Source organism: Rosa rugosa, chromosome 1 (assembly GCF_958449725.1).
Source record: "Rosa rugosa chromosome 1, drRosRugo1.1, whole genome shotgun sequence".
NCBI lineage: Eukaryota > Viridiplantae > Streptophyta > Magnoliopsida > Rosales > Rosaceae > Rosa > Rosa rugosa.
The window spans coordinates 40556202-40613450 of NC_084820.1; the positions used below are offsets into that span (position 1 = coordinate 40556202).

The 57249-nt window shown below is 39.5% G+C and overlaps 5 protein-coding genes and 1 long non-coding RNA gene across 8 annotated transcripts; 3 read left to right on the forward strand and 3 right to left on the reverse strand.

The window, feature by feature from the left end:
* Nucleotides 1–13969: 13969 nt before the first annotated feature.
* LOC133727963 (GDSL esterase/lipase EXL3-like) lies at nucleotides 13970–18593 on the reverse strand. Its single transcript, XM_062155393.1, has 6 exons — nucleotides 18488–18593; nucleotides 17461–17591; nucleotides 17114–17310; nucleotides 14550–14637; nucleotides 14224–14479; nucleotides 13970–14142 (listed from the first exon to the last, which is right to left on the reverse strand). Exons 1-6 carry the CDS (start codon nucleotides 18555–18557, stop codon nucleotides 13970–13972), a joined length of 915 nt encoding a protein of 304 aa, XP_062011377.1. The 5' UTR covers nucleotides 18558–18593.
* A 4114-nt stretch (nucleotides 18594–22707) lies between these two features.
* On the reverse strand, nucleotides 22708–25111 carry LOC133724902 (GDSL esterase/lipase EXL3-like). 2 transcript variants are annotated; one of them, XM_062151809.1, is made up of 5 exons: nucleotides 24792–25111; nucleotides 24601–24677; nucleotides 24192–24425; nucleotides 23830–24085; nucleotides 22708–23756 (listed from the first exon to the last, which is right to left on the reverse strand). In XM_062151809.1, exons 1-5 carry the CDS (start codon nucleotides 25072–25074, stop codon nucleotides 23572–23574), a joined length of 1035 nt encoding a protein of 344 aa, XP_062007793.1. In that variant the 5' UTR covers nucleotides 25075–25111; the 3' UTR covers nucleotides 22708–23571. The 2 variants fall into 2 exon arrangements, with proteins under 2 accessions (XP_062007793.1, XP_062007792.1); XM_062151808.1 differs by having other exon boundaries at nucleotides 24547–24677; nucleotides 24792–25110.
* Nucleotides 25112–25408: 297 nt separating this feature from the next.
* LOC133724904 (uncharacterized) lies at nucleotides 25409–29101 on the forward strand. Of its 2 annotated transcripts, none has more exons than XR_009854104.1 (3): nucleotides 25409–25661; nucleotides 28019–28066; nucleotides 28588–29101. It is a non-coding gene; the product is annotated as an uncharacterized LOC133724904 (long non-coding RNA). The 2 variants fall into 2 exon arrangements; XR_009854103.1 differs by having other exon boundaries at nucleotides 25410–25661; nucleotides 28802–29101.
* Nucleotides 29057–30049, reverse strand: LOC133724903 (GDSL esterase/lipase At2g04570-like). The gene is made up of 3 exons (XM_062151810.1): nucleotides 29747–30049; nucleotides 29502–29632; nucleotides 29057–29386 (listed from the first exon to the last, which is right to left on the reverse strand). Exons 1-3 carry the CDS (start codon nucleotides 30027–30029, stop codon nucleotides 29069–29071), a joined length of 732 nt encoding a protein of 243 aa, XP_062007794.1. The 5' UTR covers nucleotides 30030–30049; the 3' UTR covers nucleotides 29057–29068.
* Nucleotides 30050–39385: 9336 nt separating this feature from the next.
* LOC133724905 (probable serine/threonine-protein kinase PBL7) lies at nucleotides 39386–43147 on the forward strand. Its single transcript, XM_062151811.1, has 6 exons — nucleotides 39386–39689; nucleotides 39982–40220; nucleotides 40512–40650; nucleotides 41772–42030; nucleotides 42184–42316; nucleotides 42544–43147. The coding sequence occupies exons 1-6, from the start codon at nucleotides 39533–39535 to the stop codon at nucleotides 42802–42804; spliced, it is 1188 nt and encodes a 395-aa protein (XP_062007795.1). The 5' UTR covers nucleotides 39386–39532; the 3' UTR covers nucleotides 42805–43147.
* A 5744-nt stretch (nucleotides 43148–48891) lies between these two features.
* On the forward strand, nucleotides 48892–50563 carry LOC133724906 (peroxidase P7-like). Its single transcript, XM_062151812.1, has 3 exons — nucleotides 48892–49227; nucleotides 49321–49512; nucleotides 49873–50563. Exons 1-3 carry the CDS (start codon nucleotides 49009–49011, stop codon nucleotides 50419–50421), a joined length of 960 nt encoding a protein of 319 aa, XP_062007796.1. The 5' UTR covers nucleotides 48892–49008; the 3' UTR covers nucleotides 50422–50563.
* Nucleotides 50564–57249: the final 6686 nt, after the last annotated feature.

Below are 57249 nucleotides of genomic sequence, written 5' to 3' on the forward strand. Positions count from 1 at the left end.
CAAAGCTAAAAGATAAAACAGAAAACAATGTGCATTACCCTTTCATTCCCCTGCATGTTTGAAAGATGCGCAATCCCATTGCTTATCCCATTCCCATTTTGTGTATAGACAACACCATTCTATTTCTGGTGTCCAGAGTAGCTGGTTTTTGCTTGACCTGTCAATCTTTGTTGTCGGTTGGGTGACTGATTACTACTTCCCTGAACAATCCAAGCTTACTTAGTTAACAAACATAGCTCAAGCATTGTCTCTTATTGATTAATAAAAAATAAATATAAAAGGGTGCATCCTCACTTAGTTGATGCAGAATCAAGACATGCTAAAAAAATAATAATAATAAATAAAAACATTCAAGTGCTAGGGATTCTACCATGACATTGCCAGATAGCTAAAATGTAGGTTCAAACCAGCAAAACTAGTACACAGTTTCTTAGTGACATACTTTTCTAACTACAAACCCATGTAGATATGATAGTAGATATCTCATCAAGAAGTTTGACGCGACTTGAAGAAGAATTTAAACAATGGCAAGCTTGCAGCACATATTGAGTGGAATTGATGTTAACTGATGCAACTTAATTAACTTCATATATAAGCCACTACCATGTGCAAGTTGGTCCCATTTACTGCCGCTTTGTAGTTTTCAATTCTAGAGGCATTTAGAGATGCAATAGTTGTGTCCAGATTTTGTTTCAATGAGCCATTCTCTTTATTCAATATAGAAATTTGATCATGTCAAATGCCAAAAGTAATGTATGGCAATAAAGTATCAAAAATGGCAGGGGTGTAGGATTTACAAATCCAATTACCTACCTGAACAAGTTAAACAAACAAATAAATTGAACACTATAAGTTGATAGAAGAGCAAACAGGTACCTCTTTTTCCTTTAGCAAAGCTGCATAGTTTTTTGATAATGCTTTAATTCCTGCCTCAGATTCCTGAAGTCTCTTAATCTCAGCTCGGTATTGTTCAATCTAAAAGGACATAATAGAACACAATAAAATTATTAGTCACAAAATACTCCATCAAATAAAATAAAACCAAACAACAGCAGCAAGAGGAGACAAAGCATAACAGAGAACAAAAGACAACAGCAATGACCAGTATGTAACCCATCAAGACTATAGCCAAATGCATACACAACTCAGAGTCTTCACAGGTACAAATGTCAAAATTAACAAGGATATACATGCAATAGACTACTGCCTCGTTTATAAAAACTATCTATCATTTATATCCATACTGATAGTCATGCTTTTGATTCTTGTAGTTGATACACACATCTCAAACCAACTTTCCAACACCTAAGTTCCTAGAAGTTAAAACTGCTACTGGTAGTAAGATAAAACGCTAACCTTGGGATCTTCATATATGGATCGAGCATCCACCTCCTCCTTCTCTACCTGACTTGCAGAACCATCATTGGGATCTTCTTTCAGAATCAAAACACAAACAAATAAGATGTTAGATAATGTTGATAAATATACTTACTGGAAACGTACATCAAACCTCACAACTAAAATACAAAACCCCAGAATCAAAGAAGAGAGATCATGCAGAAACATATTAAAGCAAAAGGCGATTGGCATTATCAAAATCAAATCTTGAATCTTTGTACCTAGAAACAAGAAGATTGAATCAGATAACTCCAAATGAATTGCAGAACCTGGAACTACAGATAAAACCCTAAAATCGATCGAAGACTGAACCATAAAATCAAAGTTTTGGATAATAAGCAACCTAAAATTTGTAGATAAAACCTTAAAATCGATTGAAGATTGAACCCAGTTGAAACCCTAAACTACAAAACGATTGAAACCCTAAATTGCTTACCAATATCCGAATTGAAAACAGCTCTTGCTGGAGAGCTCCATTAATCCGAACATGAAAGATGAAGTAGAGACTAAGAAGAAGAATCGAGAGGGTGAGAGGATGAAGGAAAGAGTGAGAATCGAGATATGAGAGAGCTCGGTGAGAAGGAGAGAGGCTGGTGTTTTGAGTCTTCCAGTTTTGCGGGTTCTAGGTCGAGCAGAGAGAGCTGAGTGAGGAGGACAGAGAGCGCGGGGTGGTGTTTGGGTATCTAGTCGTGGTCGAGCTGAGTGAGAAGGAGAGAATGACTTTGAGGTCTCTCTGTCCAAAACCAAAAGTCAAAATAACTTGGAAAATTTTAAAACAAGCCCCACACTTAAACAACATTTAAATGTTGTCTGAATGTCACCATATTTTTTAGTCAATTAGGGCTAGGCTATTTGAGGGGGAAACAACTTTTGGATATCCCTCCAAATTTGAGATAGGAAATCACCACCTTCTACAACTACACAAATGTGTGGTCTGAATGCTCACCATTTATCCAAATTTGAGATAGGAAATCACCACCTTCTACAACTACACAAATGTGTCGTCTGAATGTTCACCATTTTTCCAAATTAAACTAGTATGGTTTTAGTGTATATTCAGACAACAGAAAAAAAAATTATGTCGTCTGAAAAACTCAGACGACATAAAACAAAACTTATGTCGTCTGAAGTGTGTCGTCTGAAGGCATTTTTGGCATAGTGAATGATGTTAATATAGTCAAAAATCGATGGTCACGGACGCTCTTAGTCCAAAGATCACAAACGCTCTTAGTTCGTATATAGAATGAATCCCCACGATTTCACTTTTTATAGAATCAAACCCACGTTACAGAAAGGTGGGATGAAGAAAAAGGGAGGTTGCAAGTCCCCGAGAAAAAGAAAAGAATTTAAAGACAGAAAGTAGGAACTTTAATCTTAAATACTTACTTGGTTAAATTTGGAGCTTGAAACCTTGGGAATTCGGAAGCTTGAATTTTTGGGGTCGATGTGGGGCCTTAGATGACTTGGTGATGCGCAGCAGCTTGCGTGTGGGTGCTGTCGGAAAGTGGGGGGACGATGGAGGCTCCAAGGTGCGCAGCGAAAGGCTTAGCGAGGCTAGCAGTGCGCTGGTAAGAGCGGAGCAGAATGCTAGCAAGGCTAGCTGGTCCTGTTAAGCTAGGCACGACCCGGGGGAGCACTGGCAGGTGCTAGCGAGGCTAGCAGGGTTGCGAAGACACTACAGGGGAAGCAAGACGCACGGGTGTTAGCATTGAAGCAACCCTCAAGTGCAAGAGGTACAAGTTATAGAATAGGGGATTAAGTAAGGATGTCGAACCCACGAGGATTGGTAAATCATTTCCTAGCTAGGGAAAACCTAAGGAAAAACTAGAAGAATATGCAAATGTACAATCACAAACAAAGACTCACAAGTGAACCAAAGTTCATGGTGAGTATGTGCAAGATGGTGTGTAGAGATTTGATTTTGATTTTGAGATTGGTTTCTATTCAAATTGAAACAATGAAAGCAAGTAATATAAACTAAGCTAAACTAAACAAGTTGTTATCAAATGGATGGGAGTTAGGGCATCGGGTTTCACCTTTTGCCTCCCTTGCAAGCATTAAAGCAATTGAATATGAATGATGCAAAGCTAATTGTCCAACTACCCTCTTAGCATCCGGATAGGACTACTAAGGCTTAAACCCTTTTCATTTTATTAACTCTAACTGGATAAGTCTAGAGCTAACTACCTAGAGACAAATTCAAGTACCGGATAGGTCTCAATCCTTTGCCCTAAATGCATAAAGCTTAGAGTTTAGATAACCAAGCAAGCAAACCAATCCTATTGTTAATGTTAGAATCCGGGGGGACTCTAGTTAACCATAAGTAAGAGAGATAGAGAGAGAGAGAGAGTTGACACGAGATGTATAGTGGTTCGCCTCCGCATGAGCGGGAGACTACGTCCACTTGAATGTTGTACTAGTGTGTCGAGCTTTGCGGCCCAACGAGATTACAAAAGATGTAATGGGAATGGTTGTAATGGAATGTGTTGAGTTGTGGGAGGAGGCATTCCTTTTATAGATGAAGGAATGCTTCTCCTTTACTTGTTCTTCGATGTGGGACAAGTTTCCACATATTTCTAGTCTAGAAGGCCTAGAAGCATGTAGAAAGCTATGTTGTGGTGGCATCTTGGCAAGGGCGGAAAGGTGGCTTCCCGGTGGCGGATTTGTGACTTCTGGATACCGTGGTGTAGCTTGAACATAGGGCTACACGATGGATGTCGCGGTTGGGCCTTGCCATGTCTCGTGGATGTCCCAAAGTGGGTGTTACTTATGCTTGGTGATGATAGCAAACTAGTCTTGCTAGTGTAGGTATGAACAAGTCCCCGAAGTCCCCGAGTAAGAGTAGCTTCTTGGTTGGGGAGTTCAAATCATGAAGTCATCAAGCATAAGTAACATCCGAGAGGCGCACAGCCCCTACAAGTCCCCGAGCTCCGCAAGCAAGAAGGGACTCGCTATCCTGTATCACAAAAGACAAAAATTCATAAGTGCATGAGAGAATGGGGCGTCGCCCTGCCGCATGGCGGTAGGTCGTAGACCATAGACACGTGGAGCCCGGAGGCTAGACCATATGTAAGAACACGTGAAAAAGTGTAGTGCCCGGAGGTTAGACCACATGTAAGAAGCATTGTGAACCAAGAGCGTAATTAAAGCATGCTGGATAAGTGTAGTGAGTTAGGTGTTCGAGCAAGTTAGGTGTAGGCGTTGTATGAGCGTGCGGGGCGTAGCCCAAGCGAGTCGCGGCCATGCTTTGATACCTAAACGAGTCGTAACCGTTTCGCAAGCGTTTATCCAAGCATGTTTAATTGAGCTATAAGTCTCACAAGGTTCTAGATGAATGTCACATGAAAGTGAATTTAAGCATGTATGTGTGTAGCATGTACTTGTAGGAAAGTTGCTAATAACATGTTGTAGGCATGCTTAAGGGTTATAGAGACATGTATAGTCATGGTATTGGCGGTAGCTCAAATTGCAAGAGCGTAAAGACAAGATGGTGTGACTTATCTTGTGCCGATTTAGAGTGAGTTGAAGTTGGAGTTGTCCAAGCATGGCGCTCCATGTGGTCGACTAGTGACCGCTCATAGTTTGTTTGACCGTGCCCACCTAGGAATGTATTCCGTTGATTCCCTCAAAAGTCAAAACAAAATAGGCGGTTAGCAATTTGTGCGCATGATGTAGTTGACTTGAATAAGAAGAATTTGTGTGCATGTAAATTCCAAATAAGAAGAAGATTTTAAGTGAAGGAAGTATATAAATGATGTGTTCTCAACTTGTCACAGGAACATAGGCTTTTTAGTGAGCTAGCATGTTATGACAAGTGATAGGCTTGTGCTAAATTTTTGTGAACCACGACAAAGTGGAATCATGTGTAGAAAACATATAAGAAACATGCAGCCTGTGTTGTACGTCTATTTTGGCAACCAAGTGTCCCATGATATTGGTGTGTGGCACTTGATCGTAGAGCATAGTACTGTAGGCCATATGGCAAAGCATCTATGTAGGCATGAGCACGTGAAGTTTGAGTACTAGCTGGACAGTAAGGATATGAATAAGAGAACTTATCTCTGAACCTATCTCTGAAGTTGGGGATTAAATGAAGTCATGGTTGTCCAGCGATGCTCAACGAAGGAAGTTGGGCGGTGGTGCCCAAAGGAGGAGAAATCTCAGCGGAGCGGAGTTCGGCGCAGATGGGCGGTGAACTTCGGCGGAGCGGAGAATGGTGCTCGGCGGAAATGGCAAGTGGGTTTTCCGGCGAAGAATGACTCGGTCAGCGGAGAAAAAATCCGGCGGAGACGAAATAGTTGGGCGGCGGAGCTCTGAGCAGTGGATCCCTGGCCAGTGACGTTCGCGGTCCGACAGTGGGGCGGAGCTCGTGCCGGCGGCCAACGCTGGCGGATGCAGTGTTGAGTTCGCGGTCCGACAGTGGTTCGCAACGGTGGTTGTTTCCTGGGTCTCCTAGCGGAGCACAGAGGAGCTGGGGCTGCGGTCGCCATAGCCGGGCGGAACTGTGTGCAGCGGACCGAGGTCGAAGTCCGGCGGAGTGCGGCGGGGAGTCCGAGTTTCCTGGGTGGATTCCCGGTCGGCGGAGTTCCTGGGCAACGTTGATGGAGGAAGTCGCCGCTGAATAAGTGTGGCGGAGGACCATTGGGCGGAGGAGTTGCGTCGACCGGCGAAGTTGCAGCTGGCGGATAAGATTTGGCGGAAGATCTCAGTCCGGCGGAGACGCAAGAGTTGGGCGGAGACTCGGATTTGTGGAGCCCAAGCTCGACGGAGTTGGGCGGATGATGCGGCCGGCGGATGTCCCTCTAGCGGAGGGGATGTGGTCAGCGGAGCGGAGGGTAGCTGCGAAGTGCAGCGTGCATGCGAAGCCTGGCGGAGCAGTTTGCAGGCAGTGACCAGAGGGAAGCGTTGGCGGGAAAAAAACTACCACTGAAGACTTTGAAAAATTGTTCTGGGTGCCCAGAGAGAATTGCTGGGTGTCCAGAGAAGTTTGGCGGCAAAATTTTTTTTTTTTTTTTTTTCTTTGTAGGTCAGCGTTGACCTTCCTGGGTTGGGCGTTGACCAACCCTTGACTGGCGTTGACCAGTCATGCTGAGCGTTGACCAAGTGTGACCAACTCCGCCGGGCGTTGACCAACCCCGCCGGGCGTTGACCGGCCCCGATTTGATGTTGAACGAGCGTTGATCGTCCAAAGCTTGTGGTAGGTGACGAAGCCTTTGTGTGTCGGCTTCCCACAGACGGCGCCAAATGTTAATGTTAGAATCCGGGGGGACTCTAGTTAACCATAAGTAAGAGAGATAGAGAGAGAGAGAGAGTTGACACGAGATGTATAGTGGTTCGCCTCCGCATGAGCGGGAGACTACGTCCACTTGAATGTTGTACTAGTGTGTCGAGCTTTGCGGCCCAACGAGATTACAAAAGATGTAATGGGAATGGTTGTAATGGAATGTGTTGAGTTGTGGGAGGAGGCATTCCTTTTATAGATGAAGGAATGCTTCTCCTTTACTTGTTCTTCGATGTGGGACAAGTTTCCACATATTTCTAGTCTAGAAGGCCTAGAAGCATGTAGAAAGCTATGTTGTGGTGGCATCTTGGCAAGGGCGGAAAGGTGGCTTCCCGGTGGCGGATTTGTGACTTCTGGATACCGTGGTGTAGCTTGAACATAGGGCTACACGATGGATGTCGCGGTTGGGCCTTGCCATGTCTCGTGGATGTCCCAAAGTGGGTGTTACTTATGCTTGGTGATGATAGCAAACTAGTCTTGCTAGTGTAGGTATGAACACCTATGTCTAGGTAATTTTAGCTGACTACCCTCACATGCACACATGGTGTGCTTTCATGCTCCCTTTTTGCCTAAAGGTAATCAATCTCTAGTAAAAACTTCATGTCATGGCAAACACATAACTCAAATTGATTAGGTCTCAAGAATGCATTCAACTATTGACTTAGCATGTGAGAATGACAACATGAATTTGCATCAATTTATAAACAAAAGCATCAATACAAGCAAGTTTGGCTAGGGCTTTCAACCCTAGCCCCAACTAGTTCACTACTCACACATAGCTAGATACACAAGCTTTAACATTCTATTAAACATCAAATACATAAAGAGATAGGGAGTAAAGGGTGACTATTGATGATGCTGGAAGAGGTGGTGGAGATGGGTCTCCAAGAACATGATGTGGTGGTAGTCACCTCCTTCTCCTTGCTCCAAGCTCTTGATATTGGTAAGAATAGTGAAATTTGGAATCTCTAAGGTGAGTTGTGGTGTTGAGTGGTGGAGGAAATGGAGGTTGTAGTGGTGAAAATGGTGGTTTGAGTGGTGAAAATGGTGGTGTCTTCTCTAGAGAGAAAATGGATCTTGGATAGGATGAAGATGATTGAATGGAGTCAAGAATGCTGAATAATTGGTATTTGGCCTCTCTTTGATCAGCTATGAATGTCCTCTATGGTCCCAAAGTGTGCAAGAGATGCTCTTACACCATTGTCCCCCAAAATTGGCAAGGTGACAAAAGGACAAGGTGTTAGGTGTAGGGAGATATTTGAATTTCAAGTGATGGGATTAAAAAGGGCAAAATAGCATGGAAGACAAATCAATTTTCATAATTATGGGGCACAATTGCATAAGTAATTTATGACTCAACAACGGGCACGCAGACGTGTAGGAGCTAGCGAGACTAGCAGGGTTGCGAAGACGCTGCAGGGGAAGCAAGACGCACGGGCACACAGACGTGTAGGAGCTAGCGAGGCTAGCAAGTAGGAGCGCAAGGGCGCGTAGCGCGGGGCAAGCTTCGGTGGTGAGGTTAACTTGTGAAGATTTTTTCAGTTTTTGGGTTTTTGGTTTCAAGGTTAGGGCTCGTGCTGATAACGTGTTTAAGAATAAAGGATTCGAGAGAGATTGATGAGAGAATTCTGTGTATTCATTGATAATAGAAGCTGTACATACCATCTATATTACATACCGCCAAGCATAATCAACGACCTCATAGGTGGGCCCCACGACATGGCTAGCCCCGCCTAGGGCATGCATCCGGTAGGCCGACACCCAAGCTACGTTGTCATGGTGGAGGTCGGTCGGTACCTTGCTAGGAGGCCACCCTCCCATGCTCTCCAAGAGGCTTCAAGAGAAGCAATATGTACATTGTATCCCACATCGGAAATATAGAATAGATGGGGACTTCCCTTAGCTATAAAGGGAAGTCCTCCCCTTCTTAGAAGGGATGGATCCATGATCCCCTCACTTGTATCACTATCAAAGGCTACTTGGCCTCACTACATAGTAAAATATCTAAGTGGACGTAGCCTTGCCTCAAGGGCAAGGTGAACCACTATACATGCTTGTGTCCCTCTCTCTCTCTCCCTCTCATGATCCACACTTAGTCTCGTTCCTTATTCTTCAGTAGAAACATTGGCGCTAGAAGGAGGGTGCCTAAGTTTGGGTAACGAGCCTCCGACCTTGAGCAAGAGTCATGGATGGGTACAACGAGTCATGTATGGGTACCACAAGTGAGCGGGTACGTGCAGGACCCCGCACCCTCATAGCTCATCACCATACGCAAACAGCCAAGGTTCAATTTCAGTAATACCCAACCGGGGCTCGTTGAGAAGATCCCGCTCTTGGTCTAATTTCTAAACCCTCCCTAGATCCTACAGCAAGTCGCGTACATGTACCATTGCGCAACCCGCCCGGTACTTCGAAAATTCTGGGAACCTGGCCTCCCCGACAACCTCGATTTCCGATACCACCCGGTAACCAACAGCCTACCCGGTACCCGCTCATCAACATCTTTGCTTCCGGGAACTTCTAATTGGACTCGATGCATTTCTCTTCATCGGCATCACCCATCCATGTCTTTCCAGCATCATCTTCCTTTCTAGGTGACTCACCAGAAGCTTCATCGACCAAATCTGGGACCCTATAGCTTCTCCACCTCTCGGTAACCCGACCTGCAATAGCTTACGGTACTAGAATGAAAGGGTGACCCACGAGTTCCTAAATTCAACCCAGAATGTCTCTCTGGCACTCACTTGGCCTCATGCATCAACCCAAGCTCCCTGAGCACCGAAGAGACTCAGTTTCCCAAAAAAAAGAAGCCCAGCGACCCCGCCCGGTATCCACTAGCCTCCGGCACCTAGTTCACTATTTCAGGTCTTGCTACCTCTTATCCCAGCACCCGGCATCACCAAGACCAAGCCCGGCGACCCCGCCCGGCATCCACTACACATCTCGGAGGATCCATCTCTGTACCTTGACCCATCTCGGTCTCGGAATCCCAATGGGTCAAGCTCTGAGCTCCGCATCCCTCTCAGTATCTCATCCCTGCACCTCCCAACAGTATCTTTACCTCACGTCGACGACTTCTCCTCATGGTACCGACAGCTTCGATCAATTCCCAAGTGGTCTCGCTCCCGGTCTTCTCAAGCAGAACACTGCTAACTTCAAAGCAGGTATCTCGGTGATATGCACCGTACAGTTCAAAAAAAAAAAAAAAAAAAAAAAAAAAAAGCTCTCGGCACCCAGGAAAATGGTTTGGACACCCATCTTGCTGCCGCATTAAGCTTTCCTCAGCTCTCGGTCCCTCATCTCATCCCAGCAGCTTCCCTTGATTAGAGACCCAACTGCTGCTTCAATATCTAGCAATCGGTGACGTTCAGCTATTCAACAAGAAAGGGAGGGAAAAACTTGAAGTCTGGGCACCGATATGTACTCTGGGCACCCATATGTAAACACATTAGAGATCTCTCCCAGCAGCAGCAGAGCAGAACAAACATGAAGAAAGCTAAGCTTTTTTACTTCTCAACTCCGCACTTATCTCATTCCACAGGCTATTCTTTTTCTAACACCATGTGTCTTAGATTTCGCATAAATTATAATATGGATTACCAATTAAGTAGCATGATTCAGAATGCCATAAGTAGCACCAGTACAACTGTCTGCTATTAACATGCTCTTTATACATGCAACACTACACGTAGCATTTAACTCTTATAGGTCCTCAATATCATGACTGTGACCATGCAAATAGCCTATTCATGTGCATACCTCTTTCTATGGTTCACAAAAAATTGCAATCCGCATGCCTGCCATTTACACAATCATGATGGACACGCACACATCAATTACCACAACCATTCACATCAAATTGCCCTATGACTCGCAATGCATGACTGTTCTTATTTTCGTACACTAGCTCAAAAAACTGAGCATAAGCAACATCAGAGCACGTCTTACTTTAGACTAATCATTTATTTTCCTTTATTATAAAATCACACCATGCCAAAAGGTTTTGCTGGTCAAACCATGATATTCCATATATATTGTGCTACTATAAACGTACAATTGCATTAATTATATATACCCAGCCTCTTCTCAAACATCAATACATATGCTGAATCCAATTATGCTCTTGCTACTATATTTGTCATACTCTGTCACGGTATACAAAACAACTTATGTTCAATTAGTCAATTAGACCATCTAAATAAAGTGCTAACCACTTAGTCAATTAGACTATCTCTACAAACAGGGCCAAACGAACTTACGGATTTGTTCGCCGACATGGAGTGGCATGCTTGGACAACTCCAACGTGATTTGATTTTTGCAACAATTACAATTTATATTCTCCTGCTTACTTCCGATCGGCTCCAGATAAGTTCTCACTTATGCTCTTTAAAAATTTGAGCTCATGATACAATGCTTTATATGCTTTAATAACGATTTCTATAATCTAAGCATATGCCTACAACATTTAATACTTTCAATAGCATATTCATTGTGCCTATTTGTTAATGTCATACTTTAACTTGATTGCAAATCAATTAAATTGCTACATATACACATATGACACTAAATAAATGCAACATGCATCTCATAAATCCTCGCCCCGAGCGCGGTACCCCCAAGGGGTAAGTCAAGGTCATATCATTACATCAAATCCTCTCCAATCGGCGAGGTACCCCAACGGGGTTACAAGGCCAATGCCATCATTCTTCCCGGGGCCACGCCACCAGGTACCGGAGGCGAAAGCTACCGGATACCCCAATGGGGTTACAATGCCCAATCTCTGATTCTACCCGGGGCCACGCCACCGGGTAAAGGAGGCCTACAGGCCCTCATTCAACCCCATTGGGTTAAGGAGGCTCAAGCCCTCATGCTACCCCATCGGGTACGAGAGGCATCAAGCCCTCATGCTACCCCATCGGGTAAGAGAGGCATCAAGCCCTCATGCTACCCCATCGGGTACGAGAGGCATCAAGTCCTCATGCTACCCCATCGGGTACGAGAGGCATCAAGCCCTCATGCTACCCTATCGGGTACCAGAGGCATCAAGCCCTCATGCTACCCCATCGAGTACTAGAGGCATCAAGTCCTCATTCTACCCTTCCGGGTATCAGAGGCCCAAGTCCTCATCCTACCCTTCCGGGTATCAGAGGCCCAAGTCCTCAGTCCTCATCCTACCCTTCCGGGTATCAAAGGCCCAAGTCCTCATTCTACCCTTCCGGGTATCAGAGGCTCAAGTCCTCATTCTACCCTTCCGGGTATCAGAGGCCCAAGTCCTCATTCTACCCTTCCGGGTATCAGAGGCTCAAGTCCTCAATCTACCCTTCCGGGTTTCAGAGGCCCAAGTCCTCATTCTACCTTTCCGGCTATCAGAGGCTCAAGTCCTCAATCTACCCTTCCGGGTATCAGAGGCCCAAGTCCTCATTCTACCATTCCGAGTATCAGAGGCTCGAGTCCTCATTTACCCTTCTGGGTATCATAGACCCAAATCCTCATTCTACCCTATCGGGTACCATAGGCTCAAGCCCTCAGAAAACCCCACTTGGTACCGAAGGCGGGGTAAGCGAAGGTCCAATCCTTTGCTTTTTGAATCAACTCACCTCCCGAGCGTTCTGTACACTTGGGGGACTTATTCATACCACTTATCACAAGTGGAGGTAGTTCCCGACCGGGACTATCATTGAGCTTCACGCTCATACTTTTCGTGCTACGGTCTATTAATGGAAATATTGAAATTTTTCCCCTATTGTTGGTCGCAACAATTAAATTTCTTTTACATCCCATTAATAAGACCATAGGACAAAACTCTCACAACCTATCATCCGCTCAACATGAGCAAGCTCAACTCTTACATTCCCGTTACACATGAGCCAAACAATCGGGTTATGGCTTATACGTTCGGGTTAAGTAAGTTAGAGATCCTTCCTCTAACCTATACTTGGGGGACTATCATGGTCACGCCATAGTCTCACTAGTATTGTCAATATATACTACGATGCCGGAACTCTTTGCTCAACCTCACCGGTATCGTCGAACATAACTCAAGTCCTAAACTTCGACTGTCTAACTACGTGACTTGGGGGACTCGGCGAGTAATAACACTCCCAATCCTAACACATATGTATCACGTGCATACAACATATACATATCATTATGTACGCGTCATCGCGTTCATCACACATCTTTGCCTCATATGCACTTTGTATGCTATCACAATCACATACATTTTCGACTTATACGTCGTATGTCAACATTACATAATACGTGCATACACACAAGGTGTAACATACATCTCATATAAACATTCATTCACCTCGATGCATTTGACTCAAATGTCACTTAGATTGCCCTAGCGCAATCAATATGTATTTTGTACACTCTTATCTTATTTGCAGGTACTAGCGTGATGAGGGCCCCGTGGCACCAACCTACCCGTAGAGTCCCTTCTTACTTACGGAGTTGGGGGACTAGTATGGGTATAGCGTTCAACGAGGTCATCACTCATACTTGGCGGCATCACATTTAAACTCCCCAACCAAGAAGCGCCTCTTACTCGGGGACTTGGGGGACTTGTACATACCATCTATATTACATACCGCCAAGCATAATCAACGACCTCATAGGTGGGCCCCACGACATGGCTAGCCCCGCCTAGGGCATGCATCCGGTAGGCCGACACCCAAGCTACGTTGTCATGATGGAGGTCGGTCGGTACCTTGCTAGGAGGCCACCCTCCCATGCTCTCCAAGAGGCTTCAAGAGAAGCAATATGTACATTGTATCCCATATCGGAAATATAGAATAGATGGGGACTTCCCTTAGCTATAAAGGGAAGTCCTCCCCTTCTTAGAAGGGATGGATTCATGATCCCCTCACTTGTATCACTATATATCAAAGGCTACTTGGCCTCACTACATAGTAAAATATCTAAGTGGACGTAGCCTTGCCTCAAGGGCAAGGTGAACCACTATACATGCTTGTGTCCCTCTCTCTCTCTCCCTCTCATGATCCACACTTAGTCTCGTTCCTTATTCTTCAGTAGAAACAGAAGCCCTATATATAGAGATTACAAAGTATATAATCTTGGAGTACGAGGATTCCTATTCTAATTCAAAGTAGGAAATCTCTTCTATACAACCATAGGACTAATCCTAGTTTGACAAGGCACACTAAATGTCAACATTCTTCAACAACAACCACTTATTCATGACCAATTTATCTTATAAACACAGCCATACCAAACTGGCACTTAATATATCTTCTATGATTCTTCAGAGAGTTCAGAAGAATTTGTCAACTTAATTGCTTTAATATTGCATAGGTGAGGATCTTGTAAGCTGTTTCTATGGGATGAAGGCCATCCCAGAATATGTACTTGGACGCATCGTTGCAAGTACTCGGGGTGTCTTTGTTACACAGAGACCCGAACTCAACAGTTCCTGTTCCACAGCATCCTTTATCCACCACTACAAATCTGAATCACTAAATCATTTCAGCGAACTACTTTACTATTGTTCAAGATAGAATGAAAATGCAGCTGAGATTACCATTTTGAGCAGGCTCTTGGATAATGGACAACAAAGGGTTATATATGTCAACGTAAATGAGTTGTGCTTCTGGAAGTCTCTTATTGAGGGAGTTTATAAGGGCGGAGAGCTTCGAGTTGAAGAGGATTGCTACTTGGTTCTCAGTCTCATCGCAGGCTCTCTCTATGGCTCCACCTAGTGTTCTCTGTGCTGGTACACACCCAATTGGCGACATACTTGCTACTTCAATCACTCTTTCTCCCAGTGCATAAAGTTCCTGTAATTTCTCCCACATTAACTAAGATAAGGGGAATAGCTAGAGAGTTCAATATTATTACACTTCAAACCTGCAGCTCTCTAAACAAGTGGGGAAACTGTTGGTGTTTGTCGAATATTACCTGAAAGAAGTTTGAAGCTAATTCAAGCAGGAAGTCTGTATATGTAGCACCCTGAAAATTCATTATTATTTTTTGAGGATTTTCTGGAATTTAATTAGTGTTTATTGGACGGTTTTGTGGCTCGTGGATGGAGCGGAAGTGTTTCGGGCGAATAATTATTCAAGAAGCGTCATTTTAGGGGGGGCACAAGGGTTGACTTTTTATTCATTGGGTTTCTCCTAAAACTTCCTTCATGAAAGTCGTAGAGCGCGTCGTTACGAGTTCGTGGATATGCGGAACTTAAAAATCGGAGTTCGTATGAAGAAGTTATGGCCTTCGGAAAAAGTTTCCATTTTGGTTAAATAGGAAAAAAATCAGAAAATTGGAAGGTTGCCAAAAAAGGAAATTTTTCTCTCTCCTCTCTCCCCGAGCCCTCGCGCAGCTCTTCCCTTTGCCAATTGAGTTCTTCGCTATCTGGCCACCATAGGACTCCAAATCAAGTGGGTTCTCTTCACCTCATCCTCCTCTAGAAGTTTGTGGAAGGATTGAAGAGAAATTCGAGTTGTGGAATGAGCTACATCAACGGGAAGAGGCCGCGACGGAGCCGAAATCGTCTTCGTCTGTTCTTCCTCCTCCGACCACCATAGCCGATGTTTTTTGAGGGGTTTTGTAGCCCAGAGGCTGGGGAAGGTTTCTCCCAAGGTGGGTTGCAGTGATTTCACTTGTGGAGGATGAATCGAAGCTTTGAAGATCTAGGGTTTCAATCGGCTCCGAGTTGTTCTAAGGTTGACAGGCTTGTGTTGAGCGGATTGCGGCGATTTGTGCTTGTCTTGGTTAGCGTGTGAAGACGCAGCAGGATTCAGAGGTGAGTATTCTCATAATGTTCATTTACGAACGGGTTTACCTTATCGTTTTAAGAGTTATTTAGTTAACTGCAAACTATAGTTGGTATTAGTGGCATTCCTGAGTGGATGACTACGTGTGTGTGTATATATATATATATATATTTACGTGAAATATATATGCATTGGTGGCTTCGTTGTGATGTGAACAATAATTGAAATGAGTTCATTATTGCTCGAGAATGGTGAAATTCTGTATTGAGTTGTGATCATAGAATTTCATGTGTTGAGATACCATGGGTCTAGTATGATTGTCTTAATTGAGATTTAAGATATGGTAGCTTGTGTAGGAATATTTGTGTAATGAATCGATGACATCTGTGTGATGATCAGTTGGATGATTGCTATATGTGTGATGACCGGCAAAATCTGTGTGATGATCAGTTGGATGATTGCTATATGTGTGATGACCGGCAAAATCTGTATGATGATCAGTAAATGATTGGTATCTATGTGATGACCGGCAAAATCTGTGTGATGATCAGCTGGATGATTGCTATCTGTGTGATGACCAGCGAAATCTATGTGATGATTAGTTGGATGATTTCTATATGTGTGATGACCGGTGAAATCTGTGTGATAATCAGGGTGATGACTACTCTGTAGTGGAGTTGAATTGTTATTAAGTTAACAACGATCGAGAGGACTGCTGTGATGGTTAGAGATACCTATGGATGTCGGAGTGTGGGGTTATGATGATTACTATGACTTGAATTGCTTGTCTTAATGTGACCTCCTGAACTAAAACTATACGCAGGGGTTACTATGAATTGTTTCGCTTGTTTTGAATTGTGATTGCCTTGTTTTCTTCTTGATTTTATTGATTGATGGATTGATTTATCTTAAAGGTCATAGTGGTGACGATCGTGCTCTGTGGTGACGATAGGAAGGTGATTCATTGTTTTCACCTTTGATGTCATGTTGATGACAAAGGCTTCCGGTGGGAAGGAAATGAGTGTGATCTTGGTGACTCGTCGTTGTGCGTCAAAAGATTTCCAAACATTACTTGAGGAGGTTTTGTTTGATTGGAATTGTGTAATTGGATGCTAGGTTGAGAATCTAAGCATGTGGTTTTAGTCACGAGGTTGACTTACGTAAGTATGTTATGGAAGGTTATGAAACAGATGGTTGTAGTTGTGAGTTTTGTGCTTATCGTTGTTTAGGTTGAGGTGACTTAAGAATGTGTTTCTGCTTTGTGGTTTTGAGTTTACTCATACAAGCTTTCATAAGCTTACCGGGTTTGTTGTTTGGCAACCCGATGCACTATTCGATGGTGTAGGGGTTGATCCTGCAGGTCAGGATAATCGTGGTTGAAGCTGACATCAGGTGCTTACAGCTATACGGTAGGAAGCCAATTTTGTGACTTTACCGTTATTAAGACTTCCGCTTGTAGTAGCTATGAGGATCATTTACTTATTATTTTGTTGTGGCAACTTAATTCGTAAACTTGTTTAATATTTGACTCTGCGGAGTGAGTTTGTATTGATTAGTGGGTTCAGGGCATCAGTATGTACTTGGTTTAAAAAGAAAAAGTTTTCCAGGTATTTTGTATTGATGGCTGAACCATCACGCATGTATAATTATGGGATTATATATTGATTTTTAAATGTGTTTAAAAATCGGGGCGTGACAGTATAAGCTGGAATATCATAGTGAGCGCTCCTCAGTGGTGTAGAAAAATAATTAAGTGCAAGGTCGTTGCTTCCTATCGAAAGAACGAATAAGCTTTTTGATAGTAGAGTGGCTGTTCTTTCATTCCTAACTACTGCGGTTATCTTGCTTTTGTATTCTTTGAACAAGTTTAATTGATCTGATAACGACAAGACAGACTGATACAAATGAAATTAAGAGAAACCAAGGATGTATGATATGATACGATATGATATGTTGTAAATGCTAAAAAATATTAGTGTAAAGAAATATATATATATATATATATATGTGTGTGTGTGTGTGTGTGTGTGTGTGTGTGTGTGTACCTGTGATTTGGTAGTAAGAGGGTCATATCCTGAACCTGCTGAGGCAAAACATACACCAGTAAGTAGGTCTTGAAGCTGCAAATTCGGATCCAGATAAGCCGGCAAAATCTCCTTCAATCCAAATCCTTCACCTGAATACTAATCAAGATCACAGAGTGCATCAATAGTTGTACTACTAAGTACTAATCTATGCAGAAACAAACATATTAGAAACCACATATATAGAGTTTATATTAGGGTTTTTGTCCATTTACCCCATTTCTACAGATTTTTTTCTCACTTACCCCATTAAGTTTTTTTAATTCCCTTACCCCATTTACCCCTTCTTCCACGATTGCAGATCGGAACCTTAACTTCTTCGTCGTTTTCAGGCGAGGCTTTGCATCAAGGTCCGAGTTCGCCTCTGGCGAGGTAGCTCCGACCGGAGCTTCTTTGCCTTCTTCATGGAGTTCAACCCGTGACTTGAACGACGACGACGCCGCCGATCTTTCCAATCTCGGCATCCGTCTGTGGGCCGGAATCGGAGGCATTGGACTGTGATTCGGGGAGCCTCCGATTCGTTGGAATCTGTTTGGGAGCCTTGGACGTGGAGCGGGTCGAAATCCGAACCGGGTTTGCAATTGAGGCCGGGCTTTTTGGATCCGCCAAGGAAGTATCCGGTGAGTGGTGGCTCCGGTGAGATGGACGGGAGAGAGGGAGGGAGGGAGGGAGAGAGAGAGAGAGAGAGAGAGGGAGGGAGGGAGGGAGGGAGGGAGAGAGAGAGAGAGAGAGAGAGGGAGAGAGAGAGAGAGAGAGAGGATAAGCTTACAGGAGATTTTCGACCTGTGACCGGAAAAGCTTAGTGAGTCTATGTGGGATAAGAGAGAAATTGATGTTTAGTGGCAGTGATTGTAATTCTTTAATTGGATTGAGGGCAAAATGGTTATTTGACGTTAAATTGTGTATGTGGGAACAAAAATCTGTTATTGGGGTAAGTGGGATAATTTTGCTTATTTTGGTGTTTTGGGTCAAGGATCCCTTATATTACCAATGAAGTCTGATGGGACTCTTCCATTGCTAAATCTTCCGGTAGGCTTTCCTCCCATAAAGTCTCCCATAAGGTGAGAAATTACTTTTGATTATACAAATGATGAGTCTCGTTCCCCTGGTCAGTAGCTGACCAGGGATTATTTGCTCAATCACCGTTCGATTGAAATCGGACGGTTGACAGATCTCATCTTTTAAAAATTTAGATATCTGTTAACCGTCCGATTGAAATCGGACGGTAGTTGAGCAAATAATCCCTGGTCAGCTACTGAAATCGGACGGTAGTTGAGCAAATAATCCCTGGTCAGCTACTGACCAGGGGAACATCAGCGTACAAATGATGTAGTCATTATTGCTGGTATCTAATGTTGAATCTCCGAAAGTAAAGACTGCCCGAGTTGTTTCATTTATGGGAGGTGTTACAACAGCAACGTTATGGGAGAGGAATATACATAAGATCATTTTCAACGCTTTGACAGATGAAGATGAAGGACGAGCTTTTTGTGAGAGAAGAGCCATTGTAATTAGTGGATACTTTTGCTTCTTCTACAAGTGATCGGCTTTTACGTCATTTATAAGCATCAACAAGTAGAGCTTCAGCTCAAACATTGGATTACAAAACAATAATTTATGAAGTTTGTAGTAGCTATTAGATTTAGTTAGGAACTTAAAATTAATTTAATGAAGTTTGGTATTGGAAGATAATTTCATATCAACTTTTCTGCCACAAAATCCCACTACTTTAAAGCACATGTACACAATTAATTCTTTTTTTTTTTATGGTCAATGAAATCATTCATTAAAAACCAAAGGGGAAGAACCCAAACAAGGCCCAATTACAAGTAAACCTAACAAGGAAAATTACTACTCAACTCAAATCCACATAGATAGGGAAAAAGAGTGTAACCCTAAAAATTATGAAAAACATCATCTCCTACAATACAACAGCCGCCACCCAAGCCATCCGTGCCGCCATTGCTGCCGCTGCCCGGAGTAAAAAGGTAGGGAAAAGTGCCATATCGAGGAGATAAAATCCGAATAACTGCTGCCAAAACAATCCCAAAATACAAATCCAATCGAAACCAAGGTAATGAGATGATAAATTGGACCCAAACCCACACACTAACGCTCTCTTCTCCACCAGAGAAACTCAAACCGGGAAGAAATCGACGCCACCGAAATGGGACAGAAGCCAATAGCAAAGAAAAAATCCAATGGTGAATGGGGGGTGAAACACCCATGCGTGAGCACCCATACACCTCTAGGTAAGTGTTTTTCACTTTTAAGAGGTAGCCATAAGAATCTTCAAGGAACAAGTCTTTGGTAGTTGGAGGGGAGTTTATGTGAGGAAATGGGTGATGGGAATCATGGAGGTTTGTGGATTTGAAAATTTTCTGGGATGTTTGACAAAGAAAGAAGGAACAAAGTCCTCTAAATCTGAACATAAGTCAGGAAATCACCACAAAGAGGGTATAAAGCCACCACAGAGGATGTAAAGCCACCACAGAGGGTGTGAGAGAATCAAGGGAGATGAAGTGAGTGCAAGACAGAGCAAGGAGAGCCCTCCCCCCAACTCTCAAGCCACCGATCGAGATCTGGAGGGATCACAATCTGGGGAAGAGAGAAGGGGGAGAGAGCTATAGTTCTAGATCTGGTTTCTCTCTCTAAGTTTAGAGAGAGAGGCTCTCGGGCACGATAAAACTGTTTTACAATTAATACTAAATGAACCAAAAAGAAGCACATTGAGCGGATAGGCTATCAAAAGCTTAACACCAAAATATATCACATTCATTCTACTTCTTTGACAATGAATAATAGAAACCATGTTAAACGCTTTATGCAATAGGCCTTTTCTGATGAAACTCTACACCTGTTATTCATGAAGGTAGTTAATTAAGTGCGGCAAATTAGGTAATTAACAACTATCTCACGCCAGTATCAAAAACTCACGTTAAGAGGCACGTCTCCTTGAGTTGCCATGTCTTCTTGCAAGTGTTCACAAGCAGTATTGAAGGCAACTGCAGTGAGACCTTGAAAGCAGCTATGATCACCATATTGAGCATGGTTTTCGGGGGTTATTGATGTCAAAGGATTATAGATGATACACATTCTCTGTATGCCTCCACGCAGTATTATCTGTGATGGAATACACCCAAGAATTGGCACCTTCAGTATTCCAATCTTCTTACCCAAGAGTTGGGCACCAACATTCGAAAACACCACAGTTTCACATAAACGGCTTTAAGAACTTCCTCGACTCATGCTTCTATATATTTAGCTCCGGTTATCTATAGTGACATCAGGGTAGGGACTAGAAAGTAGAAACTATACAGTTTCGTCGCTTTGCTGGGGCAGAGTAGGAGATATGGAACCCTCATATTCGAACTAGGGGGCAAAAGGATATCATGGCCATAGGCCCGGACTTGGGATTTTGAGGCTTGAGGCGAAAAATAAAAATGGACCGACATTTTTTATAGAAAAGAAATGCAACTTGCCAACTAAACCAATCTCATTGTTTGGTAAAAGGCTTACATTTTATTTACTTAATAATTTTTTTTAATACCCCGGCCAAAAAAGAAATATTAGGCCTCGACGAGGCACTGGGCCTGAGACAGCCGACTCACGGGCCTCATGTCAGGTCCGACTTAGGCATTGGTTGTGGGAATATATTTTTGAACTTGTTACCATATATATTTTTAACACATGTTTTGAAACAATGGCTAGGTTTTTTTTTTTTTTTCTTCTAGGAACCTGGTCCAAAATTAATACTTAAGATGAGTTTCTTCTCTCTCTCTCTCTCGGGGAAACCCTAAAGGCCGTTTTTTTGGTCTGGGAAATCATCGTCGTCCGGCAGTGCCTAGACGCACTGGCTGGCCTCTGGCCTCACCATTGTCACGAGGTTGGCTGCCGGATGGGTATTGGATGGGCTATTGCTCATGGGATGGCATCTGATGGGGGTTTTCTCAGGCCTTGTGGATGGTTTGGCTGGGATGGAGTTCAGAGGTGGTGGTCGTGGCTAGCAGATCCGGCGATCGAACCCTGATGACGGCGCCATCGATCTGGCCGGTTTGGCGGTGACTCGGGGTTGGGTTTCTCCTTGGTGGTTGTGGGTCGAGGCGACATGGCTCATGCTGTTTTGGGTCGAAGACTGTATGCTCGTGGCGGCGCGGATCGAAGTGGTGCAGGTCGTGGCGTGTCCCGTGCGGTTTTGGGTAGCAGGCGGGGATCGTGGGGTACGGATCGGGATGGTGCTGGTCATGGCGGCGTGCGGCGGACGGAGCTTGGCTGGCTGGTATGTGCGACGAGGATGGAGCTTGGCTGGCAAGTGAACTGGACCGGACTAGGATTTTGGGCCTTGGGTGGACCTTTGCTTGATGGATATCCTATTTGGGCTTTGAGTTTATGGGTTGGGGTTTTACCCTAGTCCAATAGCTTCTTAATTGGGCTAGGTTTTAGGCCCTTGGCCCAACCCTATGTTTTTAGTTTTCTCTAAATTCAATAAATTCCTTGTATTAGGAACCTAGATCTCTAGCGCCTCCGGCATAGTACCAAAGGAGGATCTTCGCTATCTCTACGATCTGAAATGTATAATGAGTGAGTCTATTTCTATGTACCACTATGGGTACTACCACTACCTTCTTGTCTGTCTATGTCCTTAAATGACAGCGGAAGGGTATGTAACGGCATATTCTGGCTTGATGAATATACTATTTTGCCATGTGGGCTTGATTCAAAAAAAAAAAGAGTAATGCTAAATGAACCACCTTTTGGGGAACCACCTAGAGCCCACCTTAGGTGGCATCGTATGTGGCATAGCCACATCATCAAAGCATAATTTCTAATTCTTTTATATTTATTTTTTTGTTAACTACGAAAGTTCCTTTTTCTTTTTTCACTTTCTTAATTTTATATTTTAAACCCTATTTTTCTTTTTTCTTTTTGATCTAATCTGCGCCCTCTTCATCTTCATCAGACCAACATCTTATCTCCTCCTCTCTCACTCCTCCTCTCAACCCTCTTACCTCCTCTTCAATTGGACACACACATATGTTAATTACAATAGATTATAGCCTAGAAAGAGGGGGATGTTTATACCTCAGCGTCAGAAACATGTAGACTTACTTTTCTTGACCAATCAAAATGTCCAAGAAAATCTCTTAGTTGAAGCATCCTTCTGATGTCGTCGGACACGTTAAACCCAAGTATGATTACAGCCTCCAATAAATTTGGAAAATTTGTAGTCATAAACAATAAGTTTGACATCAAAGAATCACTAAATAGTAGAAAATATTTTAGATGCTCGCAGCTCACTATCACTATAGATCTTGATACGTTCCCCAAAGGCTACCCAACATTGGTGTAAAATCAATCTTTCAAGGTGGGAAAATCTTAAATCCAAGTCTTCAAACCAGGAGCGCGCTTCTCAATTCTCTACTATAACCAAACTTTACATGCCATGTAATGGAGTGCCGGGTGCACTGGTTGGAATTGAATGCTTGCTCTGTTTTACAAGCTTCTTTGCTGCAAGGTGCCACTTTCTTATAGCAATTGGTGAGAGAGGAGGAGAGAACATATGTTGGTCTGATGAAGATGAAGACGGCGCAGATTAGATCAGAAAGAAAAAAAAAAAAAAAAAGGTATAAAAGATAAAATCAAGAAAGTGAAAAAAGAAAAATGAATTTTTGTAGTTAAGAAAAAATAAAAATATAAAAGAATTAGAAATTAAGCTTTGATGATGTGGCTATGCCACATAAGATGCCAACTAAGGTGGGCTCTAGGTGGTTCCCTAAAAGGTGGTTCACCTAGCATTACTCAAAAAAAAATGGCTAGGTTTTTTCTTAGCAAACTTTAGTGTCTGTACCATATTTCACCTTATAGCAGTAGTGGCCAGATGTAAAGAACTTAAAATTCGTTTACTTTTCTTAATTTCACTTTGCTATTTTTTTCCCCATCCAATAATAAATGGCAAGAAAAGTACAGTGGATGATATGAGCTAGAAATTATTGAAATAAGAAAATATACAGATCCTTATGGATAATTTATTTCTATTGGTATCTGTCATGTGATTCTTCAGAGATGAAACCCTCATATCTTAACTCCTTTGAAAATAATAGAGGTGAGGATCCTGTATGCCTTCTCTGTAGGATGAAAGCTATCCCAGAATATGTACTTGGACACATCGTTACAAGTACCCGGGGTGTCTTTGTTACACAGAGGGCCAATTTCAAGATCTCCTGTTCCACAGCATCCTTTATCCACCACTTCAAATCCTGAATCGAAAAATCATTTCAGCGAAAAATTACTTTGTTAATATATGGAAAATGATGATGCATGAGACATTACCATATTGAGCAGGGTTTTGGATCAGGGAAAGCGCAGGGCTGTAGCTATCAAGGTACATGAGGTGTGCTTCTGGAAGTCTCTCATTGAGGGAATCTATAAGGAGGGAGAGCTTCGAGTTGAAAAGGGTTGCTGCTTGATTCCCGGTTTCGTAGCACGCTCTCTTTATACCTCCATTAAGTGTTCTCTGTGCTGGCAAACACCCAATTGGTGGTATACATATTACTCCGATCACTCTTGCTCCCAGTGCATGAAGTTCCTGTAATTTCTCCCCACATTAATTAACATAAAGAGCATAAAGTGCGGTTATGACACTCTCTAAACAAGTTGAACAGTGGTAATGTTTGCAATTGTTCGACTTGTACCTGCAAGAAATTTGAAGCTGATTCGATCATGAGATCTGTATAAGCTGGAATATCATAGTGAGGGCTCCTCAGTGGTGTAGAAAAATAATCAATTGCAAGGTCATTGCTTCCCATGGAAAGAAAGGAAATGCTTTTCGACAGTATAGTGGCTGTTCTTTCATTCCCAACTGCTGCAGTTATCTTGCTTTTGTATTTTTTAAACAAGTCTAATTGATCTGGTAGTGACAAGACAGACTGATACAAATAAAATTAAAACAAATCAAGGATGTATTTTTTTTTTAAGTTTCATATATATGATAAGATATTATATGATGTATATAGTAAAGATTAATAGTGTGAAAGAGTTTATATATACAAGTAATTTGGCAGTGAGAGGGTCATATCCTGATCCTGCTGAGGCAAAACATACACCAGTAAGTAGGTCTTGAAGCTGCAATTTCGGATCCAGATAAGCCGGCAAAATCTTCTTCACTCCAAACATTTCAGCTGAAAATTAATTTGCATAACTAATCAAAAATATTGTAGCAATAGTGGTATTATGGATATATGCAGAACAATTATAAACCACATAGAGCATGTGTTCCTAAGAATTTAGGTTACCAGCAAAATCTGAGGCGACTTTTCCATTGCTAAATCTTCCGGTAGGCTTTCCTCCCACAAAGTCTCTCCCATAAGGTGGGAAATTGCCTTTGGCTATAGAAATGATGTAGTCATTATTGCCCGTGTCCATTATTGAATCTCCGAAAGTAAAAACTGCTCTAGTTGTTTTATTTGTGGCTGGTGTTACTGCAGCAACATTATGGGAGAGGAAAATGACTGCAATGACTGAGAAAATTTTGACAGATGAAGATGAAGGAACCAGTATTTGGGAGAGAAAAGCCATTGTAATATGTGGATACTTTTGCTTCTTCTACAAGCAATTGATTTTAGGGTCTTTATACCACAAATTCAGCTTCAACTCAATTAATATTTGGGCTAAAAATAATAATGGTGGTAGCTGTTAGATAATAGTTGGACTTAAATAATTATATCGATTGATGTCAATTGCATGAGAATTTTGCTACCAGAAAATCCCAGTACAAATTACATTGATTGATGTCAATTCCATAATTATATTATGGAATGCAATTAAATGGGTAGGGTATCAAATTAACCTTTCATTGTACCTGATTGATAATGAATGATATTCTAAATATATTAAAGACTGAAGGTTCACACCTTCTCATTGTGGAAAGGTCGGCTTTGCCCTTTCTTTGCACTCACAATCTCAGACTGAAGGTGAAGTTTCAATTTCGTCCGACTAATCCTCGCTGTGCCTCCGTCTCCAGGTTCCTCTCTCTGTGTAACAGATCATGCATACAGATTAAGTTTCATCTCGAACTGATTGCAAAGTTTTCACTCATATTCAGCTTGAAGATCTGAGGTTCCTGTTTGAGTCTTTGGCGGCGAATTATCGTTCGGTTTTTCCAGGTCAATTGCTTTACTTCCTTCCCTTTTGTTCCGGGTATGTTTAATTTGATCGGTCTGAGTTGAATTGACAAAGAGTGGGGGTGGGTTGATTGGTTTGATTAGGTTTTGGGTGTCCGCTATTTGATTCGAAAGTTTGGTTTTTCTAAGGATTTGTATTTGATTGATTGCTTCAAAATGTAAATATAGAGGTTTATTGAGGAATTTGTTTCTGACGAAAGTTTGGTTTTTGAGCCCAAAGTCACCCATGATTGATTGAGTGCTTTGTTTATTGAGGGTTTCATTTCATGAATCATTTTATGCTTTGTTGAAATGGGATCTGCATTTTGTTTGTCACAATTTCTGGGATCAATGAGTTGAGAAAATTAGGGGTTTTACGAATTTAGTGTTTCGTTGGGTTTGTACATATAGTGCTTAAAAGAAGAGACTTGCAGAAAGTAGAGTTTCACTCATTTTTGTTTTTATACACTGCTTCACTTTGTGTTCTCTTTATTTGCTTAATGAGATTTAGATATATTTTAATGCCTGTATTCATGTATTAAAGTAGTGCTAGCAGTCATGTGGCAGTTACGATTACTTTATTAATTTTATTTCCTGTTCTTTTCATGTTCCTAGACATTTTTGTTTTTTATTTTTTGACTTTTCTTTCTCCTTTGGCTTTTGTTTCTGATTAGATTCAGTTTGTCTTCAAGTTAGATTTTATGTGCAAGGGTATCTGATTCATTGCAGATAGAGGTTTTACTCTTCTTCTTTTCTGTGTTGGAAGGTGAGTTGTTTATTTGAGAGGTTTGGATGATACCGGTATTGCTTTGTGTTTCTTTTTGGATTTGGAGCTTATTGTGAAATTGTCTGATAGATAGTCTAGCACACCCATTTCGATCAGCTTCTTACTTCTCAATTTGAGAGAGAAACATTGCGGGGTAGAGAGAGAGAGAGAGAGAGCTTAAGGGAAGAGACTTGCAGAAAGTAGAACCTCACTCATTCTCCTTTTCACACATTGCGATTCACGGCTTCACTTTTTCTTCTCTTTATTTGTTTAATGGGTTTTAGATTTGTCTCCGAACTTAGGGAGATATATTTGAATGCCTGCATCCATGTATTAAAGTAGTTGTAGCAGTTACGTGGCAGTTAGGACTACTTTATAATGGGATTTAATTTTACGTCCTGTTCTTTTCATATTCCTAAACTTTTTTATTTTTTATTTTTTGACTTCTCTTTCTTCTTTGGCTTTTGTTTCTGATTAGATTCAGTTTCTCTTCAAGTTAGATTTTATGCACAAGGGTGTGCACGTGATTCTCCTGCCGCTGTTCCTTTGCGTATTGTTTGGGATTATTTCAGTATTGTATTCTTCTTCAGGTGTTAATTTTATTGAATTTGGTTGGAATTGATATAAAGTTGGTAGTGTTGTATAGATATTCACTGTTAATATTAATAAAGATTGATTGTTGTTGTCAAGATTCCATCTTACCTGAGTTGTTAAATGCATTTAGAGTTACTGCTTTGTATGTTTTTTGTATTGTCATCATGTTTTCTGGATTCTGATCATAAAAACTGAAGGCTTGCTTTGTTTTTTATTATTATTATTAATGAAATTATATAATGTACTAATGTAGCAGCAGTGTGATCCAGGGTGTTTTTTTTTTTATCTTTTATTTTTTTCCTTCTTGAAAGTGAAGGAAATGTTTATGATCTTTCCTTCCTCCCGGTCTCAGTTGAATCAACTCTTATCCTGTTTTCTGTTTGATTAATTGCTTTTCATGTTTTGAGTTCGTCGTTGTGTTTTTACACTTTAAACCCTTTGCTGCCTAAATGCAACAACACATAAATAGTCTGCTTTAATCTGCAAATGGTCTCAATACTCACAGTAAAGGAAGCTACTGTTTCTTTTGCGAAAAGTCAAATTTGGTATTTGATTCAATGGTATATTTATTTAGGCAATTTACACATACTTTCTTCCAGGGTTTTAGGCTGGATTCAGTTTTTGTTCTTCTGAGATTAGATTTGTGTTTTGTTTTATGCTTTCTTCTGATTGATTGCCATTTAAAGTTTGTATTCAGTTGTTAGTGTTTAAGACACTGTTGATTTTTTCTGGCCTAGGAAATATAGAAATTGCGGTTAACCCACATTGCATTCCCGATGGTGTTGTCGCAATTACAAAGAACAGTTTTCATCAGAATCAATTTGCATTTCTTTTTCTTTTTTTCTGTGTTCCTGCAGTTTTATCTGGTTGTTTACTTTCTGTTTGTTATCAGGGTGACATTTTGATTCTAATTCTTCTAGCTGCTTAGCCATTATATATCTGACAATGTAATATTTTTAGTGATGCCAGATTTTCTAATCGCTTCTTTTTCGTTTTGCAGATACTTGGAACAGTGTGCTGTTGAGTTCTTCAAGTGTTTCAAATTCAGGTATAAATTTTGAAATGCTATGGATCATGCATAGCTTTTGTAAAATAAAGTTCATGTCAATTATTTTGTTCATGGAAATGCTTGGAAAAGAATATGTATATGGTTTCAAATGTTGATTCTGATTGCAAATGTTCGCATCATTAGGTTATTTGTTGTTTTATTTGCGTTCGAATTGACAGTGCCTGGCCACTTTGACAGCTTCGGGGTTCGAACCTAGGTTGGGGAGCACACCCAACTAGGCAAGAACCACTAGGCCACTTGCAGTGGTTAGATGTAAAGAACTTAAAATTCGTTTACTTTTCTTAATTTCACTCTGCTATTTTTTTTCCCATCCAATAATAAATGGCAAGATAAGTACGGTAGATGATATGAGCTAGAATCTTCAATAATATGAAAATATACAGATCCTTATGGATAATTTATTTCTATTGGTATCTGTCATGTGATTCTTCAGAGATGAAACCCTCATATCTTAACTTTGAAAATAATAGAGTCGAGGATCCTGTATGCCTTCTCTGTAGGATGAAAGCTATCCCAGAATATGTACTTGGACACATCGTTACAAGTACCCGGGGTGTATTTGTTACACAGAGGGCCAAATTCAAGATCTCCTGTTCCACAGCATCCTTTATCCACCACTTCAAATCCTGAATCGAAAAATCATTTCAGCGGAAAATTACTTTGTTACTGTTGAATATATTGAAAATGATGATGAGACATTACCATATTGAGCAGGGTTTTGGATCAGGGAAAGCAAAGGGTTGTAGCTATCAATGTACATGATGTGTGCATCTGGAAGTCTCTCATTGAGGGAATCTATAAGGTGGGAGAGCTTCGAGTTGAAAAGGATTGCTGCTTGATTCCCGGTTTCGTAGCACGCCCTCTTTATACCTCCGTTTAAGTGTTCTCTGTGCTGGCAAACACCCAATTGGTGGTATACATATTACTCCGATCACTCTTGCTCCCAGTGCATGAAGTTCCTGTAATTTCTCCCCACATTAATTAACATAAAGAGCATAAAGTAAGGTTATGACACTCTCTAAACAAGTTGAACAGTGGTAATGTTTGCAATTGTTCGACTTGTACCTGCAAGAAATTTGAAGCTGAATCGATCATGAGATCTGTATAAGCTGGAATGTCATAGTGAGGGCTCCTCAGTGGTGTAGAAAAATAATTAATTGCAAAGTCATTGCTTCCCATGGAAAGAAAGGAAATGCTTTTCGACAGTATAGTTGCTGTTCTTTCATTCCCAACTGCTGCAGTTATCTTGCTTTTGTATTTTTTAAACAAGTCTAATTGATCTGGTAGTGACAAGACAGACTGATACAAATAAAATTAAAACAAATCAAGGATGTATTTTTTTGAAGTTTCATATGATAAGATATTATATGATGTATATAGTAAAGATTAATAGTGTGAACGAGTTTATATATACAAGTAATTTGGCAGTGAGAGGGTCATATACTGATCCTGCTGAGGCAAAACATACACCAGTAAGTAGGTCTTGAAGCTGCAATTTCAGATCCAGATAAGCCGGCAAAATCTTCTTCACTCCAAATATTTCAACTGAAAATTAATTTGCATAACTAATCAAAAATATTGTAGCAATAGTGGTATTATGGATATATGCAGAACAATTATAAACCACATAGAGCATGTGTTCCTAAGAATTTAGGTTACCAGCAAAATCTGAGGCGACTTTTCCATTGCTAAATCTTCCAGTAGGCTTTCCTCCCACAAAGTCTCTCCCATAAGGTGGGAAATTGCTTTTGGCTATAGAAATGATGTAGTCATTATTGCCCGTGTCCATTATTGAATCTCCGAAAGTACAAACTGCTCTAGTTGTTTTATTTGTGGCTGGTGTTACTGCAGCAACATTATGGGAGAGGAAAATGACTGCAATGACTGAGAAAATTTTGACAGATGAAGATGAAGGAACAAGTATTTGGGAGAGAAAAGCCATTGTAATATGTGGATACTTTTGCTTCTTCTACAAGCAATTGATTTTAGGGTCTTTATGCCACAAATTCAGCTTCAACTCAATTAATATTTGGGCTAAAAATAATAATGGTGGTAGCTGTTAGATAATAGTTGGACTTAAATAAGTATCTTGATTGATGTCAATTGCATGAGAATTCCACAACAGTGTTGCCTGGATCGCGGGTCGTTTCGATACGGGAACGTGGTACACTAGTGTCTATGGTGCGCGGTACGCTAAGATATTAATATTTTGTATTTAATAATTTATATAATTAAGGACATTAATTCTTTTCTAAATATATATATATATATATATATATATATATATATATATATATATATATATATTTTGGCATTATCCATATCTCAAGTAACTGGGTCCAGTATGGCAATACCCTTAATCATAGATTAATGGGCCTAGACTGCTAGTCATTTAATAAATAACCTAAACCAGTGAAACAAAAAAATAAAAAAATTCCGCCGAACATAACAAAGAAAGGAATGAACTGCGAAGGCGAATGAAGTGGAAATGTTGGGTTGTAGAAGAACAGAGGCTTCCCATCGCCTTAAAGAGGACGAAGAAAAGAAGATGTTGAGTTGCTGATATGAAGCAGAAGGCAGAGATGTTTGGGTTTAACGATCTGGATCGCGGATGTACCGCATTTCGGTACGTACGATCCGGAACGCGGGTCGCGACACAAGTGAGCGATCCCGGTAACCCGGTTCCACAACATAATTGCTACCAGAAAATCCCAGTACAAATCAATGCACACAATTATTATGGAATGCAACTACATTAAATGCGTAGGGTATCAAACCTTTCATTGTACCTGATTGATAATGAATCATATATACAAACCATGCACTAGTTAAACACTTGGACAATGAATTATGCAATAGCCCTTTTGGGACGAAACCCTGCACCAGGTAGTTCAGTACTTCAGTTTAAACAATATCAGTGCAATGCAATATGAATGTCGAGGAATCGACACAAATACGTGGGGAGAAGCTGACCACAGAGTCTCCTAACCTTACATCCTTCAATCGAGACTTCATAATTCCTGAAAAGTTTTCACAAAATACGATATGAAAATTTCACATGTTAGAGTCAAGTCAAGTCTCTTGATCTTAATTGCCATTTCTTGTTGTAGGTCTAGACAAGTAGTACTGAAGGAAACTGCAGTCAAACCATAAAACCAACATATCTAGGATTCATTACCTTCATTAGGTTTTTTTACTTTTTGATTCTGTACTTGTTACTTGAGTTTCTCTTCAGTGCAATTAACAGGTGTAGAGGCCCAATCTATTTACCGTGGTAGGGGCTTTGGCTAATATTGTTCGATCATATGAGGTTGTTGAATCTCCAAAAACATTGAACGCCGATTTTATGTTTATTAGTATTATTATTATTATTTTATTTTTTTAACAGTGTTATAGCAGCATCATTTAGGCCTGGGCGTCCGGACCCAAAGGACTGATAACCCGACTCGGACCGACCTAAATAGCCCGATTCGGTTCGGTTTGTAAATGAAAATTTTCAGTTCGGTGCAAAGACCGACCCGATTACAAACTGTCGGTTCGATCTCGGGCTTAAGATTTTTAAAGTTCGGTCTACCCGAACCGACCCGATTTGTAAGTAATATGCCATATGTCAAAAATACTATTGGCTGATTATATATATAGTATATTAAAAATAAAAAAAGAAGTAAAAGCCTAACACTAAAACAGTCAGTCCTAGTCTTCACTCTTCATTTCACGATCGAAACCATATCAGCCTCTCTCTTTCACTCTTTCCCGAAACCTAAACCCAGTTCTTGCTTATTCTGCATTTCTGTGTTCCCAAAACCAAAACCCATTTCATTTCATCCCAAATTTAATGACATCAACACAAAATGCATCCCAAAGTTTAAGCTCCGATTCCGATTCCGATTCCATTCATTCCAATTCAAATTCAAAATCAATCGTTCCAAGACCAACACCAACTCCAACCGATGCTTCGAGGGTTCAGACAATTCCCAAAACATTCAAGGCCCAGAAGAAAAAGCGAGCTACCGGAGTTGCTACAGATGCAAAGGAAGAGGAAGAAGAAAAGTCTGAAAAACCAGTTGGAAGATCTTGGGTGTGGGAGCACTTCAAGAAGATCGACAAGCCTATATTCGAGGTCAAGGATGGTAAGAAGATTCAAACTTCTGTTATCCAGCGAGCTAAATGTAATTATTGTGGGACTTATCTTGCATGTGATAACTACGGGAATGGGACTAGTAGTCTTAGGAGGCATATACAGGATGTTTGCAAAAAATATCTGGGGAGGGTTGATTTAGAGGCTGGGCAGCAGGTTTTAAGTACTGGGGGTACTAAGGAGTTAGTGATGATTAAGTGGAGTCAGGATGCTTGCAAGGAAGCAGCCTGCAAGATGATAGTTATGGATGAATTGCCTTTTAGTTTCATTGAAAGGCCCGGATTTAGGTATTTTTGTCGTGTGGCTGTGCCTAGGTGGGATGTACCATCTAGAAGGGTTATTGTGAAAAAATTCTTGAACATGTATGAGGCAGCAAAAATAGAGCTTAAGAAAGAGCTTAGGAGTCATTGTTTGTGCTTAACCACCGATACATGGACATCGGTGCAAAATATCAATTACATGGTTTTAACTGCCCATTTTGTAGATTCTGGTTGGACATTGCATAAAAGAATTCTGAACTTTAGGGTAGTTCCTAATCACCAGAGCATTAGCATAGGGAAGTTGTTGGATTCATGTTTGATTGATTGGGGAGTGGAGAGAGTGTTGACAGTTTCTGTCGACAATGCAAGTGCAAACAAGGTTGCACTTGACTACATTAGGAAGAAGATGTTAGGTTGGAAGAAACCACCTGTTCTAGAAGGCAAGTACCTGCATGTTAGGTGCCTTGCCCACATTCTAAACCTAATTGTCAGATCGGGGCTTGCAATGATGGAAAAGTCAGTTGCTACAATTAGGAATGCAGTTCGATATATTAGGAGTAGTGGACAGAGGCTGGATGTTTTTAAACAGTGTGTGGCAAAGGATCAACTAGAATCTAAGAAGGTTTGCATACTCGATGTGCCGACAAGGTGGAACTCCACCTATTTAATGTTGGACACTGTATTAGGGCTGAAAAAAGCTTTCGACAGAATGGCAGATGAGGAGGAAAGCAAGTACCTGAACTACTTTGATGTGGATGATAATGTAGTTGACGACGATGATGATGTGCAACTGCAAGTGAGGCAGAAACAGAGAAGGAATAGGGTAGGGCCACCGGTTGAGGATGATTGGAACAAGGCTGCAGTGTTTGTTAGGTTTCTAAAAGTTTTTTATGATGTGACCATGAGGATAAGTGCTTTAAACCATCCCACATCACAAAAAGCATTTCATGATATAGTGGCAATCAAGACTGAGATAGATGACTTGTTTACACCACCTGAGATGCAAACAGGTTCTGAGACTGAGAAGATTTTGTATGACATGGATGTGAAGATGAAACGGAAATTTGACAAGTATTTTGGGAGCTTGGATGACTGCAACCAACTTATCTATATTGCCTTGGTGTTAAACCCGAGGTTCAAAATCAGAAACTTCAAGAGTATCTGCTATAAGTGGCTTAAGATGGACCATAGTGAGATTAAGACCAAGTCTGCAGAGGTAAAACAGCTTCTGGTTTCCCTTTGTGATCTGTATGCAACATCAATGAGGGGTCAAGGATCTCAGAGTTCAAGAAAATCTAAAAGTGGAGAGAGCACACTCAGCCAAGGCACTGATGGCAGCAGATCAATTTCCAAAAAATCTATTCAACCAAGTGAAAAAATATTGGACATGGAACAAGACTGGGAAAGAGAGTTGGAAGACTCGGAAGAGGCTGTTGTTGGACATGAGGTTGACCGATACTTACTGGACCCTATTGAGAAGCCTCAAAATCCTCAAGAATGGCAAATATTGGACTGGTGGAAGATGAATGGCATGAAGTATCCTAACCTTGCAGCAGTTGCCAAGGATGTTTTAGCTATACAAGTTAGCACAGTGGCAAGTGAGTCTTGCTTTAGCATTGGGAGAAGGGTCATTGATCCTTTTAGGAGTTCTCTCACTCCTAAAACAGTTGAAGCATTGATCTGTTACCAAAACTGGATTAGGTCCGAGACCATTCACAACATCCAATATGTTCCCACTGTTGAGGACATTGAATTCTATGAAAGTGTGGAGCATGGTATGAAATTTTGTAGTTTTGAGCATTTTAAATATCTTTGTTTCATTAATTTCAGTTTATATTTTTTCTGTGATAAATGATTTAATCGTCAATCTGTTTTCAATTTGGCTGTAAAACATGCAAATGAAGAATGTACTACAGTTGATCAGCCTGACCTTCCATCCACCTCTAAATCTTCTAAAGCTTCAAAGAATGCAAAGACAATGGAGACAATGGATGCTGCAAGAGCAGCAAGCAAAGGAAAAGCTAAAATGCCAAATTATAAAGGTAGCAGACTGCAATCCCTTAATATGTAATTGGGAATTTGTGATGTTTTATTGTGTTAATGTACCATTGATATAGGACAGATGTGAAACTGTTAAGTACTTAATGTGTGAACTGTTATTGAATGTGTAAATGTGTGAATGTGTGTTAAACTGGTAATATGTGTAAATGTGTGTTAAACTGTTAATATGTGTAAATGTGTGAACAACAGCTGAATATCTCAATGGTGTCATTGATTTTGAGTTGATGTGTTAAATTGTTAATGGCTTAATGTGTTATACTGTTAATGTCATTGTGGTTCTAGACTGGTTTTTATATGTGCTAATATGTGTGTTATTTGCAATACTCATCACTTGAAGTCATTGATTTGGTTAATGTCATTTGATTTGATTTTTATCTGTCATTTTTGTTTGTTAAATGCAGCTTGAATTCTTGAAACTTAAAGCATTTGGAGCAGTTGCAGCAGCTGGAGTTGGTGATGAAAGCATGTGGAGCAGCTGCACCCAGCTGCAGTAGCCTCCATTAATCTATTTGTTCAACTTCCTGATTTGATTTTTAATTTTTGAATCTTTCATTGTCAAAATTTGGTGTTTTGGACTGTTGTAGACAATAAAACAATGATGATTTGATGCTCTGGACACTGGACTTGTGGTTTGGGAATTTGCATTAGCCATTATTTCATTACTGCAGTGCAGGTTGCTGCAGTAATGAAATTTATTTTTATGTATTATTGTATTTGTGACTTTGTGTAATTGTGTTCTAATGCTCATCACTTGATTGAGTTGATTCACAGTATTTGAGCTTTTGTCTTTAATTTCAGTTCATGTGAATGTTCTATAATTGTATTTGAATTGATAACAGATCAATGTTTCACAGTTTAACTTTTTAACTTTGTTGTAATGTGCTTTGATGAGTGATTATTGTACTATAATGCTTGAAAAGCCCCCATTTGCGTTGCAAGTACCAAAAAATGCAGCAACACAATTGCAGGACTATGCATGTGCAGGCAATCCAGGTTCTGGAAAAAGGTTGAGTTTTGGGACCGAAAACCCGACACTTTACTTATCGGGTTGGGCTTCTCTCGGTTATCACATTTCAAATAGACCGAATCAACCCGAACCGATTACTTCGGGCTCGGTCTCGGTTCTAGCAAAATTCAGGACCGGCCCGACCCGAGCCCAGGCCTAACATCATTTGTTGAAGTTAATGCTTTCCTGGTCTACCTAGGATAGCAGCAGCACTTGCTTTGTACTGTTTTCTTTAACTTAAAATATCTAGATATTATGTTACTTAATTAGTTTATGTTTGGCTGACTCTAAATCACATGTTCGGTTGGATAAACTTTAATCTAGTTAATATATAAATGCCCTACATAGCCTTTATGCATAGTACATAGCCTTTGTAAAACTCTCAATAGCGCAAGCTTATGCAGGTAATGACGAGTTCTATGCAGTGGCATATCCACTTGAGAGGCTAGTTGGGCTATAGCCCCCAAAATTCTTCCAGTATTTTATATAATACATGTACTAAATTTTTTGCAAAGCAAAGTCTGGTTTAGTTGTCTTATTTTCATGGCAACACTAGTTCGAATCTCCTTTAAGGCAATTCATGCCATTCACCATTTTCTTCTTCCCTTTTTTGTTCTTTTGTCCTTTTTTTTTTCTTTTACCCATTTTTTCCCCCTTTTCTCTTTTTTTTTTTTCCTTTTGTTACAACATTTTTCATTAGAATTTCTTAAAAATTTATTGCTTTTCTTTTGCTCTTTCCCCATTTGCTTATCCTTTTTTTTTTTTTTTTTTTTTTTTAAGTTACAACATTTTCTATTAATATTTCATTAAAATTTAGTTTTAAAATTCTAGGAAGCATTATTGACAAAAAAAAAATTATAAGCAAGCCTAAGAATAGTCCACCCCTAAGTTACATCCTGGATCCGCCACTGGTTCTGTGACACTAGTGTCCAATGACCAAAAGTAGACTTATTTGCTATAATGCTATTATTATCTAGGGATCTTGATCATTTACCCAATTTGGGCCCAATAAATGCCCACTTGCTCCACTAAAAGATTTGTGTGCCCAGTTACCCAATTTAAATGTAAAAAGACAAGTTTACCCTTTAAATAATTAAAAAGTCATTGGAGACCTTGCCGGACTCCCGTCACTGGTCGTCGAACTTCGGTCATCGGCCGCCGGACTTCGGTCACTGGCCGCTGGAATCCCGTCACCGACAACCGGACTCTGTCACTAGCCGCCGGAATCCGATCACCGATCGCTAGAGACTTTTATTACCCCCCAATAAATTTTTATAAAGTTTATTGGGTATTATTAGGGGCAATAAAGTTTATTGGGTGGCAATAAATGTTTATTGGGTATTATTAGGAGGCAATAAAAAGTTCATTGAGGGGCAATAAAATAGGACGCCGGACTCCGGTCACCGGTCCGGAGGTTGCCGGAAGTTCTCAAAGAGGTCACCGGAGACTTTTATTAACACCCAATAAATTTGTATTGGGGAGCAACAAAAACTTTATAAGGGGGCAATAAAAAATTTATTAGGGAAAATAAAGTTTATTGGGAAGCAATAAAAAGTTTATTGGGTAATATTGGGGGTAATAAATAGTTTATTGGGGGAAAATAAAACCGGACACCGGTCACGGTCGCAGGATTCTGGCCGCCAGTCACCGGATTCCAGCGGCACGTGACCGGATTTCGGCGGCCAGTGACGGGAATTCGGCGGTCGATGACCGAATTTCGGCGACCGGTGACCGGAGTCCGGTGATCGAAGTCTCTCTCTCTCTAAGTGACAAAGGGAGAGAGGGCAAAATTGTCCCAAAAATAAACAAAAATTAATAAAAAATAACTTAATTGGGTATTAGGGCAAAAAATATATAATTTGTTGGGTAAGTGGGCAATCTTATAAGATGTTTGGGTAAATGGGGTTAGTGTAGCTCAAATTTAGGCAAATAGACATTTTTCCTATTATTTAGTAGGTGTCTGTTCCACTGTCCCATTCATATTTCTCTTATCAATGGTAATAGTGTACGTACTTTTCTTATCATTTGCTAGTACTCTTTTTTCTTTTTTCTTTTATCTTTTTTCCCTTTCATGTGTGTGTTTGGGGTCAGTTTGCTATTACTCGTTGGTTCTATGCAATTAATGCCGAGGAAAAAAAATTAAAATTTCTCAATTTCTATCTTGGACGATCAGGTATGAAACTATCATCTCAATTTCTACCCGTGTTTCTTCACGAAACTATCATCTTTTAATGTATGAGATCATATCATGGTAAGTTGGTAACAATGACACTGCTATCTATGAGAGATGCTAGGAATCACACTTCAATAAAATTCTTATAAATCTTACACATTAAAAAGTCTATTCACATGATTAAATTTTTTTTTTTGGTGCCTAAACTACTATTCTTAGGAGTCCTTTATTACAATCTCAAACTTGTCATTTGATTACACGCATTTCTATGCATGTAATTGTATATAAAACACTAGAACTAAGCTAATCATTGAGTCAATTATTTATTATTATGTAATTAATTTGTTTTTATTTATTGTGTAGGAAATAAGCGGGATTGAGGAAATCAAAAGAAAATGACGCGAAATGGAGCCATTCGAAGTTTTTAGAAAAAGACGAAATTGTGGAAATCTTAATTAAGCAATTAAGTTAATTGACTAATTATGTTTTAGTTTGAATAGTTCATATTATTGACACACCAAAACTGCTTGAACCAGAAGCAATAGTATAACATTACATTACATATGTATTATACGGGTAACTAAATCAGTATGTTTTAATTTAAATAGTTCATATGTGTTAAAGGTTTAACTAAATCTAACGATGAAAGTTCGTTTTGAATACTTCATACTATTAAATAGTATTGTTCCTGTACAATTATTTGATTCATTACGATATTGTTATCTATAAACTTTTCAATCTTTATGATTCACACCCGTTTGTATTAAGTTGTTCTCTTACCTTAATTGGCGTACAGAAACTTTGCATTGAAATTAGTGTTCGTAGTTTAACAATTAATTTCACTGTTTCACATTGTTTTATTTGGGTTCTACAGATTTTATGCAAAAGAACCTTGGCACCATTTTGCTACTGCTGTTCCTTTCTCTATTGATCAGTGTTATCCAAGTCTAAAACATTCTAATAATACCTTTAGTCCACTTCCATATGTTTTCCATAATACCTTTTGAGCTCATAAAACTTTAAACTATATTCATGCTTATATGTGAACCTCACATTCAATTCAGCTATTTACATATGCATTTGAACGTTTAATCCACTTTCATACTGATCATTATTTCTAACATCCAGCAATAGCCAAAGCGAGTTGTTTCCTGCCGCCAAGGATGCAACTAACATGATATATACGTCTGGGGGGTTAATGTGAAGTAGTTGGTTAGGATCTCCTAACTTGAAAATTGTAAACACACATCTGGTCAAGATACCAGATTTTGGAATGTATACAAGAACTCTTTAGCTATATAATGCATCAATGTTTGTAACCGTTGTCTTATAATGCATAAATAAGATACCTGCTGCATCGTGCGGGCGTCATTGCTAGTAGATTACCAAATACTGTAAATTCCAATTTCAACTTTTCAAGCAAGAACCTGAAAGACATTTAATTTTGCAATTAAATTTTCTGTAGCATACCAATTGCAACAGTGAGCCAAGAAGTATTAAAGAATTTCTGGTCTTTTCTTTTTCAATATAGGATTGCTTCTGTCACCTATTTTATTCAAAGAAGTGAACTTAAGGAATAAAAAACTTTCTTGATTTTACCCTTACACTTTCTTGATTTTACTGTAATAGTAGATTCCAAAGTCCATATAGTTACTGTTCTCCGCGCCACAAATCAAGGCAGATATAGAAACTCTCTCTCTCTCTCAAGTCTCAACTTCCAAAGCTCCAAATGTGATGCTCTCCCCTCCCGTCCACCACTGACTTGTGCTAGGGTTTGGGTTTTCTCTGCAACTCTAATTAGCAAAAGATGGAAGCAGAGGACGAGTACAGAAGGAAGGCCCGCGTGGCATTGGTGGTCATTGTGGTCCTCGCTTCCCTCGCCGTCGCTTCATTACTCGTCGCCTTTAGCTACTACTGCTACATCCGCAACAAGGTAGCCAAGCACCTCAACAACAACAACAAGGGTGAGTAGCATTGATTCTCTTTTATGGGTAGGACACTAGGACTTATCATTATTATTATTATGCTCTTAAAAGTAGTCACTCAATTATTTAGATTTTGGGGTAAAATCACTTTTCTTTTTGTTGCTTGATGTGGGAATCCAAGGACATAATGGCATAAATTTTGGGTCTTTTTTTCTTTTTTTTTTTGGATTATTATGTTGATGTGCTTTTTCCTTTGTTGCATGTGATTGGAGTAATGGGCTGTTTTGGACTGGATTTGTTGAATTTTGTTTCCCTGTGTTGGTGTTTGAAGGGGCTGACTTGGAGGCCAAAGGTGGTTTTCCAAATCCGAAAACAGCTGCCAGTGACGGAGTTCAGGTCTTCACGTTTAAGCAACTACATTCGGCGACTGGGGGTTTCAGCAAATCGAATGTGGTTGGGAAAGGCGGATTCGGGTTGGTGTACCGTGGGGTGCTGCATAATGGGAGGAAAGTTGCAATTAAGTTTATGGACCAAGCAGGAAAGCAGGGAGAAGAAGAGTTTGAAATGGAGGTTTGCTCTTAGTGTACATTTAGTTTACTTTGGTTGTATTGGGTTTTCTAGGAAACAAAATGGTTGATGTCCAAAGCTCTGTCTCTGTCTCTTGGAAAAATGAGATGTTGACTCAAATTGGACAGTTAGCTTTGCAGGAGTTGGCTTAGCTCATTTTTCTCATATCAAACACGGAATGGTGTTATTTCTTTCTGTTTCCCTGTTTTGTCATTTTTATGACTATTGGAGGATTAGATTAAGTTTGTGGGTTATGTTAAATTGGTCTGTGATGGTCTGTTTAACTAAATGCAGGTGGAGTTGCTAAGTCGGTTGCGTTCTCCATATTTGCTTTCGTTGCTTGGGTATTGTTCAGATAACAGTCGTAAGCTGTTGGTGTATGAGTTTATGGCAAATGGTGGATTGCAGGAACATTTGTATCCTGTCAGTGGTGGTAAGTTTAACATTTTTCTAATAGATTGTTATCTTATATGATGTGCTGATTGGACAGTTTTCTTTTCATGATTACTAGGGATCATGCATAAAGATTAAAGAGAATGTTATGAAAACCCTTTTACTTTGCAATTGATGTCATATGGTACCCTTATATCTGTATATGTGAGTTAGAGCCTGTCTTTGATCTTTCTGCTTGCATGTTTTACCTTCTCTAACCCTCATCCCCATCTTCTTTCCTGTAATAATGAAAACTTGAAGACCTTACTATTTTTGTTAATCTATTACAGCTAGCGTGAATCCTGTATTTAATTGTTCTTTTCTTGGTCTCTGTATTTCTGATTTAGCACCACCTGAAATTTTCAGAGATTCAGAAAAAAATTTAGAAGAGAATATGGAAAGAACTAAGAGATATAAATCGAAAGAGAAAGAAGAAATTGATATATAGAACAGGGATATCAGACAGGCAGACAAAATAAGAGGTACAGGAGAAGAGAATTACAGGTAGAAAAGAGGGAGTCAGCAAGAAGTAACAGAAGAAAGAAGAATCAGGGTTTGGAAGAGATAGATATAATTACACTGAGGCTTTGTCTGCCAATAACAAGCTACAATTGTTTATCTAACAGAGACCACTACTAAGTTCTAGACATATCCTAAAACTAAGTCTAGATAGTTCCAACCACCACAGGTGGTCGAGTTGGTAAGAGCCTCTAGGTGTGGAACCCCCATACCCGGGTTCGAATCCCGCCGATGCTTATTGGAGTTAAATCCCAATATATTCTTGGTGGCCAGGGGGGAGGAAGCGTTTTGACAAGATCCCCCGAGCACGGATTAGTCTCTGGGTCTAGGAAGCCTTTGAGGACACCGTGTGATTGAACAATAAAAAAAAAAAGTCTAGATAGTTCCTAATAACGTAAGTTAATTATAGCTTCACTGGTAATAAAATACTTTATATGAAAAATACTTAATAAAATACTAACTCACCATATCCCTAAATAGCCTTATAAAATACTTTATATGAAAAACATGAATAGTAATAAGCATAAAAGGATTGAATCTACTTTGATCAAATTCTTTACTACATTTGCTGTTGGGGTAACCACTTGCATTTAACTTCTGCAGGTCCTAATGCCCTCTCCACAAACTTAGACTGGGAAACCCGGTTGAGAATAGCTCTTGAAGCTGCGAAAGGTTTGGAGTATCTCCATGAACAAGTTAGTCCTCCAGTGATACACAGAGATTTTAAGAGCAGCAACATTCTCTTGGACAAAACATTCCATGCCAAAGTTTCTGATTTCGGATTGGCCAAACTTGGATCTGACAAAGCTGGAGGTTATGTTTCCACCAGAGTGTTGGGCACACAGGGATATGTTGCCCCTGAGTAAGAACTTCTAAACTTTTAGCTTCAATTATATGCATATAGTTATATTTTATCCCGTTGAGGATAGTTTCTAGTTCACATTCTCATTTTAAATGGTAACTATTAAATAGAAGTGTTGTTACTTCTGTTGCTAACATGTGATTTGTTATCCAGGTATGCATTAACAGGGCATCTGACAACTAAATCAGATGTGTACAGTTATGGGGTTGTGCTGTTGGAATTGCTAACAGGCAGAGTTCCAGTTGATATGAAGAGATCCCCTGGAGAAGGTGTTCTCGTTTCTTGGGTGGGTGTTCTAGTTCTGTTGCTGCAATATAATGCTCCTTTCGCAGAATAATGAGTACATTTTAGCCTCTTCATTTTTGGACTATCAGCAACCTGTTTCTTCACATTACTTACTTTAACTTTTTCTATTTTATGAACGTTTTTTTTTTTTTTTTTAGCAAATCCTATTTCCATTTTACTTATTTAGACTTCTCCATTTCTCTTAATTAATCTGTACTGTTACTGTAGGCTTTGCCGCATCTGACAGATAGGGAGCAGGTTGTACAGATCATGGATCCTGCATTGGAGGGTCAATACTCGATGAAGGAGGTCATTCAGGTGGCAGCAATTGCTGCTATGTGTGTGCAACCAGAGGCAGATTATAGGCCACTGATGGCAGATGTTGTACAGTCACTCGTTCCGCTCGTGAAGATTCACAGATCAACCTCGAAGGTAGGCAGATGTTCTAGTTTGCATGCAACAAAGTCACCTGCACAGAATTCGGGTTAAGCAAGACGGATGAAACTTATTGAAGACAAGCTGAAGAGCAGAAATTTTTTTCACAAGCTTCCTTGGGTATCATAGAGTTTAGTGTAAGTTCTGAGTTCATTTGCAGTCCATTAGGGTGTTGTAGTCTCCGTTCATTAGATTAGAGAGGAACCTAAATCAATATGTAATGTGATCTGAATTATGTAGTAATTGGAAACAAGTCATCTAATTAATAGGTTTTGTGATGAACTAGTTATGGTCGATAATTCAATATGCCAATGCTTGCCTAATCAGGAAAGTAAATACTATCAAATTATTGACTCTGCAGCTTAATTAGTAATGGTCTACCGAAATGTGTTTCTCATCTCTATACCTCCTGCATCTTCCCTATTCTGCTTGTGGAAATCTGTGTTTTGATTTTGTATCAGTTTGATCTTGGAAATGAATTACTTCTTGTTGAATGCATAATGTATACAGTATCAGGAATTTTTCGTTTGGTCCATGAAGGCGTAAAATTAATGAACTATAAAGTTCAATGTGCCATGAAGATCTCCTCTTGCAACTTTCGTCGGAAAAGTTCTGTATGTTTGATTATATAAGATAGCACACCTCTTGTTTCCCTTGAAATTAACCAGAGGAAGCTCAATTTCTTTTAGGAAGGAACCACAGCCAATTCCATTAAATTGAGACCTCCAGCTGATTTTCAGGACGCCAGCATTTTCAATACTTGAGAGCAGAATGCTGAGACACTTGAAAAAATAATAATAATAAAGAAACAAAAAAAAGATCCAAACTTCCAAAGGAAACCTCCAGCACATGGCTTGCCTCATAGCTATGCACAGACACAAAACAAAGAGCCTATTCACTTTGCTTCATTTCCCTGGAGTGATGCAACTTATTGCTACTTAAGTGCTCAATCAACTTAATTTATAAATAGATTACATTGCCATATTAGGATTACCTTAATTATCAAGCAAACTTTTTAAGTACTCAATGATCTTTTCATGTTTGAACAACTTGTATATCTTGTATGTGATGACATGATTAGAATAACCGTGCGTATCACTTGGGGTTTAAACAACTTAAGGAAAGTAATAAGAACTATACGCATTCATGGTTTGTTTTTGATTGATATCATAAAGAATTTAGGAGACTTAATCTGATTTGCATGTAACAGGTGTGTGGAAAAGCATGTCCTTAATTCTCTCCATCTCATTGATTTCAAACCAAAAAGTTCCCAATGTTTTTCTAGTTTGTTTTTGAAAATCTCTCAGACACTCCACCACCAATCTGTCCAATCACACCCCCCGGCCCCCCGGCGCCCCTATTCTAATTTCTTCATTTTTATTTTGTTTGTTTTTGTGTTTTTGTGCTAGTTTACGATCCTTCTAATCTTTGGCTATGAACGATCATTGTTTGTCTTATAATCTTATATCACTGATTGACAATCTACTGCAGGGTTAAGTTGTGTGCTATTTCTAGCATATAATGATAATAATCATATTCTCCTGGGTCTAAAAGAAATCTTACCTGAAAATAATAGAAGCACTAGATATAAATGCAGTATATTTGTAATTTTCCTATTGTTTTGGATTTGAAATTTGCTAGTGTACATTATTCATGGGCGTCAATGCTTGTTGTTGGTAAAATGTAACTTGATTTGAACTTCAAGTAAAGCTAGTAAGTAATATAGTTTTTTTTGTTTCTTTTTGTTTGATTTTACCATATTAATCATTCCGTAATCCGTATCCACATCATGACGATCTATATGAACAATGCCCGAGATGTAGGGGAAGAGCTAGAACTTTTGTTTGGGGGTCAAAATGTAAAGAACAATTATACAACTTGTCGATTACTTTGGAGTAGTATTATTTCAATCAATTTTTCACTAGTACATGAACAATCAAGAATGCACAGTCAAACACGACAACTACATTGTAAATTTTTAAATCTGCAAAAGCGGCAGCGATCTGGTGCACAAGCGCGGCAGCGATCCGGTCTTCAAGTATGGTGGCGAACAGCCTAGCGGCGTTGCAGCTTCGATTTGGACCAAGATGCACTTCTAGTGCCCAGAGGAGGAAGGTGAGAATCTTGGCGCTCAAATGTGCAGCTGCTCCGGCGGTGGTCAATTGGGGGCTCAATCCTGCTGATGACAGTGTGCAAAGGGTAGCGGAGGTGGTAGTCGCAAACGGGATAGTTGCAAAAGAAAGGGTGCCTAGATCAATTTGGAGACCCAACTCCAATTGGGGGCTCAATGCCTCAATCCAGCTTGGCTGCATAAATCAATTGGGCTTTGGGTATCCAAAACTGATAGGAGTACTTTTTGGAATTGGGCTCTTTCGTGAACCAAACCAATAAGCTCTGGTTATTCAGAATTTCGCATTTGGGATTCAGGAGGATTGTTCCAGCTAATCTTCCTTCTGTTTTTTATGTTTACGGTGGGTCTATGTAAAATATTTATGTTTCATAGTTTAATAGGCTTGCTAAAAATAAGTGACCGTTGGATTCAATGAGTGACCTGTTTTCATATACCACAGTAGTACCACCACAACTTCTTGTCTGCCTATTCTAATGGCAGCAGAATGATATATAATGGTCATTCTGCAGGCTAGTACTAGTACCTTTGGGTTTGATAATGCTCCAGGATGTATTCCAGATGTGTTACAATATGATTGTAATCAACCCTATTGAGTTTATTCTATAAAGTTATTTTTTAATCAATCAATTCTTCACTAGCGCACTATATGATTATAAGAAATGGCATACATAATTATCTAATGGGAAAATTACTGGTCCCCCCTTTAACTTTTGGTGCGTCGACAGTTCAGTCCATGTTATTTCAATTTTAACAGATAACTCCCCAAACATTCAAATTTCACACAATTTGATCCAAAATTACCATTTTACCCCTCACTTATTTTTTTTTGTTTTTTTTTTAATTCTTCTCTCTCTCTCTCTTTTATACATATGTATATATGTGTGTGTGTGTGTGTGTGTGTATATATATATTTTTTATTCTTCTCTCTCTTTATATATATATATATATATATATATATATATATATATATAAAGAGAGAGAAGAATACTCCCACCCTTGATGGGGCTCGAACTCTTGACCTCTCATATGAGAGACCAAAGCCTTACCACCCCACCAAACACACACACACAACTTTTATATATCTAATGTGTGTGTATATACCTATATATATATATATATATATATATATATATATATATATATATATATATATATGTATATGTATATGTAGATATATAAATATATGTATAATTTTATACATATGTGTGTGTGTGTATATAATGTATATGTGTGTGTGTGTATATATTAGATATATAAAAAAGAAGAAGTGAGGGGTAAAATGGTCATTTTGGACCAAATTGTGTGAAATTTGAATGTGTGGGGAGTTATCTGTTAAAATTGGAATAGCAGGGACTGAACTGTCGAATCCTAAAAAGTTAAAGGGGGGACCAGTAATTTCCCCTTATCTAATTTTATATATATGGATTTTTTTTTTTATATTGGGGTGTGTTTTTTTTTTTTTTTGGGGGTTGGAGGGGGTGGGACTGTTGTTTATAGTGGTTTTCCATTCATGTATTCTTATAATTGCTTTATTTGCTTAATTGTAGGAAGCTAACCAAGACCTAAACGAGTTCTAGCTCCAATTGCTCAATTGAATACCTAGACCTATGCCTAAATAGCATAAGTCCATGCATGAATCTCTTAATAACCACCTTAATTATAATCGTCAAAACTTTTTGCAACAGTTACGAAATCTCTTATGAAACAATTATAAGCTTAAGCTTATTGGCCCCCCTCTACTGTTGATAAGCTGGCTCTGCAACTTTAGACACCAATCAGGACTTCAGGAGTAATATCACTAATATAATGAACACATAGGATATTTTATACTGCTTGGAAATTAATCGAATGAGAACAATATATAACTACTCAAGGACTACAAATTATCGTAACGAATTTGTTCAATCAAACAGTAATACAAACCATGGCCATTATGTTATTTATTCTTTTCATACTTGACCATGGCCACTTCTCTTTCTGAGGGTTGCTTAATACCTACTACTCCTGACGCTAGCCTTTTCTTCTGTTTTTGGTCCTCCATGTGTCTGTACTATTTTGAATGTCATCCGAGATTCTTCAGCAAACACCACAACCACAATACTGGTGTCCACTCAGCTAAAGACTTGTTCTCCCTGTAGTCTATATATTTTGTAGGGCCACCCGCACCTCCATCATTTCCAGGAATGATGAACTTTGTTTTTTTCTCGACCACAAGTAGCTAGCATATGTACATGCATTCTGGAAGGTAGAGCTCGATATATACAATTGCGCCTCTTCGTCTTCTTCTTTTTTTCTTTTTTGTGCTGTCAATAGTGGAAGTCAACCATCAAAGTTTCCAGGTTCTCCACTATATATGAAGCTGAAAGCCTGGAAGCTAGTGGAAGAAAAAGAAGTTTAATTATCGTCAGAAATAAATAAAAGGATAGGAAAGTGACAAATATCAACTAGCCCCATGAGCAGTTGAAAGAAGGAAAAATGAAGCGTACCCGATTCTGTTCAAACTATATATAATCTGTGTTCGAGCACGTAGTGACAGAAGCCGGGCTGCATCCATGAATCTGTCAAGGAGACTAATACAGTATATATGCCTCTTTGACTTTCACCTACTGTTGAAAGAGAGGGGTTTACATTATTATTATTGGAGCTTTCTCCGACTCCAAGTACGACTATATATATGGACATCGACGGGTATTGTGATTCTGTCCATACTGTGTTATGCGTGGAAGATGAAGTTATCCAAATCTAATCTAAGAATGCTTTGTCATTGGCCACAAACACATCCCATTACAACGACGGTGATATCATTAGGTTCTCCAATTTAAGTAGTCGACGTGATTCTCAAATGCGCATACTTCTATCGAAGCTTCATATATTAATGTGCATCGCTTTCTTCATTTGTATTGATTGACATATAATCCCCTAGCGAAAAAGAAGAAACAAAAATTGATATGTAATCTCTCACTTAACACATGTAAGTAAGTCCATGTCAGGCTATTATACAGCTCACATTCCATTGCTTCTGCGGCTTTACATTTTTGAAGCATCTGGTTTCTTGACTCTCGCTTGGCTACTATTTCCGCTTTCGCCACAAATGTAACTATCACTGTAATTGTCACTATTGCTTGAAATATAACTATCAATACAGAACAAAGATAACTTTTAATGCAACTAGCAATGTGATTATTCCTTCAAGTTGGTCCTCCATAGTTTGAATTTATGTAAATGTAATAATAGGTTGAGCTGTGTTCTAGGATGTGGTACGGGAATCTTTTTAGCTTTAGTATCGATATTCTCTTACGATGAAACAAGAAAATAAAAATAAAAAAATCTAGGAAAATTGATGTCTTTTGTAGGTGAATATGAATTGCATAGTGACAAGAGATCACGACTCATATTAACGATATATATGAAGTTGCTGATTAGTAACGTTGAGCTAAAACGTGATCATCGATCGATAACTCAATGTCTCAATGTAGCACGTATATGTAGGACATGAGCTTGCGCCTTTAATCTGCTTTTAATCATTTTCCCTCGTGTTCGTATGTATAGTAAAGTACGTACAACTAAATTTAGGAAATTTCTGGGTATCTACTGGCTAGTAACCTCGACCATAAAGACATAGAGTGCTGATCAACGTACTACACATTCAAATAAAAGAAGGCCATGATCGCACCTTTAATCTACTTTTGAGCCCTAAATCCCCTAATATGATCATTAATATTCTTGTTTGAGATTAATTATAAAAGCAGATTCCTAATTATTGAGTCAAAAAGCAGGCCGGGTTTTTTGGTTGGCTGCATGCTTCTATATTTTTTTGTATTTGGAGTAGCTAGCTTCCATGATAGATATGTTCCACGCGTTTTTGCAGCATAGTTTGAAAATTCAAACACTCTCACTTCGCACGAAACGTACAAAATTAACCTCTCACTTCATGCATGCATAATCTTACTCTATATATACATTCAGACCAAAAAAAAAAAAAAAAAAACTCTATATATAGACTCTCTTATTCAATCCTTCCCTACACAAAGCCAATACAAGCCTAGCTTTGCTTAGCTTGAATACATATATACCATCCCCTTCAGCTAGCTATCTACATTACTGAATCGATAACTAGCTAGCTCAGCATGGCCTCTGCACCATCATTGTTTGTTACTGCGACACTTCTAGTGTTCATCTTTGGGTGCTGCAGTACTGTAAATGCTCAGCTCTCTCCCACCTTCTACTCAAAAACTTGCCCAACTCTTCTAAGCGTAGTTCGCACCGCCATGAATCAAGCTGTTACTAAGGAGCCTCGCATGGGTGCCTCCATTCTTCGCTTGTTCTTCCACGACTGCTTTGTCAATGTAAGTCAATCGGTCATTCTCCTTTTATCTTTCATGCCTTTATAATCAACTAGTTGAATGTGCATTTTGATTAAACGGGGTTTTGTAATGTAGGGTTGCGACGCTTCGATTCTGTTGGATGACACTGCTTCCTTCACAGGCGAGAAGAATGCGGGCCCAAACCAGAACTCTGTCAGGGGTTTCGAAGTGATTGACACCATAAAAACTCGCGTGGAAGCAGCTTGTAATGCTACAGTTTCTTGTGCAGATATTTTAGCTCTTGCAGCACGAGATGGAGTTGTCTTGGTAATTATACATATCGATCTTGCATTGCTGCTACAGCTGGTTGATTAGTACGTAGTTCATCAAAGAAAATATATTATTAGATTATGGCAAATTCCATACTTTAATATCTTAGACCCTCTTTTTCCAACTATGTTCCCTCGTTCGTTTTTCCACTCTGTTTTCTCATCATGCATGAGGACAAATCCTTCTACGTACGTGTTTTGAATATTTCAAATTAAAATCAATTAAACCCCTGTTGCATGGACATAATTCACTCTTGACAACCTCATCGACATACAATAAAATTACATTTTTTATTCTGCATTATCTCAAATTAATCCAAAATTTTGATAAATTAATTCTCTCTTTTTATGAGTACAGCTTGGAGGAACATCATGGACTGTACCACTGGGCCGCAGAGATGCAAGAACGGCAAGCCAAAGCGCCGCCAACAGCAACCTCCCATCTCCATTCGCAGACCTCGCAGCTCTCATCTCAAGCTTCACTGCCAAAGGCTTAACCGCTAATGACATGACCGTGCTCTCTGGGGCTCACACAATAGGCCAAGCACAGTGTTCTTCCTTCAGGACTCGCATCTACAACGAGGCCAACATCGACCCAGGCTTTGCCACCACTCGCAAGGCTAGTTGCCCGGCTAGTTCTGGTAATACTAACTTGGCTCCCTTCGACACGACGCCAAACGGCTTTGATAACGACTACTACAAGGCGCTTGTGGGACGTCGTGGGCTTCTTCACTCCGATCAGCAGTTGTTTAATAATGGATCTCAGGATGCGCTGGTTAGAACTTATAGTACCAACGTTGCTGCTTTTAACAGGGATTTTGCTGCGGCCATGGTGAAGATGAGTCGGATTAGTCCTCTGCTGGGAACCAACGGAGAGATCAGGAAAAACTGCAGACTGGTGAATTAATTGAAAATGTACAACTACTTCAGTAATTCTCTAGTTTTCTCTAGCTACTTCTCTTGCTACGGAGTATAATTAAGACTGTAACATAGTGCATGGTAATTAAACTGTCATCTATTGATTAATAAAGCATTCTGCATTGGATATATATGGACGTAATGAGTACGTAACGTCTTGTTTAACAAAGAGATATATAGACTATAGTCGAATTTTTATTTAAACCAAATACAAGCTATTTTGTTCAAAAGAATGACAGATTGAACTATTATCTACAAAATATCTGCATGCCATCATGTTGACATTTCAAAACATAAAACTAATAAGGGCTAGATAAATTTGTCAGAGGAAGTTGATGTCATTGATGATGGCTGTGAGTCTCCATGGCTATTGATAAGAACCATTCAGCATCTTGATGAGGAAGAAATTAAGGGCCGGGTCACCTTCGATATAGACTTTGTCTAAAACAGCTTATTCACCAACTTGGTGCTTCAGCTTGAATCACAGATTCAAAACCAGTCTGAATTGGCTCTACAAATAATACCATTCCAGTATGATTATTCAAATTATAAAGTCAGCTGACCCGCTGAGGCTTTATCATGTTAACAAATCCATCTTTGACATTGATATAGGCTTTATCATTATGTGATCATGCTGGTGGCGAGGATGTCAGTGACGGCGGTGGTTTCTGCTATGCTGGTGGCCGTGATGGAGGCTGCTACGGCTTGGAGCAAGTGGTTTCCATATGGGCCGGATGGACTAGGGTTTTGTCCAAGTTCACGGGCTGGAGTTTTTTTCTGTTCAGGCTTGGGCTACAATCTTGGTTTTACATTTTTATTTTGTTAGAATTCCTTCTCTATTTCGGAAGGAATTCGAACGTTGTACGTCCTCGTGTTTGAAAAATGTCGCTAAGAATATCTACACTATCTATGCACATTTGAGTTTATTCATAGGTAGTGTAATGTAATCTTGGATGTGCTTCATTCTTTGTTAAAAAGGTTGAATTGCTTATTTACGACTTTTTCTGACAACCCTACTAGGGTATGTGAGTCATTATGAGTAATTCGTTGATCTATAAAACATTTAACAAATATCTATGAAAAAAAAAAATTGTTAACAAATCCAGTAAAATTCTATTTGAAGTAATTAAAAACAGATGGTTCCTGTCCACTAAGAAGAGTATATGAGACTTGAATCTTCTAACAGAAATATAATTCAGTAGATGAAGACTTCAATACAACTTGAATTCTGTTTTTTTTGGTTTTTTTTTTTTGGCAAGCATCTTGAATTTTGTAATCTCTTAGAGTCTAGGAGACGAACACTTTAGACCGAGGTTTCCCTTTATTCTGCAGTGTAAACTAATTTTGGGACTGCTCGAGAATGCTGAATTTGAAAAGGGAATTTATTCTAAAGAACAAAAAGAAAAGAGTGGTTTATCTGAAGTTTCAAAAAAAAAAAAAAAAAAAAGAAGAGTTAATCCGTTAGTCTAGTGCAGCAGATTTAGCAGGCAATAGTCTGAATGGTGGTGGTCCCAAATAAAAGCATCACCAGATTATATATTATGGTCAAGTCAATTTTTTTTTTTTTTTTCAAAGGGGTTTGGAACCCGACCTAGCTGGAAGGCTCACCACTATGCTCAGTTGAATTTATTGAATTAAAATTTTGCAATGGGGGGACATGAAACCTAAACCTTATGCTACATAAGATTATAAGAACAATTAGAATAATTCTCGTAGAGTACATCCCAAATAATAGCAGGAGTTTCATCTAACCAAAATATTATCTATTCTAGAAACAGTACTACCAAGGTTTGCAAGCCTATGTGCAACAAATTTTTTTTTTTTTTAAGTAAAGTAGGCCGTGGTGGATGGTGATATCTGATCTGAGGTGAGGTGGTTAGCAGGACTTGGTATCTTCCACAAGATTATCATGACATGAGAATTGCATAAAATTGCTAATTCATTTTATTTGGTTTGTCTTTTAGTGAAAATTGCATGTAATTGCTTACATCTTGCTTTTGGTGAGATTCAAATTCCTGGACAAATTTGATTCATTAAAAACAAAGTTATCCCTCAATTTTTAGTATTATGTTCTCTACATGACTTTCCCACACTTATTACTACTTCTAATTCTTTTGATTTGTTTTTTGTTTTAGTGACATTATGTTACTTTATGGAGAGTTTATATCTATTAATAAAAGCCAAGAGTCCTTTACCGTTCATCTTGGGAAATTTTTAAACTTTCAATATTGCCCCTAGCCAATTTGAAGAATACCCAACAAACCATTTGGCGTTTCCCCCAACTCTTCTAGCCTCTCTTTAGGGTTTAGGTTTATCTAGCCTCTTTTTGTTGCATTACTTTTGGTCTCTATTTTAAAATTCTCAAATTGCCCATGACAATTGTTGCCCAACAAACCATCATACACTGATACACCAAAAAAGTTTTGTTGCTAGGGCCATTATTTTGTTAATTTTGAACAAATTTCAAAAAAAAAAAACACCGAAAGAAACAGAGATGACACAAAAACAAATACGGTTAGTTTGTTATACGTTTTTATTTCACCATGACTCCATGAGAAAAAAAAAAATTGCACGCAGTAAGATTATATCAAGCAAAGTTTTTTACCAATACTAAGTAAGCCAAGTATGAGTGTATAAATTATATTAAACACATGTAGATGCTCAAAAAGACGGTTGGCACATGCAATCGCAGTCCTTCTGCACGTGTAACGCTCGTACAAGAAGGTTGTGCGAGTGGTCAACTTTTGTTGTGCCCGCAATTAAGGCGATTGACTTTGCAATTAGTGTGGAGATAAATTCTAGTCATGAATACGGTGATTATTACGGCCTTAACCACAATAATAACTACGCGCAATGATTACGGTTATAAATGCACAATGAATGACAATTGTAAATGAGTTATTATTAACCGTCGTTAATGCAGCAATGATTGTCATCATAAATGAGCAAGTTAATGCGACCATAAAAGCAGGAATAATAGCGGCTTGTCCCCTAAGTAAGTCCTCGCTTAAATAAAGGTCACCCGGCGTCAAGGTAAACCATCTCATTTTGACTCTTTCTACTCCCCTACTAAGAAACTTACTGACTTAGGCATCGGAGGGTTTTCTGCAAGTACCCTGTCCTCCTTGAGCCGACTGTCAAACTTTTGAGTCAACGCTTCAAGGAAGCTTCTTGATCTTTCCCGGTCAGCTCTCACTCCAATCCGCATTCATTAGTGAGTCAAAATCCTCTACTGAATTTTTCGTCACCAACAAATGGCGCCGTTTGTAGGAAGCACTTTTTCCTAAAAAGTGATGGCGGGAGCTGCAGCTCAGGACATCTCAAATCTGTCACTAAGGACTGGAGTGATGGGATACAAAAATCAAACAGAGGTGGCTCGAATCTAGTCATGGAGATAAATTCTAGTCATGAATGCTTCTATTATTACGGCCCTAACCACAATAATAACTACGCATAATGATTACGGTTATAAATGCGCAATGAATAACCGTTGTAAATGAGTCATCATTAACCGTCGTTAATGTAGCAATGATTGTCATCATAAATGAGCAAGTTAATGCGACCATAAAAGCAGGAATAATGGCGGCTTGTCCCTAAAGTAAGTCCTCGCCTATATAAAGGTCACCCGACGTTAAGGTAAACCATCCCATTCCGACTCTTTCTACTCCACTACTAAGAAACGTACTGACTTAGGCATCAGAGGGTTTTCTGCAAGCACCCCCTCCTCCTTGAGCCGACGGTCAAACTTCCGAGTCAAAGCTTCAAGGAAGCTTCTTGATCTTTCCTGGTCAGCTCTCGCTCCAGTTCGCATTCCTTGGTGAGTCAAAATTCTCTACGGAATTTTTTGTCACCAACAAGTGACGCCGTCTGTAGGAAGCACTTTTCCCTAAAAAGTGATGGCGGGAGCTACACCTCAGGACATCTCAAATCTATCACTAAGGACTGTGAGTGATGGAATACAAACACCAAACGGAGGTGGCTCGAATCTAGTTGGAGACCTAAAATTCATCTCGAGAAATGGAGAATGTATGATGATATCATGACTTTGTCTTGACAAAAAGATCAATATGACTTGACAAAAATCAGGGAAGAAAATAACAGTATTTGGTGATTGTTTAGTGATTTTTGGTGCATGTTGATTTTCCTATTCAATGGACTGTCAGAATTATTTTTGTTGCATTCCTCGCATGAATAATGTTGTCGAGACTGGTCCCTTGAGTAGGATAGCTGCGTTTGATTCGTATGAATCGGTTCCTCGAGTAGGACAATTCCCTTGAAGCTTCGAGACTGGTTCCTCGAGTAAGACAGTTGCGTTTAATTTGTAGGGGTTGGTTCCTTGAGTAGGACAGTTGCGTTTGATTCGTAGGAGTTGGTTCCTCGAGTAAGACAGTTTTCTTTAAGCTTCGAGTCTGGTTCTTCGAGTAGGACAGTTGCGTTTGATTCATATGAGTTGGTTCCTCAAGTAGGGCAGTTATAGGGATTGGTTCATCTTATTTGGTTTTATTTATCGCTCTTAGTATCGGTGAATGTCTTTGTTTTATATATGGTTGAATGTATTTATTCATGGTAGGGATATGTGAATATTGCACATTTAATTGCCTAATTCTCCTAACAAATTCGTGATGAGTAACTCGAGTGTGATAAGTTGTTAAAAAGAATAGTTTTTCCCTTCTCGTGCCCATATTTGAGTACTCACGGCAAGGGAAAATGGGGGCATTGTGGTAGTGGTCAACTTTTGCTGTTGTCACGCCCCTGATTTTTAACACAAATAAAAATCGATATATAATCTCATAATTATACATGCGTGATCGTTCAACCATCAATACAAAATACCTGAAAACTTTTTCCTTAAACCAAGTACATACTGATGCCCTGAACCCTCAAAGTTAATATACACTCGCTCCACAGAGTTATATATTACACAAGCTTACGAATTAAATTGTCAACAACAAAATAAAACGTAAATGCTCCTCAGAGCTCACTACAAGCGGAAGTCTTAATAACGGTAAAGTCACAAAAATGGCTTCCTACCGTAAAGCTACAAATGGCGCTACCTCAGCATCAGTCATGATTATCCTGACCTGCAGGATTTACCCCTACACTGTTTGAATGGTGCACCAGGTTGCCACACAACAAACCCGGTAAGCTTTTGCAAGCCCGTATGAGTAAACTCAAAACCACAAACCATAAACACATTCTTAAGTCACCTCAACCTAAACAACGATAAGCACATAACTCACAACTATAACCATCTGTTTCATAATTTTCCATAATTAACATGCTTACGTAGGTCAACTCATGACTAAAACCACATGCTCAGATTCTCAACCTAGCATCCAATTACACAAATTCCAGTCAAACAAAACCTCCTCAAGTAATGTTTGGAAATCCTTTGACGCACAACGGCGAGTCACAAAGTGTCACGCCCCGAATTTTGAATAATTAAATTCAAATCCGAAACGCGAGAACAAACACAAGAAAACAAACATAGAAAAATTTTCAAATAAACTAAGCAACAAACAAACTGAACTCACAATGTCAATACTGACTCGTTCTTTAGAGTCACATATTACATTACAGATAGTTTACAAATTAAACTGAATATCAATTCAACCTGTAACCACTCTCACCAACTCACTACACAGCGGAAGACTACAAGTATGAGCGCCCTTCTACACCCACGTGACGGAAAGTCCACCTCAGCTTCGATAACGATCACCCGATATTCTAACCTGCACAATAACCCCTACACCATAGAATAGTGCACCGGGAATGTAAACAACAAACCCGGTAAGCTTTTCAGCCCGTATGAGTAAACTCAAATAAAGTGACTCACGTCACTCATGCTTATAATTTCTCAGCTCGTGAGATAATTAAAGCAACAATATTTAATTCCACAAAATACATGCTTTCACCATCTTAGCTTAACAAAACAATATGCAATTATCACAATAAAACGTCAAGTTCAAATTAATCAATAACATGCTCAACAATTTCAACCCAACTAAAAACCCACATGCTCTGTCTCTCAATTCATTTTACGTCCCCACAATCTATTAGATCACTATTCCTTTGCCTCAACGGCACAATCAGGAAATCATACTCATTTCCCTCAACATAACGCGGTTGCCAAAATCATGCCACCCCAACTCATTTATCAATCACTACAGATCACAACCCACAACTGTACCCACAATAAGAATTAAGCAAAATCAATAATCCCTGCATAGAAACTTAATTCAGGAGATCACATGAAAACAAACAAAAGAATTCATAGTAATCCCTGCATGGAAACTTAGTTCAGGAGATCACATTAAAAACAAACAATAGAAATCATATAAATCCCTGCATAGAGTTTAGTTCAGGAATTTACATTAAAACAAACAATACAAAAAGCGGTAATCCCTGCATATAACTTAGTTCAGGAGATTACATTAAAACAAACAATTCAAAAGACAGTAATCCCTGCATATAACTTAGTTCAGGAGATTACATAAAATTCAACAATTAGAAGGAATGGGAAAATAAATGAAGAAGTCAACCAACTCACACTAGAGTCGATGATCACCCATCAACACTAAAGCCGATGATCACCCATCAACTCCAAATAAATCATATTAACACAACTCACCCATAATATGAAAATCAAGTCCCTCTTGGACAATAAAAGAAAGAACCCACCCGAACTCTCTTTTAAAAACACGTGTACTCATGGGCCTCAAGTGACCCAACGCGTCACTCCCATGCAGTACGTACTCATGGGCCTCAAGTAACCCAACGCGTCACTCCTATGCAGTACAAGGCTGACAGACTAGAG

What these genes read in the sequence shown, in the direction of transcription:
- LOC133727963 (XM_062155393.1), bottom strand. Translation starts at nt 18,557, where the DNA reads ATGGGAGACTTTATGGGAGGAAAGCCTACCGGAAGATTTAGCAATGGA. An exon ending in AGTCCCATCAGACTTCATTG is followed by an intron (nt 17,592 to 18,487) that starts GTAATATAAGGG and finishes ATTAGTATTCAG; the next exon opens with GTGAAGGATTTGGATTGAAG. An exon ending in CCAAGAGCCTGCTCAAAATG is followed by an intron (nt 14,143 to 14,223) that starts GTAATCTCAGCT and finishes TCAGATTTGTAG; the next exon opens with TGGTGGATAAAGGATGCTGT.
- LOC133724902 (XM_062151808.1), bottom strand. Translation starts at nt 25,074, where the DNA reads ATGGCTTTTCTCTCCCAAATACTGGTTCCTTCATCTTCATCTGTCAAA. An exon ending in AGTCGCCTCAGATTTTGCTG is followed by an intron (nt 24,678 to 24,791) that starts GTAACCTAAATT and finishes ATTAATTTTCAG; the next exon opens with CTGAAATGTTTGGAGTGAAG. An exon ending in CCAAAACCCTGCTCAATATG is followed by an intron (nt 23,757 to 23,829) that starts GTAATGTCTCAT and finishes TTTTCGATTCAG; the next exon opens with GATTTGAAGTGGTGGATAAA.
- LOC133724906 (XM_062151812.1), top strand. Translation starts at nt 49,009, where the DNA reads ATGGCCTCTGCACCATCATTGTTTGTTACTGCGACACTTCTAGTGTTC. An exon ending in TCCACGACTGCTTTGTCAAT is followed by an intron (nt 49,228 to 49,320) that starts GTAAGTCAATCG and finishes TTTGTAATGTAG; the next exon opens with GGTTGCGACGCTTCGATTCT. An exon ending in CACGAGATGGAGTTGTCTTG is followed by an intron (nt 49,513 to 49,872) that starts GTAATTATACAT and finishes TTATGAGTACAG; the next exon opens with CTTGGAGGAACATCATGGAC.
- LOC133724905 (XM_062151811.1), top strand. Translation starts at nt 39,533, where the DNA reads ATGGAAGCAGAGGACGAGTACAGAAGGAAGGCCCGCGTGGCATTGGTG. An exon ending in AAGAAGAGTTTGAAATGGAG is followed by an intron (nt 40,221 to 40,511) that starts GTTTGCTCTTAG and finishes AACTAAATGCAG; the next exon opens with GTGGAGTTGCTAAGTCGGTT. An exon ending in AAGGTGTTCTCGTTTCTTGG is followed by an intron (nt 42,317 to 42,543) that starts GTGGGTGTTCTA and finishes CTGTTACTGTAG; the next exon opens with GCTTTGCCGCATCTGACAGA.
- LOC133724903 (XM_062151810.1), bottom strand. Translation starts at nt 30,029, where the DNA reads ATGGCTTTTCTCTCCCAAATACTTGTTCCTTCATCTTCATCTGTCAAA. An exon ending in AGTCGCCTCAGATTTTGCTG is followed by an intron (nt 29,633 to 29,746) that starts GTAACCTAAATT and finishes ATTAATTTTCAG; the next exon opens with TTGAAATATTTGGAGTGAAG. An exon ending in CTCTCACTGCCAAATTACTT is followed by an intron (nt 29,387 to 29,501) that starts GTATATATAAAC and finishes TATTTGTATCAG; the next exon opens with TCTGTCTTGTCACTACCAGA.